Source organism: Heloderma suspectum, chromosome 1 (assembly GCF_057233095.1).
Source record: "Heloderma suspectum isolate Gila_16-S chromosome 1, 16-S_ref, whole genome shotgun sequence".
Classification (NCBI taxonomy): Eukaryota; Metazoa; Chordata; class Lepidosauria; order Squamata; family Helodermatidae; genus Heloderma; species Heloderma suspectum.
In genome coordinates this window covers 175,273,596-175,345,684 of record NC_139458.1, presented here as the reverse complement: position 1 = coordinate 175,345,684, position 72,089 = coordinate 175,273,596, and positions in this window count along the sequence as shown.

Sequence of the window (72,089 nt, the reverse complement as noted above, 5' to 3'; positions counted from 1 at the left end):
TCCCCCCGGAATTCTGCCTGACCGGCTCCACTCCGCAGCAAGGCCGCAGAGCCACCAGCCAGGGCCGGCTGCAGCCGGACTTCTGGCTGCTGCCAGGCTTCTAAAGAATCCAGCCCCCCAGAGTCTGTGGCAGAACGGGGCAATCCCCCCCCCGCCACCCCACGGAATCCCCCTGGGATGGATCCTACCTGGCGGCGGTGGCTTTGGGTCATCTCCTGGCTGCTGCCGGGCTGCAGCTGCAAATGGCGGCCGCTACGCCAGCCGCCATTTGCACCCCCGCCGAGCCGTGATAGGTTACATAAGTATCTACGTAGCCTATCACGGCAAAAGGCAGGGATGCAAATGGTGTAGCGGCCATTGAGTCCTTGTTTGGTCCAGAAGGTGCAAACTGGGTAAATCCTGATCAAAATTGAACTGAAACAAATCTCATGTATCCCTACTGGGGAAATTTAGACATGGTGCTAGGGAAACACATTCCCTCTGTGGCCCTGGTTCTCTTCCTGCCGGAGGAGAGGCTCCTGTCAGTCAAGTAGCACTGGCCCAGAAACTAGCACATTTTAACAAACCAACAGGAACACAGCATTAGGAACTTTGGTCTGGATGGTCCACATAGGATTCCCAGGGGAGATAAACAGAGACAAGATCAGATTTTTACCAGAAAAGAGGCTTTGACAGAACAAAATAACAGCCAAATTGCCAATCAGTTATTGAAGGCTACCCCGATGGGGGAGGGACAGAGAAGGAGAGACAAAAGTGTGCAAAAAAAGAGCAAACTGAAAGCAGCTGCACAGTGATAATTGGACAGAGAGAAAAAGAGACTGCAGTGTGGAGGGGAAGAAGAGGTGAAAGCTACAACCGTTGGCATGAGGAAGCAAGATTGAGAGGGAGAGAGATTTAACTTATCCTTCCTTAGGTTTTCTTAGAAGCTTGCCAGAGTGAAGAGGGGGCAGAACCCACAAGAGCAGGGTGAATCCAAAAGGCAGGTGGAACAGCTATTCCTAAGCCATGACAGAGCTTTACCAGGCAGGTTTGTGGGGGAAAGGGGCACAGAGTTGGGCACCAAAGCTGGGGAGGGGGGTATTTCCAAGGGTTGTATTGTATCCCATTGTGTCGTTCTGCTGATGGAAGCGGTTTCATCAGCAGAACTGAGAGTGGGAATCACTACGCCCCCCCAGGCACATCCTCAAAATCTGCTCCGGATGGCTGGGAAACCTCCAGAGCAGATTTTTGGGTAGCGTAGGGAGGTGCAAGGGGAGCAGAGAGTGAGAGAGAGAGTGAAATTCCCATTGCACTGGTGGATTTCTGCTAGTGCAATGCTGGATTTCACCCCAAGAGTCAGCCAGACAGAGTGTCTCCCTGCATTTGAAATCACAAAGTGCAAAGTTGGGACCAGGCTTCCTCAGGAATACTTCACAGTGCAGCGATGTGGGTGTAGAGACTCAGTCAGCTGGCATCCAGTTGGAAGCTTTGAAAGAGAGAGAGAGTGAGAGAGGAGAGCCATAGAAATGTGGATTCCAGCAAATCTAGTCTCCAAAACACACACTGACTGGGTTCATGCAACTTGACAACCCACACTCAAATATGGGTTGAGTGTGGGTTGCTACTGAACTGTGGGTTGTGTTGTGTGAACCCAGCTGCACTAACAAACCATGGTTTGTTAACCGTGAACAACCCACGAAGAGAACCCATGGTTTGTTGTTGGGTTGTGAATTATGGGTTGTTTGTGGTTAACAAACTATGGTTTGCGAGCGTGGCTGAGTTCACACAGCACAATTCATGTTTCAACAAACCATGGATCAACACCAACCCATACTCATCCTTGAGTGTAGGTTGTCGTGTTGTTTGAACCCAGCCAATGAATTCAGAGGTCCAAGAAGACCAGTTATAATTTAGAAAGACAAAAAAACAGGGTTCTGTTGGAAGGGGCTTTCCAGGAGAACAAAAGAGGTGGACAAGCTCTGACTTCTTTCTGAAAAGAAGGACTTAAGACGCAGGATGGGTGTTGGTTGGTACTAAATGGATAGGCACAAAAGAACTCAGAGCTCTTTGCATTGTCACTTAACGGGTGGCTGAATGTTGTCCTGATTGCATCAGGATATAAGGCACTTTGACATTCCATAATCCAGAGTACTTGGGGTTAGGATACTCCCTTTTCCATGTCAATAGATGGTGGAGACTGATCCTGCCTCAGGCCACATTCTCTCCTGGAGTCCCAGCCCTTACCAGCTGTCAGGCAGCTACAGACAAGATGGAGACTGAGAGAGAAAACAGAAAGAGGAGGACAAGATAGAGGCAATCTGGCAACAGAATCATGACTATTTGCCATTGATAGTCTTATCCTCCATGAATTTAACAATTCCCTTTTAAAGCATTTTAAGCTAGTGGACATAATTTATGACACTGAATTCCATAAATGCTATGTGCAGCAGAATAACTTTATTTTGTCTGCCTATCAGTTCTCCTACCTATCAGTTTAATTGGATCACTCAGTGAGCTTCCTCAGATGCTGAAGCAAGCAAGGAAACCCTTGGCTATCTGAGAGAAGGCAATAAAATAGAATAAAATCCTTAGGATACTTACCAACTTACAGATACTTATAGAATATGAGTTTATACTTAAAGAGTTTGTGGCTATAATTTCTTGATAACAAATAAAATGCTAGGGTCTGTATTGAGCATATTTAGGTCTGTACATTCCCAGAATTCCTAATTCCCAAATTTTATAATCAGGATGTCAAATGATTGACATACATATATTTACATTGGTATAAGCCAATATCTTCTAGTTTTAAAGAATTTGATATAGTAGATGCAGATAAGCTTTAGGGAACATTTGCTCAAGTTTTCTCCTCCATCACAATAGCTAGAAAGTTGGAAGGGTTGATGTGATTCTGTGATACCAGTTCTTCATCACCTGCATTCAATTCCAGTTCATTTCTGAGTCCAATTCAGACCACTGGTGTTGATGTTAAAAGCCCTAAATGGCTTGAGGCCAGAGTATCAGAAGCAGCAGTGTACAACCTTGTGGGGTCCGGGGTCCACTTTCCATCTCCCTTTATTGGCATTCTGAACTGAAACATTTGTGCTAAGTTTTCTTCTTCTAACAGCACTTCAGTGTTCACATGGCATCATGTTTTACCATTCACTGGCTTGATATTCCCTATCTGGTGCATTTATCTACTGAAGAAGCAAATCTTGATTGTGCTATTGGGCATACCCCCTCCCCCCCAAATCAGATCTGGAGTGCTGGATTTGGCTTGTGGGCCTGAAATTCCCCACCCTGTCACAAGTTCTTTTGGAATTTCTTAGGGTATAAACATGATGGGTTGGATCCAGATTTATGTGCATGCAGCTGGGCTTCCATGCCCCCTGTCCCCATGGTAACCCTCCCATCCCCTGAAAATGCTGGCACAAAATCTATTAAACATATCTGAATAAATCCTAATTAATTTTAGTAAGCTTTGAGCCAAGTCTGTAGACACAGCATCGATTGTTAATATTTACTACAAGAAACTATTATGAAAGAATTTTGTAACTGCATTGTAATTTCTGTTGCACAGCCATTGATTACAATGCACTTACAAAAATTATTTGATAATAGTTGACCATATGAAGAACCAGGACATTGTCTAAAAGCTTAGCACAATGAAGTCTTTCTATAGATAAGGTTTAAGCCATTTGCGGCCCTCCAAATATTTTGGCCTATGGTTTTAAGCAATTTGTGGCCCTCCAAATGTTTTGGCCTACAACTCCCATCATCCCTCACTACTGGGTATGCTGGCAAGGGCTGATGGTAATTGTAGGCCAAAACATCAGGAGGGCTACAAGTTGTCCACCCTTGTTCTAAGGCTATGAAAACGCCAAGCTTCTGTGTGCTGCAGAACTATTTCTGTGGTCCTAGAAGCTTGTCAATAGACACACACTGAACATTTGCTAAATGGGCATTTTATCTTGTAAGATAAACAGGCTTCCATGTCATGCCATAGGAGGACATCCCACCAATACAGTACTAAAGCATAATGCCAATTATGGCAGCCAATTTCAGAAACATGGGGACAGAGAGTTGCACAGTTCAGCAACGTTATTAGCAGCTCCGGCATAGTACTTGTGCTGAATCAAACAAGATGTCAAAGAAGAGAGAGTTTCTTTGAAAGGTGAATACATTTACATTCCTCTCACATGCTAAATGAGATGGAAATGAAGCTGAACAGAAATGTAAACAGTTCTTGATTTATTCAATGGCTATGGGGTCTGACGAAGAGACATCAAAGCTGAAAAATCTCCTTTTTGTGCTACATACTGCAGAAATGGGTGGAGCTAAAGATAATGTGGTTGAATCTAAGAAGAACGATCCTCTTCCAGGACAAGCTCCATTGAAGTAAGACTTTGAGGATCCAGCAGTAAGAAAGATAGGAGCTCTTACAACTGTGGTATTCATGGAAAACACATATTCAGGGATAGCAACAAGGGCTTCCAAATGTTCATGGGTGAATGAACATGTCTGGCATACGAAGAGGGCTTCCAGGGATCTTAAAATGTTCTCCAAAAGATCCTCCAACAGCTGACTTTTCCATACCTCTTCACCATCTAGTTGCAGAGCTGGCCCAACACGTTTTGCTGAGGTGAAGGATAAGGTAATTCTCCCCAAATTCCACAAACGGAAGCCGAGTGGGCTGACAGGTGAATCTTACTTTGACACTGGTGATGGGACAGTACCCTCCTCCACACCTGAGGCCAGCAAGCTAGCTTAGTGCAGGCCAAGCTGTGTGTCACACATGAGCTCTGTCCACCATCCCCTCACCGCTGCTCCCTGCCTCATGGTAGGGATGATCCTGTCTGGTTGTTACTCCTCTGAGTAGCTCCTTTGGGATAATCTCTTGTCTTCTACCTAGGCTTCTTTCTCACACCATGATCCCAGCCTATTAGCGACCACATTGCTAATGCAATGACATCATGAAAACTGCACTGGCTACCAATTTGCTGCTGGGCACAATTCAAGGTGCTAGCCATCACCTTGGAAGCCCGAAATGGCTTGGGGCCAGGTTAGCTAAAAGACCACCTCCACTCCCACCATCCTGCCCATTCCTAAGGCCTGATGTGGAATCTTCTCTCTCTGTCCCAACTCCCAACTGCAGCTGGGGCAAAGTTGGTTGGGACTTGTGGGAGAGCTTTCTTTAAGGCTGAAACTAACTTATGGAACTCCCTCAGGAGGCTCATCTGGCCACCACTCTGTCTGTCTTCTGCCACCTAGTTGAGACTTAAATCTTTTTTAAAAACAGGCTTTTAGCTTGCCCGATTGTGATTTTAATTACTGATCCCATTGCTTTTTAGGTGTTTTTATTGGCTGCAGTTGTCTTCATTTTTATTATTTTATTTTTTTCTGAAATATGGATTGTTGTTTTTTAAATGATCTAAGTTGCCCTGAGTTCTGTTTTGACAGTGGAAAGGTGGGGTATACATTTTCCTAAATAAAATAAATAAATGCCAAATAGCCAATAGTTTTTGGCATTGTGACATCATTGAGGGGAAATGTAGCAAGTTCAGAGTGAGAGCAATTGTTCCTGCGTGCTCACTCTGGATTGGCAGGCAGGGGGAAGGAAGACACGTTGGGCAGGGGAGAAAAAAGAAAGGTATCTGCTACTGTTAACTTCTCTGAGATAAGATAAGCGCAACTTTACAGCCCAAATCACAGACACCTCCACCCAAATTGCCAAAAGTGAGGGGCCCTTTCTGTTCCCTAGAACAGAGCCGTGCAGTATGTGACTTGTTCTGCTCAGCCTGAATGTCAATATTCCCATTTAATTCTTTTAGTTTTTGTTTTGTGTACAGTGGCTTTGAGACTATGGATTGTCACACTAGGAAAGAGAAAGGCACCCCTGGGAAATACAGTAGGATATAAATGAGAAATTTAATCATGAAACGCAACTACATTCATGCAACACACATCATTGTTAAATACCAGAGAAACAATTGTTGAAATTAAATTGCAGGGATGGGAAATTACACTGTCTAATTATTTAATATTTTCCTGAAGATGAAAACTCTTGACAGCTCAAATATTCTTGCTGGAGCAGGAATAAAACAGAAAGTGCCAAATGTACAAGCTAAGTAATGCCGCCATTTTGGAAAGCTGTGATAGAGTCAGAAATTGGAACACATTAATATGTACATGTCAGGCACAAAACCATTTTCTCCTTGCTTCTCCTCTTCATTTAATGTATGATTAAAGTAATATCCTTAACTGAATGCATAATAAAGATGGATTTTGCTGAAGTATTAACTATTCCATTTTTTTAAGTGTTGCTATTTTAACTAGATCCTCTATGGCACTATGATTTAATTTTATTATGTAGATCAAGATATTTTATTGTTATATACTTTTGTATCTTTTGCTGGTGGTCAGTTGACCATAAATAAAGGATTCATTCATTCACTCATATTCCATATTTTGCCAACCCTGCTTTGGGTCTGAGAGGCATACTCAGCCAAGAGTCCAGAAATGGATACAAGGCTCATAATAAAAATGTGCACAGTTCCATGAACCACAGCCATGTGCTAGCAACAGGGGCTGTGCCACCAACGCGATGTGTTGCGATGCCAGTGCAGCCTGTCATGGGATCAAATCCTAAGTCAACATGCATCCAAGGTTAAACCATTTCATGCATATTTGAGACACAGTTCAGCAAGCAGATTTGCAAATCCAATGTGATTTTCATTTTGGGGGCAGGGGACAAATAATTCCTCATCATAAGATGTCTTGGTAATATCAAATGATAGAAGGGGAGGCTAAAATGAAGTCTGAAGTAAAGAATCAATGGAGCCACAGAAAGACAACAAAATGTGTAGCATTTTGATGCTTAAAATGAAAGAGGAGGAGATAATAGGAACGTTTTCAGAGTGGAAACAGAAAAGAGGGGGTGGCCAGTGTAAAATAAGCCTAGAATCTATTGAACACTTTATAATGGGGAAAGGTGAAAATACAGAAGAACGTCTGACCTTGTATAAACAGTATCTCCGATCAGCCAAAGATAGGAGAAGGTTCTCCAAAACAGATAACAAGGGATCAGGAAACAGCAAGAGTGAACAGGGACAGCCCAAACCACCTGACCTAGAGTGAAAAAAACCTCACCTTAAAATAAAAATGAATCAGTGCAACAACAAGAACAAAATGAAAAGGAGATTAAAAGAGAAAGCTGTTCATTTTGTTTGATACTATCACTCTAGAGCTCTAGCAGTTGTTGTGTTGCCACAAAAACATTGCTTTATCGGCGTATTTTTTGACCTCCAAATTCACAGTACGCCATTCAAGTAAAAATGAGACTACAGACAGGGATGATAAACTATCACAACTGGCTAGGTTGGAAAGGGGAGCAGAAAAATAATTTTCACCTCCGAAGTAGCTGCAAAAACAAACAAACAAAAATGATCAAATATTAAAGTTAAGCATATATACAGAATTGGATTCATTTGTACAGGACTTCAAGAAAGTGATAGTAGCAACTTGAGATGGACAATTAATAAAGAGGACTTGTCCCCAATGAGGGGGGGAAAAAAAAGAACATTCTTTCAGCAAGCAAAAAGAATGCACAGGCATTATATGAGGTTATTGAAATGGCTTTAGTATAAATAACTATGTAATACTAAAGATCTATCACAACCATTCATGCCTGCCTGACCTGGTCTAGCTTGGAGGATGGGGACAAATCCCTAGTTAAAATGTGGAGAGGAACTACTTTGAATTCTGATGTATTAGAACAACTAGAAAAACATGGAGTGGATTTTGAAACATTACAAGTCCCCATAGGATCAATGTGTATAAGACTAGCAGCTGTTTTAAATGAATTGCCTTCGACTTTATTCTTCTGCTCCCACCATTTCCTAGGTCTTTTTTTAGGTACCAAAAACTTATCAGAAACTCTGTCAATATTCCACAACACCTTATATTGCTTGCCAGCTTCCTTGGAATTCCCCATTTCAATTTTGATGACGTCAAACTTGCTCCTTACTTATTGTCTCAAGGCAATTACAAAGACCGCAGAGTACCTCTTCAGCCCAGTGCATATGGGCTTCCTCCTCTCATAGAGAGTAGTAGCAACAGACAATTCCATTCAAGCCCATGCTTTGACTGCATTCCTACGCATAACCACTAGGAGGCATGCCCCATTGAACTCAGTGGGACTTAACATCCAAGTGACATTGGTGACAATCAAGCGGTGACTGCATCTAATGGGTTGAGGATATATGCTAAGTGATGAAGGTGATGCTCAGGTAGGGCAGTGAAAATAAATTGGCCCAAGAGATGTACTTCATTTGCTGTTTGCTGTCTTCCCGGTCAAACAGGGTCAATTATCTCAAGTGATGTGGGTTTTTTGACACAGTAGTAACCGATATACACTGTGGAGTTAGGGCTGGGCTGGGCTGGAGCTGTTACTTGACTGGCAATTTGACCTGAAAAAAGATTCTGGGTTTTTCTACAGGAAGCATTTTCCTGCACTCATCATTCCCTATTCACGGTTGTTCATGGGTTCTTTAGATGACATTGTGACCTTCCAGTTTTGCTTCTGTGTCTAACCACCACTTTGGGCAAGTTATTTAGAGCACAGAAAATGTGGCATTTAATTGTGAAAGCAAAAGAAAGTGCAGTTTCCTCTTGTGTATTTGTGCTATTCAGCTATACCACAGTGCCACCTAGAGGTTATGTATCAGAAAGGCAGGAAACCTTGTGTAGTGCTCCAATCTCAATTCTGTGACAAAATCGAAAGTAAATACAGTGGATTACCAACTGATTAACAGCCTTGTGTAGAAAAGCTCTCTATCTGTAGATATCTGTGTAACCAGCAGGGATTGCAGGCTGTAGCTCCTTGGGAGCATGGTTATGGAAACTGTCATGATGAGTGCCTGCACTTCACAGTTTACCACTATGCCACCATGTGTAACCAATCACATTTTCTACATAGGACTTAAATTCTCCCCAGCTGTGAATTCACTCATGACCTTTCATTCCAAGTTCCTCATTTATAACACTGCACTAATGGGTGGATGCCTGAGATCCAGATGTTAACTCTGCACATTGAAATTGGCACAGCAATTACAATAATAAACATGTTATTGTAATGATGTGCACAAATGATGGACTCTGTTCCTGTGTCCATTTGTAAACTGTGCATGTACTGTTCACATTTAGCATTCCTCTGGTGGATTTTAGGGAAAAAGCAGCTGTTGGATTCAATCACCATTTTTTGATATTAGATGAGAGCATTTCTTCCCCTTTATGAAGAATTCTCATCACTGATTAGCAGATATAGTTTCTCTTTGTGTCACATCACCTTGTTTTGACACAGTGTTGTCCTAAATAAAATTAATCAGGTTTTCATTGAAAACAAAGGGCTGAAGAGTCAAGTCAGTGTATCTCAGATGTAGCTACTTCCTGGTTTGCATCATGGGTCCTATTGAAATAATTTAATAGGGAAGAATGAATGAACTGAGCTCCTGCGCATACTCTACAGGCTGCAGGCTGCCAATCTAGATCTTGAGGAGCAAAACAAGCCGGCCACATTCAGTCTATATGAATGCTATTCTCGAAGGACTAGCATTTGCATCAAACTTATCAACAACCCCAAAGCAAGCAACACTGAATAAAACACAGAGGGAGGGATTGTGACTGACTAAGGAAAACTGCAGTACTAAAAGTGTGAAATAGGAAAGGGGTTAAGGTCAAAGGGCCTTAGGGCCTTTGGCCCTAAGGGCACAAGGTCAAAGAAATTATTCAGATGCAAGGGACAAATGGCTAATAAGAACTGTAGAGATTTCTAGGCATTTTGGCAGGCAGTATTTATTCCACAAACATTAACCAAAATGTTCATTCTACAAACGTACTTGGTAAGTAAATATACAGTTCGGAGACTGCTGTTTTCAGGACATTTGTTACCAAGCTCTCTGTTGGATTCAATCAGAGATGACAGAAACTCTTTTCTTTGCACAGATTTTAAAGGTTGTGGTCAACCTGACACTTGGGGCTTCGGAAAAGGAGATCATGAGACTTGAAGACGTAGCTAGGCAGCGTAGTAGTTGTAGGAAACCAGTATGACAGCCCACGGGCTAGGGCTTTTGCAATATGCTTCCCGAAGTCAACCTATGTCTGACTGGTACATTTTTACACAACCTGCATCACATTAGTGTCAGTTAGGGTGGCCAGATGCAAAAGAGGACGGGAGTCCTCTTCTATGCAACCTTTATCAGTTGCATAGAAGAGGGAATTTCAGCAGGTGTGGCTTGACATGCAAGCTTAGGAACGCACGAGGGATCTGCTTGGTCAGGTTTTTCCAATAGAATTCTCCAGTCCATACCACCTAAAAACAGATGGGCACATGGACACAGATCTGTGCATTTCCGTTCTTGCAACGTATTCCATGGAACAGGGAAAATGTGTCTGATAAAATGTGGAAATTTAGTGTGCAAAGAAAAAAATGCATACATTCCAAAAATGTGTACAAAAGGCTTTAGTCAATGAGTACAAAAAGTGCAGAAAGTTTGAAAAAGGTGCACATTAAAAAAAAATACATCAAAATTCCACATGAATTTTTTTTGTAAAAACAAAAACAAGAAACAAAACCCCCCACAAACAACACCACCACAACATCCGCACAGAACCAGCACAGAACGGACTGGAGGTGGGGAAAAAGAGGAATTCCACATTATTGGACTTGACAGATCTGCCCATCCCTATGCAAGCTACACCTGCTAAAATGCCTCCTTCTGTACAGGTGCTAAAGAAGAAGCAGCCCCATTGTCTTTTTCACTTGGCCACTCTAGGTGACATGCCAAGTTTCCCTCTTACTGGGGAGCTGTGATTTGTGGTGGCGTGCAGGCTGGCAGCAAAGGGAGAAAAGGCTGGGGAGGAGGAATTGTACAACTGTGACATCAGCACCTTCGAAGGAGAGGGAGACTGCTGACCCACTCGGCACTTTGATGGGGGTAGGGCTGAAGGGGCGGACCCACCAGAATGAGGCCTCTCCTTTGTTCACACTCCAGTTCAACTCCAGGATTGCAGTTGAGGCAAGCTGGCCACACCAGGGTTCACATTAGTGGTCCATGCCGTGGTGTGCCCCTGGCTCTGCCATCCAGCACCAGGACTCCTGGCATGTGGGCCAGGAAGGGGTAATCAGTCAGCAGGTGGGCTAGCTGATGACAGCATCCACACTGTATGCTACCGCCAAGCCTATTCAAGTGAGTCAATAGAGCTGTGGCCAATTTACTATCCCAGCTATGTCTCTCTGTGTAATTTATTCTCTTCCCTTTGCCAACTGGACCTAATTAAGTGCTGCCCACACAACTTTCTTCTGAGTAGACAGGTATAGCATTGCACTGGTAATATACTCCCACCTCTGATTTGTAAGACACATCAAAACCAGTTCCTATGCTGTCTGCAAAAGCAAAACAAAAGGGGAAAAGACCCTGTTTATTTTGGAACTCTGGATTTGCCTCTGTTTCACCATGGGTCAAATTTAGCAATATTGATTGTAGCATTGTCTCAGTTATGCAGACATAGCAAATTTGCAGTTAAAAATTCCATGAAAGCACGTTGTGAATTTCAGAGGAACCCCAGCTGGCAAGCATGGGTTTGTGCCTATAACAATCCCTTCCTTATCTCATGGCTTAGCGGTATCTTTGATAATGGAAGTAATCCCAAACCCATAACTATGCCTATAATTCAGTTCAGTGTTTACATAGGAAACTAGGGATGGAGAACAGTTTTGGGATGGGAGGTGAATGACCCGCCACCAGACCAGATGACATCTGGATGTGTGGCCATGCCCCTGATGTCATCCAGTCCACAGCTGAAGCACCAGCTGGAACTCCCAGCATTTCGGCGGGGGAGTGGCTTTGCTGCACATGGGCTTTTCCCAAGTGGGAAAAATGCATGCATAGAGAAGCCACCCTGCCTCAGTCAGGGCTGCTTCACCTGTCCACATCCTCCCAAATGAGGGAAGGTGCAGTGTGGGCAAAGAGGCCCTGACTGATGTGGCGGCTGGAGCACTCCAGCCCCCTCCTTGGCCAGAGACACTTTGCCGCTTCACCTATGCAGTGTTCTCCCCAATGGGAAAAGGAGCAAGGCAAGCAAATCCCTGGCTTCATGCGCTGCGTGTCATTCCCATGGGGGCAATGCACAGTACATAGGGATGGCGGAGAATTCCGCCACGGATTCCAGTGAGGCCGGATTCTTTAGAATCTGGCCCCCCGGAATCCATGGTGGAACGGCCTCCTGCTCCCAACCCCCCCCCCATGGAATCCTCCCGGGACGGCACTTACCTGGGGCGGATTCGGCGGAGGTGGATTTGGCGGCGGCAGCGGCTCCAGCGGCTGGTCACCGTTCTAGCCTACGTAAATATGTCAGATGCATATCAGAAATAAGTCTGCTTAAGTGTACACAGAGTCTTAGTCATCACTGTGTTCATCTTAGAGGTAGGCCAATAAAGTCAAGAATTAGCCATATGGTACCTTTTATGAAACCACAACACTTGGTAGAATAGCATAGCAAGATGGTAACAGAGGTCTTTTCTCGGCAGGAACAATGAAAACCCATTTCCTAGCACTATGGCTAGGTCTAATCATATTAGATTACCTGTCTAGGATCACTCATCGGCCTGGTTCAGATGTACCAGCCTTCCCCAAACTTGGTGCACTTCAGATGTTTTAGACTACACTCCCATAATTCCTGACCATTGGCCATGCTGGATGAGGCTGATGGGAGTTGTAGTCCAAAACATCTAGAGGATACCAGGTTGCAGACAGGTTTTAACTGTGGTTTGTCCAAATAAGCCAGGATCATAAATTACAGTTTGGAGTTGCCTCGTTCTATTAAAATGACAAATCACAGTAAATGGGAATGAAAGTGGGAGGTTTTGATCTCTTCCTCATAGCTGTACCAGAGGTGGAGAGGGGAGGGTGAGTACACAAGTGGAGACCCATTCCTGTAGCATTAAACTATGGTTTCTGAATGTAAGCAGTGCATTTGAGACAGAGAATGTGATCTGAAGCCAAGTCTACGTATGCCCAGATTATGCACTGTGAACTTTTCTATATGAGGCATTTATTGTATGCTCACCATTCCCTACTCACAGTTGTTTATGGGTTCTTTAGACAATGACATGACCCTCCAGTTTTGCTTCTGTTTTTAAACAGCAGTTTTGGCAAGTGTTTTTAGAGCAGGGAAAATGTGGTATTATTTGTGAAAGTGAAAGAAAACACATTTTCCACTTGTGCAATTGCACTATTCCTCTATACCACAGTGCCACCTAGAGGTTATGTAGCAGAAAAGTAAGAAAGGAAACGCTCTTCGTGTAGTGCTTAGAACTCAGTTCTGTGATGAAACTGAAAGTAGATAGAGCGGATTAACAGCCTTGTGTAGCAAAGCTCTGAATGGACCCAACTACTCTAACTAATGCCATAGTTACATGGAAAAAAACTTGCCATTCAGATATTCTTACTAAGAGGAAACACATCTAAAATTATTCCCACCACTACCACCACCACCAAACACACACACAAACAACTCCTTGTACTTTTCAGTCGTATGCAGCAAATGAAAACCTGCTCTGCAGCTGAAGGAGAAATGTTCATTTCACCAAAACTGGAAGAGTGAATGCAAACTAGGTCATTCCAGAAAAATAATATCTTTGCATCAGACCCCCTTCTCACTCAGAAATGATGCAATAAGCTGTTGTCCACTTCTCTCCCCTTTGCTTGATGACCTCCCTCCTGAACCTACCTCTGCTGTATAGCAGAGTAATGAATTGCTGCCATTTAGCTCCAGGCTCAGGAATAGCGAATGAATCTTTGAGACGGAGACACCACAAGATGCACACAAAAGAGAGCCAAGAATAGAAAAATCTTTGACATTTTGATTTTGTGCAGATCTCAAATCAAATTACATGAAAGCTCCTTCCACTTTAACTATTTTGCCAAAAGAGATTTATTTCATCTTGCTGCCATTTGAGTAGTTCCTTCCCTCCTATATTTTTCTTTTCCTTTTTACATCAGAACCATTAGGAGGAAGCCTACTTGGAAAATCCTTTCGTTCCGCTGCCATTTAGCAATGCTGCCTTGCTTTTGCTGGAGTGGAGACCACATGTTTCAGACTGCAGCCAAAGGAAAACAGAGTTCCCTGGATTCCCCCTCTGCCTCCCACCTCTGCGGTACTATCCGAGAGTGGTAGAGTTCCGAGATAGTAGAATGGGCTGTACGCACCACTTCAGATATTGGGGGAATCATATGTCTCTTATGGGAAAAAATCATCCTGCAAGTAGAAAACTACTGTAATGGGCTAGAAACTTTCTCCCTAATGTGCTAGGTTTAGTTTTTAACTTCCATGGACATGTTTCCCCACGGCGGGTCATAGGTTGTTCAGATCTGCCCTATAATCACTATGTCATACTTACCAGGCAATAAAATATGTAAAAAAAGGTACCCTGAACTAAATGAACTAAATGAAATTACTCCAATCCAAAATAATATAATGTAGACTGTGATTCTACATTTCCAAGTTATGTAACCGATCAACAGTAGCATACTGAAAAGAAGAAAATGTCTGAGCCATTGACTGGATTAGAGTTAAATCTCCTAAGGTCTGAAAGCGTGTGGCCACATGTTTTAAATACTATCTCCTGGACTCGAAGAAAATATAATTTCCTGTATTTTCTGTCTCTCTTTGTGAGCAACCAACACAGATAAACATCCCAATCTTCTGCAAATCACAAATGATCCCCCCACCCCCACAAAGAAAGAAAGAAAGAAAGAAAGAAAGAAAGAAAGAAAGAAAGAAAGAAAGAAAAAGATACTTTAACTGATAAACCCTCAGGGAACTAAGGTCCTATGTCAGCTGGGGAAAGCGATTAGCTTCCAGCCATCTGTAGGTATAATACATCTGTGACTGGTAGCCTCTGCTGATCACTAAACTGTTAAAGGAAATGTTTCCTTCTGACCCGTAGAGTGCTCAAAGACAACCAAATCCATGGCATCCCATTTCCCAGAAGAAAGACTCACACTTGATTTGATATGCTTAACTATGGGGCTGCATCTGCTGTGTCTTAATTCTCAAATTGATTTTCTTCATGCATCATCCACCACAGGGTAAGACCTGAGAGCGCACATGTTTCCTTGGAAAGTAATCGGAGAAACAACTCCAAATTAGGAAATAATTCACACTATCCTTTTAGCACAGGGCTGGGAGACCTCTTTCAGCCTGAGGGCCAAATTCAGTTTTGGAGAAGCTCTCAGGGTACGCATTCCAGTAGTGGGTGAGGCCAAAGAAAAAGGGATGGGGCTGAAATACCAAATATTACCAAATGAATACCAAATAATATGAATATGCAATACCAAATAATACACACACACACACACACCAGCATATTGTAGCTCAAAGCTCTTCCTGCCAGGAACTAAGCCTTAGGAGAGGCATTTCAACCTTTTAGAATGGGGAAAAAGCCCTGCACAAAAGCCAGGAACCTACCAAACAACTGGTGGTTGGGGAAAAGGGGGTTGGGTCATCTGGAGAACCCTGGAGGACCAGATTTGGTCCCCAGGCCTGAGGTTCCTCACCCTTGTTTTAGCATGTCACAATGGCTGGGTTCACACAGCATGACAACCCACACTCATGGTTGAGTATGGGTTGAGTGTGAGTTGTTGTTGAACAATGGGTTGTTGTTGAAATGTGGGTTGTTGTGTTGTGTGAACCCAACCGTGGTTAACAAACCATGGTTTGTTAGCGTGGCTTCACATAACACAACAATCCATGGTTCAACAACAACCCACACTCAACATATACTCAACCTTGAATGCAGGTTGTCATGTTGTGGGAAGCCAGCTAAAGTGACTTGCCTGCAGCCTGCATAACTTTCCTTCACAACATCTCCCTTCATATGTGACAATGTCTGCCCTGCCCATCCATCAAATGTGTGGTCAGTCACTTGCTACCATGTACGTATGGTCGCATCAGATTGTAATGTCGGAAGGGAACACTGTGAAGTTGATCAGGCTGCAGAACATACCTACAGACAATGTAACTTAAGATGCGACAAGCCCATAGAGCAGTCTTCCCCAACCTGAGGCCCTTTGGATGTGTTGAACCACAGCTCCCACCATCCCCAGCCAGGACACCAATGCCCATGGTGGATGTAGATGATGGGAGCTTTAGTCCAACATATCTAGAGGGCATCAGGTTGAGCAAGGCTGCCATATAGCGAACGAAATATATACAGTCAACCCCACGATTGCCTGGTGGTGGTGTAGGATTATCACATCCAAATCAAAGAGCAGCACAGCTGCAACTTGTGCAACTTCCTTTGCAAACTTTTGATATGGATGAGTCAGTTCTCTATTGCCAAGTGACAATGAGAGTGACTGCATATTATTTGGCTGGTCTTGCACAGGATTGTCATGTCTGAAGCCAGTCTTAGTCTACAGCACTGTCCACTGTATACACCACCACTTCCAAACAAACATGGCATTGAAAGGGCTTCCTCGCATCCCCAGCGTTTGCTTTTACACACAGCTGGAACTGTGTAATGCATGTTGAGGCGAGATTTCTTGGGCCACTCTCACATTGTGCCATGCCTGGACTGCAGTGCCCATGCACAGCTGGGGTTATCTCTCCACTGTGTTGGGTTGGGTAGCCAGAGAATCAAGACAGGCTGTGAATAACCACAGAGTCATCGTATGGGTGGTGGGCATGCCAAACAAGCAAACCGAGTGCCCCCCAAAATTTCCACGAAGAAGAAGCCTTGGCTTAGGAACGAATCTTTCACATCTTCACTCATAGGCACAGCCAGCCAGCTCTTTTACAATTAGGACGGTACAATGGCTAAAAATGTGAGCAGCAACGTAGGAAGTCTGTGGTCAAGTCTTGCCTCAGCCATGAACTCAGCCTCTGTAAGACATTGGGGGGCTTTTGACAAGCCACTTTCCCTAAGTCTCAGCCACTATCTGCAATATGGGAAAAATAATACTGTTCCTACATTACAGGGATGTTGTAAAGATGGAGAGGTCCGCCTTCCGCCAACACTGTCATCTTTTGCCACCAGGTTAAGACTTTCCTCAGCGCACGATGGGGCTTCTTAATTTAGTTGTTTTACTGGGGCTTGGTATTTTAATTGTTTTTAGCTCTTTCAAATTGTTTCTGCTTCTTGTACGTTTTAACCCTCTCTGTAAGACACTTTGAGTCTTATTTAGAGAAAGGCATCTAATAAATTTAATTACTACTACCACCAACAAAAACAGAAACAGGGATGATGTATGTGAAGCACTTCAAACACCCTTAAGGCTGCAATTCTATACACACTTTCCTGGGGGTAAGTCTCAATGAACTCTGTGAGTCTTATGTCTATGTAAACATAGATAGGATTGTGCTGCATAGCAGTATATAAATGCTAAGCACTACCATTTTCAATAATATTATTATTACAGTCATTCCTGCTCTGCATAGAACTGACCTTGTTCCAGCTGTGTGGATCATAACAAATTGTGGCAAGTTCTTGGTGGTATGGGGATACCAAGTCATCTTGTCTGCCTCCTGAGGAATCTGTATAACGACCAAGTAGCAATGGTAAGAACAGACCACGGAACAACGGACTGGTTTAAGATTGGGAAAGGAGTATGGCAGGGTTGTATACTATCACCCTACCTATTCAACCTGTACGCAGAACACATCATGCGACGTGCTGGGCTTGATGAAGCCAAGGCTGGAGTTAAAATCACTGGAAGAAACATTAACAATCTCCGATATGCAGATGATACCACTTTGATGGCTGAAAGCGAGGAAGAGCTGAGGAACCTCATGACGAAGGTGAAAGAAGAAAGTGCAAAAGCTGGGTTGCAGTTAAACCTCAAAAAAACCAAGATTATGGCAACCAGCTTGATTGATAACTGGCAAATAGAGGGAGAAAACGTGGAGGCAGTGACAGACTTTGTCTTTCTAGGCGCAAAGATTACTGCAGACGCTGACTGCAGCCCGGAAATCAGAAGACATTTACTTCTTGGGAGGAGAGCAATGACAAATCTTGATAAAATAGTGAAGAGCAGAGACATCACACTGACAACAAAGGTCCATAGTTAAAGCAATGGTATTCCTCGTAGTAACCTATGGCTGCAAGAACTGGACCATAGGGAAGGCTGAGCAAAGGAAGATAGATGCTTTTGATTTTGAACTGTGGTGCTGGAAGAAAATTCTGAGAGTGCCTTGGACTGCAAGAAGATCAAACCAGTCCGTACTCCAGGAAATAAAGCCAGACTGCTCACTTGAGGGAATGATATTAAAGGCAAAACTGCAGTACTTTGGCCACATCATGAGAAGACAGGATACCCTGGAGAAGATGCTGATGCTAGGGAAAGTGGAAGGCAAAAGGAAGAGGGGCCGGCCAAGGGCAAGATGGATGGATGGTATTCTGGAGGTGATGGACTCAACCTTGGGGGAGCTGGGGGTGGCGATGGCCGACAGGAAGCTCTGGCGTGGGCTGGTCCATGAAGTCACGAAGAGTCACTGAACGAATAAACAACAAGTTAGGGGTATGAGACAATTCCCTTTTTTGATACCATTGGGTCCGTTGTAATCCCATCAAAAGTAGTTACTGACTTGCCCTGAAATGAGAGCACATCATTAGCACTTAACAGGATTTATCTTCTCTATATCTGAGTATTCCATTATCTTTTTCTGAATATTTCTGTTCTCTACACACACACACACACACACACACACGTATGGGGAAAGAACCCACCAAACATTTGAATGTTTGTGCTTTTGTTTTTTTACTGCATAGACCATGGGTAGGCAACTTATGGCCCTCCTGATGTTTGGGCCTACAACTCCCATCATCCCTCGCCATTAGCTATGCAGGCTAGGGCTGATGATAGTTAAAGGCCAAAACATCTGGAGAGCCTCAAGTTGCCCACCCCTGCCATAGACCGAGCAACTGCTATTCCTCTTAAAGCTAGGTACAATTCAGTTTATAGGCATCTACCTCTTTTACAGCAGTGTTCTTCCATGCCCAGTAGCCAGTAGGTGCTGTAATAATAGAGTTCAGTCTGACCTATGTTATTCACCTTGTATCTAAGAAAGTTGGGGGGGGGGATCTGTAAGCTTTAGAAAAGGCAGTATTCAGTACTATTTGAAACATATTGAAATGTACCCTGAATTCCTTTGAAGAAGGGATCCTTTGATAATGTATTGTGTGTGTATGTGTGTGTGTGTGAGAGAGAGAGACACGGGGGGGGGCATAACAGGTAATTCATTTCTACTTCCTACATTATGTAGAAGCAGCACTGGCCTACTACTACTGAGTTTCAGGTCCTGTCAAAATGCACCACTGTAGGAGTTCCTATTCCTGAGGATGCCTCACTTACTAGTGAACTATTTTCAAAACCTTGCACACCCACTCACACCTGTCTCAGAGTGCCATGCACATGACTTCAGTCAAGAGCCCATTTTGGACTATGCGCTCACAAACAAAATCCTCCTTCTAAAGGGTGTTTCAGGGTGCATTTTCCACCAGGAAATGGTCCCATCCATTCATCTTAGGGGGTTCTTCTACCCCTCAGCTCCACTGCTTTGCTCCAAAAGTCACTGGTACCAACATCAGCAGCGATAGTGCATCGAACAGGGAGATAGGACAGGGGATAACACTCACGACATTCTCTGGATTTAATGAATCCATTAAATGAATTTTTTTTAATGGTTTAACTGGTGTAAACCACCCAGAGAGCTTCGGCTATTGGGCGGTATAGAGATGTAATAAATAAATAAATAACTCCGTGGGAGAGCGAGCGCACACTCTGAATGCAGAAGGCTCCATGTTTAATTCCCTGGTGTCTCTAACTTCAAATGGATCTCTAATACTAGGGCTGGAAAAGAGCCTTGCTTGAGACCCTGGGGAGCTGCTACCAGTCAGTGTAGACCAGGGATGGGTAAGTTCTGGGGACCACACTGGCCCATCCCAAGATGGGCAACTTCTGGGGCTGACCATGCCTCACCCCTTCCCCACCACTGAAATTGCCTCTGCCAAATTTTCTGCAGTGGCAGAAAATAAAAACTCTAGCAATTATAGAAGGAAACAAGGCAGACCAAGAGCACACACCTTGTTTACAAGCAGAATTGTCTTCCCCAGTGGCTTCTGGGTGCATGACTCTGCTTCCAAACAAGGCGCGTGCTCCCTGGCGTGCCTTGTTGTTTCCTTCCAGAATCACCACTTTTTCTGCGCAGCAGTCACAAACCCGGCAGCAGGGGGGGCCGGCAAAAACAGCCGGAGCACCCGATGCTGCCTGTGGGCCGTACGTTGCCCAACACTGGAGTTGACAGTATCGGGCTGGATGGACCGGCAGCCTGACTCCCTATGTTCACATTGTGCCATTCATTCAGGAGCAGGCTGGGATCCCTTCTGCCCTTGCTCGGAATGGGCATTTTAAGCCTGAAAGCAAGGCGGCAGGGGCTTGTGCCTCTGCCTTGTTTCCGAGGCACAAGGCAACATTTCAGCTGCAGTGGTAAAAGTTAATCACTGAAGCACTGCGGCTTAATTCACTTCATAGGATGGGGAGCCAGTCGGAGCTGTGATTAATGTGACACACGCAACTTTCCAGCTTAATGAGTTTCATGAATTTTCTGGATGAGAAACAATTGCTTATGGGTTCTCTAATGTCTATTGTATGGCTAGAATGCCAAGGCTATGTCCTTCCAAAGAGAGATTTGCTCTAGCTAACCAGCCGCAAAAAGTTATAAATGATGAGATGCAATTTTTTAAAACGCTCCTGCTGTATGAATTTAGAAATGCAAACTAAACCTATGATTCGAAGTTATTAAATATTCGTCAAGCTTCTCAAGATTGCAAATATGGTTTTCAATATTTTCCACTAGACACGTACATGGCAATTTGATTATCCAAGTTAAAAAGCCCTCTTAGCTCTTTGTGGTAATGTAAATATCAAGTTATGCAGAAGCATCTAATCAATACCATTTTAGTCACCACGAACCATAAAGGTTTTCAAAAGATTGAGGCAGATTTTTCATGTTTGCCATCTTCTCAGGCTGTAATCACAGCTTCTCTTCAGCATCTTTTCTTTCAAAAGATTAGCTATTTATGAGCGATCAAACTGTGATGAAAACACACTCTCTCTGTCAAATAGCAACAGCATCAAAGTAAACACAAACAAGATAGAGAAATGTTACTTGAAGACATGATTATTAACATGTTCTGTCTAAGCTTCCCCTGATTATATTACTGCTTCGAATTCCAACGGTGTAGTACAGAATCAAAGCAGTTAGGTTATACTCAGTGAGCAATGCTGGCTCCAGGTTTTTAAGGTCAAGACACTCTCAGTGGGCCCCTCCCTCAGTAAGTCTACCTTCTAACCACCATTGTCACCAGCTGCTATTCTTCCTCCTCCTCCTCCTCCCCATTGCTAGCACTTGTTCGCTTGACAGGCAGAGAGCCAATGAGCAGGTAGACAGAGGCATCTGCTGCTCCTCCTACTCACCAAAAGTTGCCTGGGCCAAAGAGAGAGGCAGGTGAACAAGCAAGTTGCAATGGGTACGAGAAGGAGCAACTCCAGGGGGCTCTTGTCAGTGGGCCTCTGCTGGGGTGTGGGCCCTCAGCAGGTGCTCGACCAGATCTACCTTTGATGCAGGCAATGAGTATATGAAAGAGCAGGAAACACACATGCAACAACCAAGCAGTGTTGGTTGTTGAAACTGTGGACAACTCTGACTTCTACATTCACTCTTCTGCCTGCCCCACCTGCACGGTAATCCTAAACGGCGAATTCACTTCCAAACAGATTATCAGCCCTATCAGCTTTGACAGTACCACAAGTCTGGGGGCAGGAATGGGGGCTGATACTGGGCACCTTTTGCTCCTGCTGTGATGTTGTTTGGATAATTCCAATCTTTCCTGAGATTAGGAAAATATATTAGGAGTACAATGAAGGAGGCATCAGGAAAAGATTTATCCAGAACAGCAAAGTAAAACTCCTGTTGTGTAGTCAGAGAGACAATTTCATTTTGTGACCCTGTAGATATTTTAAAAAGGGACCTAAAAGCAGCTCTCTATTAAGGAGTTAGAAAAGTAATTCCCAGATTTGGTGACCTACTTAATATCATAGATTAGCAACAAAGCAGATGCAGAGTAATCCGGTAAGATCTTGCACTCAGAAATGTAATTCTGCTCCAAGTAAAATTTCAATATGGATAGGAAAGAAACTATTATTAAATTTTAAAATGTGCCAATTTGATGAAGCTACTCATTATTTGCAAATCTCTTCCAGTGGGACATGTCATGTTACTAGAAGGTCAAGGAAACCCCAGAAAAGTATTGATTTTTTTTACATATCATTGACAGCTTTCTGGTCTTCATTACTACCACAAAACAGTAGCCAGACTGCAAATGCTAGACAGATATTAATACAGAGATTATTACTGAGATTACACAGACTTCATTCAGGGATTAAAAGGAACTGTGCATTTTCAGATAAAACTTGGTCCCACAGTTTGCAGAAGACTAAAGGTTCCACCTACAGTGGATAATTGCTGCAGCTCTGGCTTTAGTTTATTAAAATAAGCCTGCACAAGTTTTCATTATGCCTAGTCGAAGCAAACCTGGAAAATTATGAGTGAGAAGGAAAGAGAATAATAGGTGGAATACTGACAGTATTCTCGGGTTGGCATCTCTTTCATGACAGTAGCTCTATGTATTTAACAGCTATGTGACAAGAGACAAATTCAACATAAATTATTATTATTATTATTAGTTAAGCATCTTTAATTAACAAGGAGTGGACAAAAGCTGAATTTTCTTCTCCCCTGTCCCTTATTTTCTATTCAGTTCTTTACCAGCTATGCATATTCATATTGTATTAACTTTTTCTATTTTACACTTTTCTTGTTTTGTGAAAGAATCAGATCTGAACAGAATGATCCTGGGAAAAGATGAATCCACTAATTTATTAAACATTAGCACAATTCTCCAAGAAATACCTTGCCACATTTGGCCTCTGTAGTTATTTCCAGGCTAAATCTTACTGCAGTGGACTTCTGCGTATTACCTTGTCTTTGGGTTTCTGACTACTACTTTACATTCCTGTGTTTCTTGCACCTGAGTAATGCAGGAAGACTCTTCTTCAGTTAATGTCTTCTTTCCTAGAGAGACTGACAGTTTTCTGACAGACTGAGAGCCTGTTTTTCTTACTGAATCCAGGAACAGGTGCCGCCAGTTTTAGAAGACAAGAGAAAACAAATGAGTTTATGCAATATGGATGAGTAAAAGATGCATCAATTTTTTTCTTCATTTGACTAGGCAACGCATAATATAAACCTTCACAGAGCAATACGATACATGTCAATTCAGAAGTAAGTCCCGCTGATTTCAGAGGGACTTATTCCCAGCTAAATGTACATAGGATTAGAGACTCCGTCTCAGGCACCTGACAACCTACAAAACTAATGACATCTTAGATTAATACCTCTTCTTTTTAAAGCAGGCAGAAACAAAGTGTACAGATTTAAGGCGTTGGATCTCTTTCTAGTGCAAGGTGCTTATGATCCAAACATATTTATTTAATAAATGTTTATACTACTTAACAAAGACATTTACCAAAGCAGTAAACAGTAAAAGACACAATAACATGCAATATAATAATCATAACAAAAATATATATATTTCAGTATTTCAACTTGGACAAGTGGGAAAAGACAAGAAGGAGAAGATTATGGAAGGAAAACACAGAGACTAAATATATGAACTATGAGAAAATGGCATTGCTCATACACGTTTCAAATGATACTGTCTCACTGTTGTCCTGTCTTGGTTGGCACAAGGGAAGCAGACTGCAGGATGGACCCTCACTGATTGTTCTGGGTCACATCAGGTAGAGTAGGGTCACAACAGGACAGGCCTACCAGAACCTCATACAGTCCACTGCGGACAGTGCGGGCTGGATATCACCCCACAAACTGAGCTGTTGTTCCAGCACAGAACTGTAGTCAGCCAGGGCGGTAAGAAGAATGACATAGCCTGGCCTTCCCGTGGTTCCACCCCTGCTGGATGCTGCCTGTAGTTCTTAAAGGGCTAGTGCTGTTTCTCCACTCTCATACTCCTGCATGGCTGCAGGGAAGGAGAAGCAGCAGGGGAGTCATCTTGTTGGTGGGAGTGAGTGCCATGTCCTCAGGCCAGGAAGGTATAAAAGGAGGTGCAGAGAGCTCCTCCTGGAGTGGGGTGACCTGTGACCTCAGATCTGTGAATCTGAGTCCACGGGGTGATGCAGAGCTCCCAAATCCGTGGCCATGGCACCTTCTACGTGATGCAATATATGTATTGTTTACATTGTTTACACAGTATTTGTGTGTCGTATCTGCTCCCTTTAATGATCATGTGCTGAGATGTTTTGGGGTATTTGGGGGCAACTAGGTTGCCCTTAGAAATGCATGAACTGGTTTTTGTAATCCATATAGACCCTTTCTCTTAAAACACACACACACACACACCATCAGATGTGTATAATTGCACATTTATAAATTAATAAAGCACCATTGTGCTTCTGATCAAGTATAAGGGTTAAAGCACTAAAGTGTTTAAGGAGCTAAAGTGCTAAAGCCCTTTAATGCTTTAGAGATATACAGTGGCTCCCTATGTATTGGGACGTGTTAAAGATTCACTGCAAGGGAGCGAGATTTATTTCTTACTTCTGAGTAAACATGTACAGAAGCAGGGATATGTTAAAGATTAAAAGCAGGCTAGCTAAGGTGAATGAGTGTCCGCACCACTGTGGTATTGTGAGGGGTCGCTGCTGCACTCCTGTGGATTTTCTCAATGGGAAAAGCTACTTAGATTAGGGAAACAAGAGGGAATGGGGCATCCAGCCCCCTTGACCACATCAGGTCACAGAGGCATACCCAGGATTTAATACGGGGGGACATGGCACCCTGTGGGGAAACCGCATGGGAGCTGCATTTTAGGAAAAAGATGCCATAAAAGGACTTTCAGAAACTGCACCTTTTCCAGAGGGAAGCAGTGACTTTGCTGTGGATTGGAGACAACATCATGTGTTACAAAGGACCTCAAAGTGCTCCCCCTCCACAGCAAATCGCCTATGAAGATTGGCCCTTGGGGGCGAATGATCAGTTAAGACCTTTGCAAAGGACTTGCTGCTGGTGGAGATAGAACTGCTAGAACTGGTTTGTTGATATGGTCAATACAGTTGCCTGAATGTTTGACCTGTGCTTGGGGAGACTGTCATGATGAATGCCTGTACTTCAAAGTTTATCACTACATCCCTGTTCCTGCTTACTCTGATTTGTGACTCAGAGAGTGTGGGTGATGGATGACATCCTGAAAAACAAGAGACGCATTCAGGACATATGGGAGAGTAAAGATATTAATGGGATATTCACCTTGTTACATGTTCTTCTGTTGGTGGTGTGTGAAGCATAATCTTTCTCCTTAACCAGCTCAACTCCCTTCTCTGCATGGGCCCGGGACTAATGTCTGGGTTCTGCCCTCTGTTGCTGGGGATATTCACTGATGGCATGAGAGAAGGCGACATGAAATCAATAAACACACAAACATATAAATAAATAACCACATCCAAGTTGGTTTCTAGGATAGGGTTTTTTACTCCTAACCCCTCATTTCTCTGCATGAAAGCCCCTCCCCTCCTCCTGACCCCTTTCAGCCCTTGGAATGCCTCTGCATGATTATTGAACTGCAGATAGATATACATCACTTTGGCTTTATTGGACATTTTCAAACTGTAAGCAATTTTACAACACATTTATCTTATGCTTAACTTTGGCTGGATGTGCCCAGACAAATATGATGACAAAGGTGACCTTCAAAAGTGATATCTAGAATTGCAATCAGAGACATGGATTCAGGTTTCTATTCTGTGAAACTGTGGAACTAGTGAAATATTAAAAACAGAACAAAACCTTAGTTCATTCAACTTACTTTGTTTGCTTATTGCTCCCCCCCCCCCTCTTTGGATATGACTCCAAACATTATGATTAGCACTCTGGATAAGCTTCAGTCTCATCATTAGCTGAAGATTTCTGGATGTGACAAAATGAATCAGAAGGGCTGTAGCTCAGTGTAGTGCATATGCTTTGCATACAAAAGGTTCCAGCTTCAATCTCCCACATCTCCAGGTAGGGATGGGAGAGATGCCTTCCTGGAAACCCCAGAGAGCCTATGCCAGTCAGTACCAGCAGTACTGGACTAGATGGACCAGTGTTCTGACTCAGTATAAGACAACTTCCCATGTTCCTATGAAACCACAGAATGTAACTTAAATTATTATTATTATTATTATTATTTCATTTATATCCCATCTTTCTTCCATCGTGTAGCTCAAGGTGGCTACATGTGATTCCTAGGTGATCTCCCCTCCAAGCACTGACCACACCTAAATCTGCTTAGCTTCAACATGATAGCTGTCTCATGTGCCTTCAGACAATGCCTGGGACCTGCACATGATGACGCTACCTATTAGCAACCACTTCCGAAGCTCTTGGTCAGAAGTTCAAGGAAACTAACATGGAGGATTCAGTTGTGCCTCAAGCAAACAGCACTTCTGTTCCAATCTATCACATGTAATTTAGTTCAATTGGATGTGATTGACAATTTCTTTTCAAGAAGGAATGGGACCCAGACTGGTAAGGCGAATGAATAACTTTTCTCACATAGCAAAGACAGCTTCCCCAGGGCAAAGCTGAGTTAATTAGCATAGCAAAATTTGGACAATGAAGTAGCTACAGCTGCTGTCAGTTCCTGCCACTTCCTTTATTATCATAAATGGAAGGATCTCCCCACAATCTGAAATGGCACAGGGATGCATAAAATTGGTCTTTTCAATTGATTTTAATTGGACAGGATTTATGTCTCAAGATTGCCAAGCTGACACTCCAAATGTCAATCAGGTCCTCACAGCTAAGGAAATCGATCTCTTTGGTTTCAGATAAATGTGCAGTATCAGGCCATTAAAAAGCTTTCACCTTTTTTTTGGTCTGACACTGCCAACACTAAATAGTGATTTATTGCCTGAAAGGTACAAGAAAACCTACGTGGAAGAAAAATGTCCCCCTTGACATCAGAGAAGCCTCCATTGTTGTAGGGCCGATTTGCTCAAAGGCTCCATATATCCCAATCTAGTCACACACAACAATCATGCACACAGCCTGAGACATTCCTGATGCATTCCTATCTGCATTGCAAAAGTTCAGAATTTTCTGGCACAGTAAGTGGAAATATGCAATGATGTTAGTTTAGGTGGGAATACCCATTGAGGTTGCTTCGCCCCCACTCTACAATGACAGATGCAATGGAGCTCCAGTCTGTGACTCTTTCCCAGCTAGTAAAATCAGATTGCTTCCCTTTTAAATCAGAGCGGTGCCACCAAGTCTCCTTAATGGATTTAGACAGCTGTCTCTTCTGTATCACACATTGACTTTTTCAGTCACAACACATTGGGATTTGTGAGGCCAAGTGGACTATCTGATGCGGTCTTCCTTGTGGCAGATTCTGATGCCATCACGTTCCCAGTGAGGCGAGATGTTTGCATCATGGGACTGAAGTCAGTCATGCTTTGGGCCCTCTCCAAGCCAATTCCTTGTACACCCTGTGCCTATGTGTGGTGACTGAAAAAAAAAAAATCACTGTTCAGTGTGTGTGTGTGTGTGTGTGTGTGTTGTATATGTATGTTGTGTGTGCATGGTGGGAAGGACAGTGATCATCTGAATCCATTCATAGGTCATAATATACCAAAGACTTATCAAAACACATTATGTCCTCTATGAATACATGCTATAAGCCTGTATATAAGATAGTCATATTCTTTGAGGCATCAGAGTCCATTAGATGAGATTTGAAATGGCCTTTAAGACTGGCCTTGGGAATATTCCTACAGTGGAAATGCATATGGTCTGAGGCTTAGCACATAACTTCTTGCAGAATTACATACACATACTCTCTGACCTCAGAAACTAAAGTCTTGCCCAGAAAAGCAGTTGAGAAGTCACCCTGTTTCAGTTCAGTCTCCTTCCCCTCTAAAGACAATATGATTTCTCTGAAATTGAGACTTTTAATTCTGTTCAAAAACATGTTTTGTTTTCAATAGCTTTTCAGTACCTTCCTCACCCCCTTCACAACCCTTGTCTTAAATTCATATTGTTTTTTCTTAGCTTATGAGGGGGAAACCCAAACATAGTGGTCATTACTTTGCTTATTTATGGAACTATTCTACACTTTCCTTTGTGGTTTTTCTCTGCATGTGTAGCACCAAAATAGTCTATGCATCGCCCCAGGCATATTTTTATTATGCTTATTTGCCTATTTAAATTATTTTTAAAATATCATTTTAAAGAGCTGTAAATAGAAAGGTTGATCATTACTTTATCACATAAAATTGATTTTTTATCCCATCTCTACTGGTATTTTAAACCTGATCTCAGCCTACAACTACGGTGTGACATGGCCATCTCTGGTACGGTAGCCACCCTAAAATAATATAATGAGGAGCGGGATAAAAATACAATAAAAACAAACAAACAATCAAACAAACAAACAAACATTGGATACAACCCAATGGCACAATGTATGACATTGCTGTGCCCACTGGAACATAACCTCCATCTATCTGTCTTGCTACTGACTCCCATCCAAGCATCAAAATGCGGAAAACACAATGGCGTGGTTTGCACATAACACTAACCCATGGTTTGGGTTGTTGAATTCTGCGTTTTCATGCCATGAACACAGCTGCGCTAACAAACCATGATTTGTTAACTACAAACAACCCAGAAAGAGAACCCATGGTTTATTGTTAGGCTGTGAATTCTGGGTTGTTTAAACCATGAATTGTCATTATGTATGAATCCAGAATAGTGGGCTGTTTCGCCAGGCTACAAATGTGGCAGGCAAGGGTGGTAAAAAAACCCAGCTCTTCTATATGCCAGCACTACAGCGCTACAAAGGCATTGGGGATACAGGGAGGGATGGGCAAAGGAGGAAAACCAACAACCCAGGGGCTGAGAAAGCAAACCACAGGTTGTTCGATCATCTGCCAGACAGATCCTGGATAAGGCAACAAACCATGGGTTACAATAAACCATAGCTTAATGTTATGTGCATACCAGGTCAGAGATTATATAGTGAGAAATCTATTCAAGACAATTGGAGCTTTGTTAGTTTTGACATAGCAGCTCTCAGTGCCAATGTGAGATGCCAGTTTACAAAGCAGATCATCATTTCAGCACTCCAGCAGTGCACTAGGATCTGCCCCTGTATACTCATCACATCTTTGGATCATGGCCATAGACTTTTATCAAGGTTTGTGGTTTTGTAGTCTGCTGCATTTCCATCACTTACCTCTTCTCATCCCATGTACAAACTGTGCCAAATTTTTGCCCCAGAAGTCTTTGCAAGACTCCTACACCAACCTGCATAATAGGCTACCTTGCCAATATTTAGCAAAAAGGAAGATTATTGTTCTCCTACATATTTCTCATAAGCTTATCTCTCTCATATGTTTTAATTTTATAAAGAAACAAATGATATATTAAAATGTTTTCAATACATTTATAATTTTATAATCATATGAAGTTTGAATCAATTTGATTCTAACAAGGCATTCTAACAGTAGCATTTGTGTAACTGTAACTTTTCACTGATCTCTGAGCCTGCTATAGGAAAGACAAATTATGTTTCCCATCTAAAGTCAGGAAGAGATAACAGGTGTTTCAGATAAAAAGTTTGGAAAAAGGGTGTCTGCTTATGTGAAGTATTGTTCACATATTCAGCTTATGATGCAAATGAGTTATGATGACATGAAATATTATAAGACAATACACCCACAAAAGAGAAGCAGATGTTATCCTGTTTCAGAATTTAAGGAAGTGTGTCTCAGCATCACTGATAAAACTATGAAGTAAATTTATTACTCCAAATCATAGCTGGGAATTTTGAAAAAATTATATTGCATTGCTAGGGACTCCTGCTCTAAAATTCCATTTGGAGAAGTATCATGTAAGCCTCAAATAAGAAATCATATAAATATGAGAGCCAGAGCACAGGGACTCCAGGATACCACATCTATCCTCAGGAGAACACAACATCTGTCCTCAGGAGGACAATGGCACTGGTCCCCATTAACTTCGCTGCTCCTTTTTGCTTCAGCTCAGAAATGTTATTTGGGTAAGAAAGGTAACACTCCTGAAACGATTCGTAGAAGGATTTTTGACATGTGTTTTGCTTGCAGTGCTCCTGAAAGAATTTTTAGAAAGCTTTTACACATGTTTTGCTTGCAACCACATTGTATTTTGTATGTATTTCGCGCTCTTGTTTCTTATTTCCAAGAAATGTAGAATTGCTTAAGATTTTGAAGTAAATGATGAAAAGACACACCTGGTCTCAGAGCCCTGTATCTAAGCAGTCAGTGTGAACACCAAAAGTCAGAAAAGCCTGCATTCTTGGGGGCACTTTGTTCTGGGAAAATGGCATGGGATATGTAACCTACTGATCCATGACCAAGGTAAATACAGAAATCCCATCTCATAAAATTCCTGGGCAGAGGGACCAAACCTGTCACAATTCACATTGTCAAGCACACATATACATTATTCCCACTTCCTGCAGGATACAGGAGCCCCACTTTGAGAAAGACTGGATTAGTAATCTTGAAATCTCCGGAGGAAATTGGATATACAGTGTAAAAACAGTGATTTGGAGAAAAAGAGAGATGTAATGTCCTTCCTCTCTGAATCCTCATGCAAATGTGAAAACAGAAATGTCAAAGTATGCACACTTGTAATAACTTTCCAACAAAAAGCAACCAGAACGATTTGCTGAATTGTTTCATCTTTTCCATTTGGGATGCTGTAGTTCTCAAGAGTGACTTGAAGTGAAGTATTAAATTAATTCCCATCCCTTATCATTACTCTTCAACAATATACTGCAGTTGAGTAGCATGTTAAAAGACGCTACCCATTCCAAAAAGCTGTAAAATGGTTTCAACTAAACTGCACTTCATTTATGCAGTTTAATCTTCATCCTGTTTGAAGAAGAATCACACAACGTATTATGGCATGGCATATTTATCTTAAGAAGCACCTCTGAAAATGCTTACACAACCAGAATCCTTGATAACGGTTTACTCCATGTCAAATTGGAGAGCACCCAGTCATGGCAAATGGCGTTTCTGAACATCTTAAAGTGGCACACGCAGACTGGAACCCGGAGCTCCTAGTGGTGGCAGATGCTCAGTACCAGCGCCAGGTGGTTGAGACACTCTGAATGGGCCCCCGCTCTCAGTGAGTCTATCCTCTCAGTGCCATTGTCACCAGCTGCTATTGCTCCTCATCCTCTTTCCCATCATTGCTACCATTTATTTGCTTGACAGGCAGAGAGCCAGTGAGCAAGCAGACAGTGGCTCCTCCTTACCACCACCACTGTTGTCTGGGCTAGAGCAAGAGGCACGTGAACTAGCAGGTTGCAATGGGGAAGAGGAGGAGCAACTCCGAGGGCTCTTATCAGCGGGCCCCTGCTGGGGTGTGGGCCCTTGACCGGTGCCCACCCATGCCTACCCTTGATGCCAGCCCTGCAGATGCTGCTCTGTAGATCAGGGGTCCACCACACATGATGCATTTGTGACATCCTAAGGCTCACTCTCTGGAATCTCCAGTGTAATTTGCTTTTCCCTAAATAGCAGGCCTGAGAAAATCACTGCACATCATGGCTGACAGCACTGATCTATATAGATCATTGATCTTACTCAGTATAAGACAGCTACTTATATTATAGCCTCAGCCAGCCTGAGCAGCAGTTGAATGTGAAGCAGCTGAGGAAGAAGTCCTTTCCAGCTGTTGTTTCATTTACAGTGCCACTCCCTAGCTAGCCACCTAGGGCTGCATAAAACTAGCCAGGTCTGAAAGCCTGTCTACCTCAGGTATTTAAATGGTGTCTTTGTTCTTCTATATACCTAAAGAAAATGGGCATTTATGTGAAGAAACGAATTGTAGAACTGATGATCCATTTCAAATCACAATCATGGGTCGAGTCTCCTGCCCCTAGCCCAATGACATCTATAATACACTGGTCCAGTTGCAATTCAAGGTGCTGGTTATCAGCTTTAATGAGTTGGGACCAGGTTACTTAAATGTATTTATTTTTATTTATTTAAAATAAATTTATTTAATATTTCCTGGCCTCCTTTCAGGACAGAACCCCTCCAAAGGTGGTGTACAACACTAAAACGCATAAAACCGATACAATATTAAGAATGATAAAAGCACAATAAAACAGTAAGAACAAAATGAAAACAGCAATAATTAAAAACCAACAACAAAACCAGCAACAACAGCAATTATATCAGGAGAAGGCCAGAGTAAAACAATATGTTTTCAAGGCCTTCTTAAAAGCCTGCAATGGTGGAGCATGGCAGACCCCCAATGGCAACTTATTCCAGAGGTGTGGGGCCACTGCAGAGAAGGCCTTCTCATGTGTGGTCACCTACCTAATTGTCCTCACAGGTAGGCAGATGAGAAAGGCCTCTCTTTCTCATCTTAAAGTGTGGGCAGGGTGATATGGGTGAAGGCTGTCCTTCAACTAATTTGGTCCATTTAATTAAACAATTTAAGGCTTTAAAGGTCACCAGACTCTCTTTTCCCATACCATTCTGCCCACCCACTGAGGGCAGTGGAAGAGGCCTTTTTTCATTCCCCATCATCATCTAAAGTAGTGGTAAATTTGGAAGTACAGGAGCTCATCATGGCAATCCCTATAGCCACACACTCAAAGAGTACCCCAAAATTCAGGCAACTGTGTTGACCCATATCTACATATTTATGTGAACTGGTGTGTATTACACACCAGCTCAAGATTTTTCAGCAATTTCTTTTCCCAGCACCAGGAAGAAATATTTTATTGCAAAGTCAACACATCAGTTCTAGCCATTTTCATCTCCACCAGGAGCAGGTCTTTTATAAAGTTAATGGGTCTTAATTGCCCATTCAAGACCAGGCCACCCCAGAATACTTTGCATTAGAAGTCTGCAACAATATATTGTTGCTAGGAAAATCCATCCTCCCACCACCTACTGTGAGGACTGCAGCTCAGTTCAAAGGACACAGGGAAGTTTGGTGGGGTGGGGTGGGGGGTGGCAGTTGATGTCATAGTCTTTGCTAAACAAAAGGTCTTGACCCTTCAACCCTGTGAGTCCTGGTTCCACTGCTTGGAACCACAGATCTGAAGTGTACAAAGCCACCTTTGAGATAGCAATACTGATTTAATTAGCTCCAGCACAACCATGTGGGAGGTCCTCTACACCGCAAGCCATTGACATAAATAGGTTCCCCATGCTCAGAGCATGCGAGGTCCTCACTCAGCACTGAAAAAATAGCACCAGGCAAGCTTCTTTGGGGAGAGAGTTCAAGAAATGGGGCACCACAAGTAAAAGGGCCCTCTCCCTGGTTGCCACCTGGTTTACTTCAGATGGGAAGGCCTCCTGGAAAAAACCCTCACTTGCTGACATGGCCAGCCCTACCATTAGGACGAATGAGGTAATTGCCTGAGGCAGGGGTTTTGGGGGTGAAGACCATATGCCAGGGGTGTAGAACATCAGGCCCATGGTCCAAATCTGGCCCACCTGACCCAATCCGGCCCGTCAGGGTTCCCAAAATGGTCCCTTCCTATGCCCTCACCCCTTTTCCCCTGACTTCTGATCGTTCGGAGGTTTCCCAGCTTTTGAATTGTGTTTTCCCCATTCTAAAAGGTTGAAATGCCACCCCTAAGGCTTAGTTACCAGCAGGAAGAGCTTTGAGCTACAATGTGCCCCTGCCCTAGGCCATTCCCCCTGAGCCCCTAAGCTAGCCTTCTTCCCTCAGGTACAGTGGTGGATGCTGTCCTGTCACCAGTAATGAAGTAAGATTCAACCGCCAATCCAGCCAAGTACCGTATGTTGGCGAGGGTGGGGGAGAGCAGAAGGCGCCATTTTGTTCTTCAGGCAGAAAAATGTCTTGGACCAGCCCTGCTTGTGGACCGCAGCACACCATGAGTTGATATGGGAACAGGGCTTTAAAGCTCAATGCCAAAACCTTGAATTGTGCTCAGAAATGGGCGGGCAACCACTGAATGGCACATTTCTCAGTTCTAGGGATGAAAGTATTATAGGATGGTATTCTGCAGTATAAGCTGATACCGTACACAGAAGGATAACAGAAGGGGTAGTTTTTGGACACTGTATTGTCTGAAGTGGTTTCCCCTCAGCAGTTTTCGCAGCCTCATATCAGCAATGTACCTTAATTGCAGTCTGCTAAACTCTTGGCAGATACAATTTGTAGATTTAAAAGATGTCAATGAGATTGCTTCTTTCTCATCCCTGCCCAATTTGCCAAGGAGGTGAGAAAATGGCCCACTTACCATTTATTCAATTTGACTCCTCTTTTAGAAATGCTGGCATCTCAAACTCATGCAGCTAAACACCATCTGAGGGGGGCGGGGGCGGCACTCAGACAGGGCATAAGAGAACTTTTGTTATTGTAATGGGTATTTTGTGCCTGATTTCCCCTGCAGACAGTTGAAATGGTAATTGTCAGAGCAAACCACACAGAAGTTGAATTCTTTTTTTTTTTTTTTAAGTGAAAAAAGACCTCCGAAGTCTGGAATAAATGCTACACTTCATTTCAGCCTGGCTTGCTTCTCTGAAATTACGCTTTGGTGCTGAAGCCATTTCCTCATCCCCATAGCATTTCAGAATCAGAGTGCAACATATTCACCATTTGAAAGGGTACATTAGCAGAAGGTTTATAAGTTCAGTCCTAAAATGGATTCTGAATATTTTATGTATCTTAACGTTTTATAATAATTTCATTTCTGCAGTAAGTAGAGAAGTGCTTAGCCGGGGGTGGTGTGGGGAGGGAGAGTGTAAAATAGGAAACCAAATTAAACATACAATACAAATATAATTAAAAATCCATCTTCTTAACATCCAAGCAGATAAAAGCAAATTAGAATCTTCATTCCAATAGAACAAAGTGAAAAGGATGGAAGAAAAAGGCAGCCCATTGGGAGCCCCCAAACTGCATTATAGAAATTAGTTTCAGAGCACCAAATGCCTTGGTGAACGTAGGACTAAATAAATGTTTCCAATGTCTGTGTATCTATGTGCTTATAATATCATGGGACTGGCAAAGACTTTCCATCAATATTGATTTGCCATGTATTCTGAAGAGGGTCTCCTTCCAATTACAGTATGATGGAGCTGGAAAAAACCAGTCCAACATCCAGTCCAAGGCTGGTGCATGAAAGTGGTAATTCCTACAGGAGGCTAGACTCCTTTGAACTTGAACAATAAAAGGCATGAGCTACCTTTCTGCTTCAGGTGGCATCCAAGAGAATGGAGAGCCCAGCCTCTGGTTGGGCTCCATAGCAGTCCCAGAGCCAACACTAGGTCCCCAGGCCTTTCCCCTCCATTTATAGAACAGTGGTGATTCAGCTATTGGATACCAACAGCTGCAGATGACCTCAAGGTCTTCCACCGCTGCCATCATGGGCCCAAAGCTATTTCTGCAATCATGAGGTATTTATGTTGGAAAACCATTCCATTTCCTGATCCTTGGGTAAGGAGGCTTTTGCACTCCTATGAAGTGCACCCAAAATAGGAATTAAGGGTGCAATTCTATACGCACTTACCTATGAGTAAGTTCCGCTGAACTCAGTTGGAGGTAGTTGACTTCTGAATAGACATACATAGCATTATGTTGTAAGATTGGAATCCCAAACACACAGTAGGACTTCCTTCTGGATTTAAAAATAGAATGCACTAGATTGCACTGTACTAAATCAAATGATGTAAATCTCCTCCCTCCATTCCTCCAACTTTTCTTCTTCAACAAAATAAGTACCACCCTTCTTTCCTTTTACCCCTTTACTCAGTTTTTAAAAGCTGTTCTGTGTAATGTTTGGTTATTTGGTTATGAAGTTGCTCTCTAGAATTCTCATCTACAGAATTCTGCTTATTATGCTGAATATTCTTGGGATATTCTCTGAATATTTGCTGTTGGTATGTGGAAGCTAATGATATCTGATTTCAGCATTTCAATCAATTACTTCACTTCAGTCAATAACTAATTTCAATTTTTGGCAGTGTGGAAGAGTTTTTTTGATAGCAAACATGCAATGCTTTTCACTATGTGACTTTTTATTATTGACATGTTGTTGTTCAGTCGTTCAGTCGTGTCCGACTCTTCGTGACCCCATGGACCATAGCACGCCAGGCCTTCCTGTCCTGCGCTCTCTCCCGGAGCATGCTCAAGTTCATATTCATTGCATCCGTGATGCTATCTAGCCATCTCATCCTCTGCCGTCCCCCTCTCCTTTTGCCTTCAGTCTTTCCCAGCATCAGGGTCTTTTCCAGGGAGTTTTCTCTTCGCATTAGGTGGCCAAAATATTGGAGCTTCAGCTTCATTATCTGTCCTTCCAATGAGCACTCAGGGTTGATTTCCTTTAGGATGGACTGATTTGACCTCCTTGCAGTCCAGGGGACTCGTAAGAGTCTTCTCCAGCACCACAGTTCGAAAGCATCAATTCTTCGGCGCTCAGCCTTCCTTATAGTCCAGCTCTCACAGCCATACATTACTACTGGGAAAACCATAGCTTTGATTAGACAGACCTTTGTCGGCAAGGTGATGTCTCTGCTTCTTACTATGCTGTCTAGGTTGGCCATAGCTTTCCTCCCAAGGAGCAAGCGTCTTTTAATTTCATGGCTACAGTCACCGTCTGCGGTGATCTTGGAGCCCAAGAAAGTAAAATCTGTCACTGCTGCCATTTCTTCCCCTTCTATATGCCAGGAAGTGATGGGGCCAGATGCCATGATCTTAGTTTTTTTAATGTTGAGTTTCAAATCAGCTTTTGCACTCTCCTCTTTCACCCTCAACAAGAGGCTCTTGAGATCCTCTTCGCTTTCTGCCATTAGGGTGGTATCGTCTGCATATCGGAGGTTGTTGATAATTCTCCCGGCAATCTTAATTCCGACCTCTGATTCATCCAACCCGGCATTTCTCATGATGTACTCTGCATATAAGTTAAATAAGCAGGGTGACAATATGCAGCCTTGTCGTACTCCTTTCCCAATTTTGAACCAATCGGTTGTTCCATGTCTGGTTCTTACTGTTGCTTCTTGACCCTCGTACAGGTTTCTCAGGAGACAGGTAAGGTGGTCTGGTACTCCCATCACTTTAAGAATTTGCCACAGTTTGTTGTGATCCACACAATCAAAGGCTTTAGCGTAGTCAATGAAACAGAAATAGATGTTTTTCTGGAATTCTCTTGCTTTCTCCATGATGCAGCGAACGTTGGCGATTTGATCTCTAGTTCCTCTGCCTCTTCTAAACCCAGCTTGTACTTCCGGTAGTTCTCGGTTCGCATACTGCTGAAGCCTAGCTTGTAGGATTTTGAGCATCACCTTGCTGGCATGTGAAATGAGCGCAATGGTGCGGTAGTTTGAACACTCTTTGGCGTTGCCCTTCTTTGGAATTGGAATGTAAACTGACCTTTTCCAGTCTTGTGGCCACTGTTGAGTGTTCCAGATTTGTTGGCATATTGAATGCAGCACTTTAACAGCATCATCTTTTAGGATTTTAAATAGCTCGGCTGGAATACTGTCATCCCCGCTAGCTTTGTTGTTACTAATGCTTCCTAAGGCCCACTTGACTTCACTCTCTAGGATGTCCGGCTCAAGTTCAGTGACCGCACTATCATGGCTATCAGGGACATTCAGATCTTTCCTGTATAGTTCTTCTGTGTATTCTTGCCACCTCTTCTTAATCTCATCTGCTTCTGTTAGGTCCCTGCCTTCTTTGTCCTTTATCATGCCCGTCTTTGCACAAAACGTTCCCTTGAGATCTCCAATTTTCTTGAAGAGATCTCTAGTCTTTCCCATTCTGTTGTTTTCCTCGATTTCTTTGCATTGTTCATTTAAGAAGGCCTTCTTGTCTCTCCTTGCTATTCTCTGGAACTCTGCATTCAGTTGGATATATCTTCCCCTTTCTCCCTTGCTTTTCGCTTCCCTTCTTTCCTCAGCTACTTGTAAAGCCTCATCAGACAGCCACTTGGCTTTCTTGCATTTCTTTTTCTTTGGGATGGATTTCGTTGCTGCCTCCTGAACAATGTTACAGACCTCCGTCCATAGTTCCTCAGGCACTCTGTCTATCAGGTCTAATCCCTGAAATCTATTCCTCACCTCCACTGTATATTCATCAGGGATATGATTTAGGTCATACCTGAACGGTTTAGTGGTTTTCCCGACGTTCTTCAATTTCAGCCGAAATTTTGCAAGAAGCAGCTCATGATCTGAGCCACAGTCAGCTCCAGGTCTTGTTTTTACTGACTGTATGGAGCTTCTCCATCTTTGGCTGCAAAGGACATAATCAATCTGATTTCGATATTGACCATCTGGTGATGTCCATGTGTAGAGTCGCCTCTTGTGCTGTTGGAAAAGAGTGTTTGCTATGATCAGCATGTTCTCTTGGCAAAACTCTATTAGCTTTTGTCCTCCTTCATTTTGTACACCAAGGCCATGCCTGCCTGTTATCCCGGTGATTTCTTGACTTCCTACTTTAGCATTCCAATCCCCTATGATGAAGAGGACATCTTTTTTTGGTGTTAGTTCTAGAAGGTGTTGTAGGTCTTCATAGAACCGATCAACCTCAGCTTCTTCGGCCTCAGTGGTTGGGGCATAGACTTGAATTACTGTGATGTTGAATGGTTTGCCTTGGATTCGTACTGAGATCATTCTATCATTTTTAAGATTGTACCCCAGTACTGCTTTTCCCACCCTTTTGTTGACTATGAGTGCTACTCCATTTCTTCTAAGGGATTCTTGCCCACAATAGTAGATATGATAGTCACCTGAATTAAATTCGCCCATGCCTGTCCATTTTAGTTCGCTGATTCCCAAGATGTCGATGTTCAATCTTGCCATCTCATGTTTGACCACCTCCAGCTTATCTTGATTCATTGATCTGACATTCCAGGTTCCTAAACAATATTGTTCTTTACAGCATCGGATTTTCTTTTCACCACCAGACACATCCACAGCTGAGTGTCCTTTCGGGTTTGGCCCAGCCGCTTCACTCTTTCTGGCGCTACTTGGAAATCCCCTCTGCTCTTCCCCAGTAGCATATTGGACACCTTCCGACCTGAGGGGCTCATCTTCCGGCGTCATATCTTTTAGCCTTGTGATACGTTCCATGGGGTTTTCTTGGCAAGAATACTGGAGTGGGTTGCCATTTCCTTCTCCAGTGGACCACATTTTGTCAGAACTCTCTGCCATGACCTGTCCATCTTGGGTGGCCCTGCACGGCATAGCTTATGGCTTCACTGAGTTACGCAAGCCCCTTCGCCACAACAAGGCAGTGATCCATGAAGGGGATTATTGACATGCAGTAGCAATATAGTACATTTGGAATAATTATCAATATTTGGTGATGATAGCCTGTACTATTCTTTCAAAAAGAGAGTAAGAACTTAAGAAGGGCCATGCTGGATCAGACCAAGGGTCCATCTAGTCCAGCATTCTGTCAACGCAGTGGCCAACCAGCTGCCCATGGGAAACTCAGAAGCAGGACTTGAATAGCAACTGCCTGCATTACAGATGTTGCGAGGACTGAGTTAGAGGACCTATGGACTGGGCACTGATTCGCTACTGCTTGTGGCACCAGGACTACTGGTTGAAGGAGTGAATTGTTCAAGCCAAGATACTAACACTAAAGACCAGAATCCTCCTGGTCCTAAAAACCCGGAAAGCCAATCATATGCCACTGTTTGCTGTAAAGTTTCAAGGCCTGTGGCTGTGGCATCCCGCATAATCTGGGCGACCTGTTGCTATGGGAAGTTATTCCTTGGTGCTTTCTGTTGCCTCCTGCATTCCAGCTACTCCATCTCACCAGCTTTTGAGGGGCGGGGGAGGTGGATCTTGTCAACACTCAGTCCTGGGCACATGACAGTGGAAAACAATACCTGGCCAGCATGACATATTGCTATTGTAGAAGGAGCTGAAATGATCGGATAGATACAGCAGGGGCCGGGGTAACGGAGCCAGCTGCCCATATAATGGAAGAAGAATGTTGGCAGCTGATGTGGAGGGAGATGGAGAGAGGGAAGAGCGGGAAGGAGGGAGTCATGGCTGACTGAGAGGGAAGCTCAAGAGAGTCTTCAGGAGAGGAAGAAGAAAACAGAGGAAGAAGTCAAGAATAAGTGCCTGAGACAGCAGAAGACCTAGAGTAAAAGATCTGGCAGAGAAATTTAACAGAAGAAGAAGCTGTTCCTGAGAGAGCGAAGGTCAGGCCTGACTGAAGTGCAAAGCAGTACTTCACGGGTTTGTGTTTTCTGAAGGGACACCTCTGGAGGCAGGACCCCAACAGGCTTACTGTGGTATAAGTGTTACTGTTTGTTGGGACTGTATTTATTTAAATGCTAGAAGCATTTGTTTATTCTTGCATCATTGTTATATATATTGATTTCCCTTTATTATCTGAATTCTGTACCTGCCTTTCCTTTGTTTTATAAATTTGGGTCAATCTTGCCCTGTTGTTTAGATCTAATTACATACCTGTTTGTTTGTTTTTTGCATTCATTTTTGTCACTGATTAATTTCTGCTACAGTATTATTCATCTGAGATGGTATAGTGCAGTTGATGAAATATGCTGCTATTTATCATGTTCTTAAAACCCCTAGTTTGTTTCTTTTTCATTGTCCAGAAATGGACAGTGAAATGACCCTGTCATAATAATAATTAAAAAACCCTGCAAACCTACTTTCCCCTAGGTTTGTAGTGTTCGTAGCTTAGGCAATTTGTCAATCTGTCAAACATATTCTGAAATTTCTGCTACATCACATATGACAGCTGCCAACAGAATGACTGGAACTCATGATCTTTAATATCAACCCAGCACTCAAAGACCAGCTAATTAGATTTAAAATCTTTAGGGTCCATAGGACTTGAAATAAGAAATCAGGAATTATTAAACCCAAGCAGAGTGATAATGCTTTGCCTCTTGTATTGATTTCAGTGAAGTTCTTAAAAAATGACATCTTAACCCTAGAGCACTGTGCTTTCATAAGAACAACCCCAAAGGTTTGTTAACTGGTTGTGTTGTAAAAACCCTTTAAAGAAAAAGAGCTGTTACTTTCAGTTAACCACCCAAGCTTCTACATTCTCTACTATTTGGGCCAAAGCTGACATGTGTCTAGCAGCCATGTTTATTTCTTTCATATTTACTCTAGAGTAGGTGCAGAGAACCTGATTCAGATAAGGAGCCTATTGTGGAGGGTAGGGGGGCTGTTAAGATCTGGATTCCCCCCCCCCGCACCTATTCTAGAATAAACAAAAGATGTAGCTGCTAGACACAGATTTAAAGTCATATGTATTTTTGGCTCCCAGATCCCCCACTTTCTTTTCATCATTGCCACCAATCTCATCCTTTTTATTAAAACATTCACAATGAAATGGATATTTCAAAGTTTAGTATAATAATCTATGAACTAAAAAGAATATCTCTTGATAGGGAGGTTCATTTAACTTGATCCTATAAAGAACAAGCTCTTACAAAGAACAGAGTACATTCCTTAGTACATTCCTTAGAAGCATATAGCAACAAGTGGACATGAAGGAATAAGGCTAGGTAGTCCAAATTGGTGTTAACATGGGCACATCTGCACTGTGGTTATTCTGGACAATATGCAGTTCTAGTAATGCCTAGGCTAGTGGTGGGCAGCTTGTGCCCTTCCAAATGTTGTTCAACTGCAACTCCCATCAGCCCTGGCCAGCTTAGCTATTTGAGATATATCATGGGAGTTGCAGTCCAGCAATATCTGGAAGGCCACAAGTTGCCCACCTCTGGCCTACAGGAATGCATGAAAAAACTGCTAGTGTGCCACAGAACAAATTATTATTATTATTATTATTATTATTATACCCATTCTCTGTACCGAAAGCAGCTTTACAGCATAAAAATATACAAGGCAATTCAATCCCAAAAACAGTCTAAAGGAGCAATGAGCACACAAACACAGTTAATGTATTAAAAGCCTATTAAAATAAAAATGGTTTCCAACCTCTAACAGAAATCAGAAGGAGCATGTACGATCTCCAGAGCTGTGGCACCACCACCGAGAAGGCCGTACCTCTCATGCTGATTCATTGAGTGAGTGGCCTGAAATGATGGCATAATGAGCGGGGCCTTTGAGGCACATCCTAATGTCTGGGCAGGCCTGTGTGGGAGTGATGGCCTTTACGTTAACCAGTTAAGATAACCAAACCTAGGGCTTTGAAGGTCAAGACCAGCCCTTTGAACTGGGCATTTAAGAGATAAAAGTCTCCTTTGATCCCAAAGTCCTGGCACACATCTAGGGATGTACGAAAGGTACTTACCTTTCCGCGGATTATGCTGATGCTGGGGGGGAGGCGTTCCATCCCTCCCCCCGGAATCCTGGCCGGCCGGCTCCACTCCGCAGCGATTGCGGAGTGCAGCGACATCTGGCCACTGGCTAGCAGGGAAGCAAATGGCGGCGGCCGTAGCCACCGCCGTTTGCGTCCCTACAGTCAGCCGTGATAGGCTACGTAAATTTTTACGTAGCTTATCACGGCTGATTAAAAACAAAAAACACATGTACGCAAATGGCGGCGCCCATGGGCGCCGCCATTTGCATTCCTTATTTTGGCACGTCTTAGTCTACGTAAACATTTACGTAGTCTACGTAAACATAGATGCTACGCTATTTGCGTTCCCCTTATTTTCGCCTTCTTAGTCTACGTAAATGTTTACGTAGACTAAGACGTGCCAAAATAAGGAACGCAAATGGTGGCGCCCATGGGCGCCGCCATTTGCATATGCGCTTTTTTTTTTTATTCAGCCGTGATAGGCAACGTAAACATTTATGTAGCCTATCACATTGTGTTTTTTTTTTAACCTGGAAATGGCGGTGGCAGCAGCCAGTCAGAAAACCGGCTGCTGCTGCCGCTGCGCCACCGCCGCCACGCCGCCGCCGCCGTGCCGCCGCCGGAGCTGCCGCCGCCGCCAGGAAGATCCGCCTAAGGTAAGTCCCATCCGGGGGGGGCCGTTCCACCGCCAATTTCGAGATCCATGGCGGAACTTTCATACATCCCTACACACATCACAAAGGAAGCAGCCCCAGGCAACTTGCCTCTTCCAAACAGCTACCATTAGGGTCAGGTAGTCCTCCTGACACAATCGGGACACAGAGGTGCAAGCTGGTTGCAGCCAGGTTGCATGATGCACTGCTCTGGCCTTACTTTTTTATAAATAAAAACTCGAAACTTTGCAAGCAGAAGGCATGCACAGAACAGGGGTCCTGCCAAACACAGGGAGTGGGCCATTCATACTTTTCTCAAACTCGTCAAGTAAATGTGGGGAGGACAAGAGTAAAGTAGTAATCCACCCTGCCTCACCCCAATTTCACTGCCCTATTCATGGGCCGTGAAATGAGAGCATTGGGGTGATGTTTCAGGAGGAAGGATTTAAGACGGATAAAATAACTTAGGGTGCAATCCTATGCACGTTTAGACAGAAAACAGTCCTACAACTCCCAGCATCCCCCAGGCAGCCATGATGGCTGGGGAATGCTGGGAGTTGTAGGCCTTCTTCCTTTCTAAACATGCATAGGATTGTGCCCTTACTGGTGTTGGGGCCAAGCACAGTTCTTCCCAGTGGCAGCCAAAGGCAGCTGCTATTTTGTCTCTCAGATGTCCCCTGGGAACAATGTTGTACAGAGAAGGAGATGCCAAGAGCAAGCAAGGGGGACACGGCCAGCCCAGATAAAGCCTCTTCCCTTGTGCACGGTGGGGGAGATGTGCTGGAATGGATTGAGTCACTGGAGGCAACCGCAACAGGTGGAAAGCCCTGTGCACAGAAGGCTTGTGAGACAGACTGCCCTGCCCTCTCCACCCCACCCCACCCCACCCCATGTTCCTGGCTCCCACTCTGCTTTTGGTAGACCCTTACCAGCCCAAGCCCAGCACAGACTGTTGAAGTGGACTAAGAGTTCCCAGAAGATTGCTGAGCCAGATGCACGGAGCTGGTGATGCAGAGATGCCCTTTTTCCTTTGAGCTATACCATGATTTCCTTTTTATAAATACAACCTGTGACAGAGCAAGGCTCAAGAGGGCAGTAAATATCAAATGGGTGTAAAATAAAGGCTATACACCAGTGATTCCGCCTGTTGAATAACTCCTGGCCAGATGCCCTATGTTGCAGAGGACAGTCCTCTATTTTGGAGAGCTGGCAGAGGACAGTCCTCTTTTTGAATGTGTCCTCTATTTGATGGGCCAAATCCAGTCCAACTCTGGTTTAAGTCAAAGAACCATAAAGAGGGAGAGCAGCCTGGGCCTTGAAGTTGCTCATCAACTGTTAGCACCTGGACAGAAGACTGAGCAGACACACAAGTCACCTGGTCAGTTTTCTTGACTATGATGAGATGAACTGTACTTTGATTTGAATTACAGTTATTATTTCTGAATTTGTACCTACACAAATGCACTTGCATATGCAGACGTTATTCAAATTGGTGTCCTCTTTTGCCCTCTTTTTGGGTGGTACAATTTCTTTTTTGGCAATGCCCAAAAAAGTAATTTTTGTGAACTGCCCAGAGAACTTCAGCTATTGGGCAGTATAGAAACAAATAAACAAACAAACAAACAAATAAATAAAGCCTAAGTGCCCCCCCCCACTGGCACTCTGCTCCCCCCTTTGAAACAAGGGACAAGACTGAGTCACCTGGTACACGAAAAAATACTGAGATCAGTTTTGTCTTCCCGCTTTGACTGATGGCCTTTGGTTCAATAGCTGCTGCTTTTTTGCTCTAGCTTAAAAAAAAACACTGTTTATTTGTTATGTTTTGGAGTATTGTGCTTTTTTTAGCTTGCATTTTATTGTATTAGGATCGTATGTTTTTTTGTTGGGAGCCACCATGGGAGCCTAGCACAGAACAGCAGGGTATACATTTTAGCTGTTGCTGTTTCCTTCTCCACCATTTTGAAAGCCACTTAAGGGGAATCTGTTGTTACCAGGCAGGGAAGAGCATATCTGCAACAGATCTGGTAGCCATTTGCAGCCTCAGCGAGCTGGAGCACAGCGGTGGTGGTGTCCTGCAATGTAATTCATGGCAACATACCATATCAAGGCTTTAATGATAAGTTTAATGGGAAACACAGCTTGCTAATGTCTCTCAGCACAGAAAGATCAGAGCTGCAGTTGGACACAGAAGAATCAGCATGCTGTTTCAGAAGGCTGGAGTTCAGAGGGAAGCTCTACTCTGCCTGCACATTTGATTAGGACAAGAAGAGTGAGCATTTCATGGATGCATGCCTGCAACCAAAATAACCCTAGGAAAAAACACACAAAGAATCTGTCTTTAGTGAAAGAGCAAAACACATATTTGGAAGTGCTAACTCTCCCAAACTGCCTTCTTAAATCACATGTAGCAAAGCAGCCACAAACATTCAAGATTACACTGACCACACTGGAGGGTGAGGCACATGAAAAGCGAATACATTGTGCCAGACTTGTATCCTAGATCTGATAGCCAGATATTTTGGGAATGCACACTTGCATCCATGTTTCTGGACACTTCTGCACACAGCTGCTTTAAGAATGCAAATAGAGGGGAATGGACATCAGGGGCTGGCTCCAGATTTACCTTGGATCACCTTCGCTGGTGGAAGTGGACTTCCACCACTCCTCCTTTCCATGACAGCCCCTCCAGTCCCCTGAAAATGCTACATAGTAGGACAGGAGCCCCTGCTGAATGGGATGAACTGTGGGAGGGGGATCCCCCAAAATCAGATAGCAGGACCTTCCACAAGTGGAGCCCTTCCTTTTGCATAAGGTTCCTCCCTCCTGCGGAAGGCAGATCCTCAATCAACCCTAAAGCTGCAACCCACTTACCTGGGAATAAGCTCTATTGAATTCAGTGGGACTTTCTTCTGAGTAGATATTGGGCTGTAGAGCTAGTAAAAAAAATCATCTGATGGAAGCTGGCCTTTGCTAGCAAGTCCTGTTTGATTTCAGTCTACAACTTGAAAAAATGTGTAGGAAGAGACAAGAAGCATTGGCTGGGGCATGCTGGGAGCTGTACTCCAGTACATCTGGAGTGCACCAGATTGGGGAAGGCTGCTTTACATACACTTGCTTTACATCTGACCTGTCCTCCTTCAAACTCTGATGGATATATCGTTCAAATGCACAGATCCTTCAGTCATCAGACAGGAAACCATGGCCACACCCTTAGGTTCCATCAGCCATACATACTGGACTATTAACCAGCAATTTACCAAGGCAGTGGTAGGGTAGCAGCCATAGCAATACACTTTGAATGATGCAGAAGAAAAGCTATCCTGCAATGAACTGTTTTAAGGAGAAACTGCATGATGACATCTTTTGGGGGAAGATTCCAAGAGGAGAGAGAAAAAGAATCAGGTGTTCTGCTCAGGTTTTGACAGAAGAATGTTCATGATTGCATTCCTATTGCATATGCCAGCATTTTTCAAAAGGGTGTTTGTTACTGTATTCCCACTGAATATGCCATAACTCTGGCAATTCTTAATGTGCTTAGAAGTTGAAATTGGAAGCGGGGGGGGGGGCGGGGAGATACCAACAGCAACTCACAATACATTTTATTTCAGTATTTTAAATAACGTTTCCTACTGGAAGTAGCAGAGTTGTTTGTTTTTTAAATGTTTCCCCCCTAAAAGTTCTTCTTAATCAACATCTTATTTAAAACAAATTTGCATTAAGATTTATGTGGCCTTTCCTTCTAGCTAATTAAGAAAGCAATGCTGTGACACAGTCTGGGAAAATACTGGGGTAAGCAATCCTTTCTTCTGCTGCCACTTACACAAGCTTCTATATTGACAGAGTCATTATTGAGTCAGTGGCAAATACTACTTAATCCTTCCTAACTTATTAAAAAGCCAGGCTGTTGTAATCGCTAGAAAATAAGAATACTCAGGGAGCTAATTCAGTGCAGTTTAACCCCATCGTATGACAAGCTTGTCGTCCTCAAGTCACTGCAGGTCTCTGTGTACACTGTGGCGGCAGCAAACACAGACTGGCCACTGAGTGTACACTCCAGAGGGAGCATTTGAGCAAAACTGTTTAAGTTCCCTACTTCTCCCCATATTACTTATGTGCACTTATCTGTGTTATGACGTAATTATGTTGTGAGTTTCTTGTCCCTCCTCTAACAGCAGCTAATTATGTGGAATGGGAATGAGGAAACACATAACATGATGATGTCATGACATGCGTAAGTGTGCCGACATGCCTTAGTGGAATACATTCCAGGCACATGGGATTTTGCAGAGGGGCATGCTGTATGGTTTAGTAAGGCCACACTAATGGCTAAGCATATTATTCTACTACACTGGAATGCAAATAAAACCCCAAATGTACACAATTTGATTCAAGATCTATTGACCTTATCCACCCATGAAAAGGTAAATTATGCCAAATTACTAAAAGAAAATAAATTCCAAATAATATGCGGACATTTTCTTGAATTATATGAAGAGGAATGTGATCCACTGCAAATCAGTGCGGTCCTGCAAAGAGATGTGCATGAACTGTACTTTTATTTTCTTTACTTATTTTTAATTTCCTATATGACTATTTATCAAATTTTTGCTTAAAGAATTTACTTACAGTCATGTAACCTTTACTCTTTAAATACAGGATGATATGAAAAAGGGAGGAGGAAACATAAAGGGATGGGAATGGGAACAGGAGGGGGGAGGGTATACAGTTTTTATTGTATTGGAAAATGGGAAAAACGCTAATAAACTGTTAGGAACAACAACAAATGTGACTAACATTATGGGGAGAGGGGGGCAACCTGACACATGGTTGCCATTTTTGGCAGGAGCCTTGCCACACTGAATGTTATGTCTAAATTTTACTCTCAGCCAATCTTGTCTTTCTGACCAGTGTATCTTTATGATATATATGTTTCTTTCCAAACACCCATTTGTCACGTTTTTAAAATGTATACTTTTTAAATAACCTTATGCGGTATACCTAAAAAAAATAAAGAAAAAGTGAAGAGATACTTACTTCATCATCGTAGATGAATAGTTCCAATGTAACCAGGACAAAATCTCTGGGTAAGTGATAGCACCCAAGAGAAAAATTACAACTTACTTCAGTGATATGTTTCAGTTCTGTATTACTGGTTCACACATCTCATAAATTGCACTGCAACGTAAACTGATCTCTAGTGGAAAATGCTAGCATAAAGATCTGTGATATTGTGCTATTTTAGTAAACAGCCAAGCTTATGCTATAATAAATTTGTTACTTTTTAATGCTGCTACAAGACCCAAGCTGGTAACACACACATTTTAAATTGTCTATATTGATCTGCACCCAGATTACGTTTGCTGAATTGGAGCAAATCATTCTTCAGAGGTTTGTAGGAGTTCATATCCATAGTGCACTTTTTTGGTTCTACTATGATCTCTGATCATACTATTTTTGAGGGTTTTTTTCTTTAGTGCTTTACAGCACATCCTTATGCATGTTTATTCAGAAGTAAGTCCAACTGTCTTCAGTGGGTCTTATTCACAAATATGTCTGCAAAAAATTACAGCTTTAAACTGTATTCTGTGAAATATGAGCACATGTCAGTAATGAAGCTAGTACTGTTATAATTGGGATGTATACATTTTGGTATGACTGCTAGTGCTGATCGCACTCTCTACAAGTTGCACACTCCAACTTCCTCCGTTCGCCAATGGCTGGAGAACAGGTGAATGTCATTCTCATTTTTCCAGTGCTAAGTTTGTTCTGTCTTGAATCCACATCAGATATTTTTTTTTATCCACAGAAGAAGTTTGTGCACTAATCCACTATTGTGCACTAATCCACTATTGTACACTAATCCAATTTTTGTATGCATTTTCCCAAATGTATGCATTTCCCCCCATTGAATAAAGTGTTTTGTGTGCATTTTTGCAAATATATACATTTATGTGTACATCTTGTGACATATACTCATTTTCTTTAATGCTTACATTTCATGTACACATGTATTTTTTTATTTTATTTTATTACATTTCTATACCACCCCATAGCTGAAGCTCTCTGGGTGGTTTACAGAAGTTAAAACGTTAAAATACAATATTAAGAGTTTAAAAGCTATTTACATAAAAGCACACAGACAATATACACAAACAACATATAACTAAAAACAACTTTGAACCATCAGTCAAAACTAAAGACACATTGCGGACCAATTAAACTCATCATGTTTCCCAAACGCCTGGGAAAAGAGATAGGTCTTAACCTGGCACAGAAAAGATAACAAAGTTGGCACCAGGAGGACCTCATCAGGGAGCAAATTCCATTGATGGGGGGCTACCACTGAGAAGGCCCTCTCCCTCGCTGCTGCCTTCCAAGATTCCCTTGGAGGAGGCGCTTGGAGGAGGACCTTAGATGCTGAACGTAGCATATGGGTAGGTTCATTTAGGGAGAGGTGTGCCATCAGGTATTGTGGTCCCAAGCTGTGTAGGGCTTTCTAGGTTAAAACCAGCACCTTGAATTGAGCTCAGAAGCATATAGGCAGCCAGTGCAAGCTGGCCAGAGTCAGTCTTATATGTGCGGACCTTCTAGTCCCAGTTATCAATCTGGCCACTGCATTTTGCACAAGGTGCAGCTTCTGAACCATCTTCAAAGGCAGCTCCACATAGAGCACATTGCAGTAATCTAACATGGAAGTTACCAGAGCATAGACAAGTGAAGCCAGGTTATCCCTGTCCAGATGGGGGCATCTGGGCCACCAACAGAAGTTGGTAGAAGGCACTCCATGCCGCTGAGGCCACCTGAGCCTCAAGTGACAAAGGTGATTCCAGGAGAACCCCCAAGCTATGGACCTGCTCCTTCAGGGGGAGTGCAACCCCCTGTACACCCCTTTGGAATAAGCCCTCTTCAAACTTAATTCTGGTAAATGATTTGCTTCTTAAATGCTTTTTCTATGAAAGTTTAGAAGTAACACTGAACTCCCTGAAAATTGCCTCCACCTAAAATTATTCCCTCACTGCCCTTTGTGTCATTCTGGGTCAGGAGGGCAAATAAATTGAGAGCAACATCACTTATAGAGAGCATAAATCCTCCCAGTAAATGCAAAGACAAGCTGGACCAATTCATTTCAGGCCACATCCAGGTTTTCTTAAGATTGCTCTAGGCAGTTGCACTTAAAACAGCAACTGTAGTAGGTAGGCAGCCAAGGTCAGCTCATTCTAGAGCTAGCTAATGTGGGCTGATTTCATTCCATCTGAGTGTATACCTAAATGTAGCTTTTAAATGAGGAAGGGCCAAACAGAGACTGCCCTCTGGGGCTCAACCCTTCTGCTTTATGTGGGCAAAACTTCCCCTGGAAGCAAAGGTCTTAAATTCAGCGGAGGTGTTGCAGCATCAGAATTGCAAAACCGGGTCCTTAGAGCACCTTTTAAAGGCACAAGATGATAAAGGTAAAATGATGGTGCCCATAACAGCTGTAACTCTGCTAAATTACTAATATATAAGGGCATAAACATTATATATAATGTAGCTGGGCTATGGTCCTTTTGGGGACCATAACTTTTTGAATCTTCTGATTTTTGCACATTTAAAATCTGATGCTGAATGCAGACTTACTGTTTGCAGCTTAGAGCATGTTAGTGATGTTTACCACTCTTTCAGTTTCCAATTTCCAATCTTGGGGATTTTCAATTATTCTTAATTTAACATTACTAGATCTGTAAAGAAGAGCGCGCTCACAAATTCCAATGGGTTCTGCTGGTTCTCGTGTTGCAACAGCATATCTGAATACACTGTATTACTTCCCAAAAGTATTTGGCATCCTATCTAAGATAAATACCATGGGCTGGATCCAGATTTATACCAGATCAATTGTGCTGTTTGAAGTGGACTAAGGACATAAAACATAGGAAGCTGCCTTATACTGAGCCAGACCATGGGTCTGTCTAACCTAGTGTTGTTGACACTGACTAGCAGCAGCTTCCCTGGGTTTCAGGCAGTAGTTTGCCCAGCCCTACCTGGAGATGCTGGGGATCGAACCAGAGACCTTCTGCTAGCAACACAGCCCCTCCACCACTGAGCTAAAGCCTCTCCCTTTCCTTCCCCCCTCCTTCCCAGAGCAGTCCTTCCAAGTTCCAACCCCCTGAAAAGAGAGAGTCAGGAGACCCTGCTGAATGGGGTGAGCTGTGCTGGTGGGGGGAATCCCCAAAATTGGGTGGAGAGGCTTTCCACAAGCAGAGCCCTTCTTGTGGAAGATTCCTTCCTTGTGCAGAGGGCAGTTCCTGGAGCTATACTATAAAGCACAAGTGGACAACTTGTGGCTTTCCAGACATTGTTGGACTGCAACTCCCATCATCCCTCACTATTGGCTATGCTACCTAAGGCTGATGGGAGCTGAAGTCCAAAACACTCGAAGGGCACATGTTGCCCATGCCTAGGCAACCTGGAACCTTCCAGTTGTTTTGGACTATAATTTCCATCAACCCCAATCAGTGTGAGCAATGGTCAGGGATTATGGGAGTTATATTGAAAACATCTGGATAGCACTGGGTACCTATCCTTGCACTAAAGTTTAGAATATCCAGATTCAGGGAGAATCAGGTGGAGTTTGGGGACCCTCAACAGTCAGTCTCAGAATCTGAGAAAAAGGATGTATGAAGTGATGCTCACTTTGTGAAGATCCCATGATGTCCTGCAGGCTGCAGCATGAAACTGTCCCTTAGTAAAGAAAGAATGAAAGTGCAGAAGACATCCAATGACTTTGAGTCACCCAGTCGCTGATGAACCAACACAAGCTAGCAAGCTTCAGATCTCCAATGACCTAGACAAAGAGGCACTACATTTTCACAGCTGAACATTTTCAATACAAAAATAGCACTGGGAAGGGACAACATCCAAGCAACAGTACCAATGGGGATCAGAAAAAACAGCTGTAAGGCTGGAAACCAAAATTAAAAAAAGGAACAAGCAAGGGAAAGGGAATCCTCCAGAAAAGTCTCTAAGAGTTTTCCCCTTGATAAATACCAGTGTTGAAACTCAAATGGACAACATCCTCCCGCTCCCCCCTTTTTTTCTTTCATGTTTGTTGACAGCCAGTGTTTCCTCATTCAGGCACATTGTGCTGTGCTGTTTCTCTGCTGAATTCTCTTTTTCCTCTGCTGTGTAATCCCCAGCCTATCAGCCATCCTACCATGAGCGTGACATTGCCATGTTGCTACATAGGTTATCAGATTTTGTTATGAGATGATATCACAAGATCCATTCAGAATAAGCTTCATGCTTACTGTGACTAGCTAAACACTTTAGACACCCCCCCCCTCTCTCTCTCTCACACACACACTGAAAAATTACTGGAAATGGGGAACAAAACAATATTCTCCATTCTGGCTAAGGAAAGGAAAGGTTCCTCCTGTGTAAACACCGAGTCATTGCTGACCCCTAGAGGGATGCCTGCTTGCGCTGGCATTTTCTTGGCAGACTGTAGTGGGGTGATTTGCTATTGCCTTCCCCAGTCATGACTATCTTTCCCCCAGCAAGCTGGGTACTTATTTTACCGCCCTCGGAAGGATGGAGGGCTCAGTCGACCTGAGCTGGCTACCTGGGACCCAACTTCCGCTGGGATCGAACTCAGGTCGTGGGGAGAGTTTCGGTTGCAATACAGCTGCCTAAGCTACAGTGTTATTGTTCTTAGGACATTGCCTTTTCATACCTTTTGCCCATCTAGCTCACTATTGTCTACAGTACACAGACTGCCAGTGACTCTCCAGGGTTCCAGATAAGGGTCTTTAGCAGCCCTATCTGGAGTTATGATGAAGGAATGAACCAGGGACCATTTGCATGCCAAGTATGAGCTCTACAGCTGAGCTGCAGACTATCATAAGAACATAAGAGCCATACTGGATTAAGCCTAAGACTTATCAAGTCCATTATTCTGTTTTCACATTGACCCTAGAGATGCCTATGGGAAGCCCCCAAGCCAGATGTGGGAAGACCAGCTTTCTCCTCCCTGTGTTCCCTAACAAGTGATATTAAGAGTCATAATTCATTTGGGCTGCTGCTATTATTATTTTAATGTACTACTGGCTTGTAGAAGATCTGTGACTCCCATTTCCATAATTTAAGTTCTTCCAAACCTTCTCAAAGTACCCACTCCTATATAGGACTAGTTTTCAATGCCAGTTAATGCTGTTCAAGCATAAGCTTTTAGCATGGAATATTGAGCTTGAAGATTTTCACCAGTTTAGAGCATTAAAACCAAAGCAGGAATTTTATTACAAAAAGCACCAGAAGGTGAAAAAAAAATCAAAAATAAAAGGACAGTCAATTTAAAAGAAAAGAAAAAGTAAAACAAAGTGCTAACTCCTCTATTCTCAGCATTGATCAAAGTATTCTGAAGTTCCATCTAAAATGTAAGATTATGTAGGCCTATAGATACTGCATCCTTATTCATACAGAAACCAACAGGGTTGCCTGGATGGATCAATGTATCAGCACCATGGACAGTATCTTCCCTTTGAAAAGAGTGAGATGGTTTGACCCCTCTAAATAGAAATGACACATTTAAAAGCAATCTTTGAGGCTGGGATAAATAAGGGAGGAGTCTTGAGCTGGAAGTAATCTCAGACAATTACTACTGAAGAGATTGAGGTCACTTCTAGATTTCTGTTCTGGCCATAGAAGATTGGCTTTGAAGCTGACACTCCCATGATCCTTTTAATTAGCTGCCTCGAAACAGGACAGGGAAAGAGATAGTTAACAAAAAGATAAGGGACTTATAGAAATCTGGTCAGCTAAATCTATCAGGTGGTTCTATATCCAGCTGATTAAAAAAAAAGTTCTTCAATCAAAAATGAGGACTGCGGACACTAGGTGTGATACTGCTCCTTGGAAGAGAGAACAATTGGAATTGTACGTGGCTTGGCAGGGAGGGACTGATTAACCTGACTGCATGGGAGATTGTATCAAAATGTATCCTAAACATTAGTGCAGGCTTTTAATAAAACTAGTGCAGGCTTTTAGGTGTAGATGGCACCAAGATGGAGATGGATTACCTGGAGTCTAGTGGCAAGATGTGGAGTGTTGGACTAGGACCAGGGTTATGTAGGTTCAAGTTCCCCCTCTCACTCACCTACAAAACTCATTGGGTGATCTTCAGCCAGTTACCATCTCTCTCAGCCTAATTTTCTTCACAGGATTGCTGTGAGGATAAAATGGGGAGGAGGAGGGTAAACTGCCTTGAGCTCCGTGAAAAAATGATATAGTAAATAATGATGTACTTAATAAAAGACAACCACAGTCCAATGGATTACAGAGTCAGGGGGAGTCAGGGAGAATTTCTTTCATTCACCAGAATCCAATGTACCAGCTATATCTGAAGATTACTGTTTTAGTCTGCTGTTCACAGTTCACGTCACTTGGATATTTTGTGTTTTTGCATTGTTCTTCATTTTCTGAAATGGAATGAAGTGCCTCTCCATTCTGTTACTTATCTTATTTTATTCTCTCTCTCTCTCTCTCTCTCTCTCTCTCTCTCTCTCTCTCTCTCTAACAGTGGCTTAATACTTGAGTAAATATAGTCATAGATATTGTGACCCCTGTGGTAATTCCAACAGGATATCTTATATCTCAAGAGATGGCCTTCTGAAGATCTCAATCACAGAATTTTTATGTGGCAGTGTATTCCCCCAAGGAGACCTCAAAGGAAGTGAAATGGTCAGTTTGAATGATGGAAAGCACTGGGGAGTTTGAGACAGTGACAGAGAAATCATTGTGAATGTTTCCTTGGCTACAAGCAGTATTTTACAGATGAGTTTATATTTGGGGGGTTTACAGTACTGTAGCAAAGTACATGTGCAGAAAAGATGACAAAGGAAAATAGTCTTGAGCTGAGACTTGAGACTGCCAGATTCAATCTCATATTTGGAGGCACAAAACAGAACAGAACAAAGGCAAAAGGACATTTCAACATAATTAACAGAGGGAAGAAAAGCTATATATGAATGTGTCAGAGAGACAAAAAGGCATGAGGTTAAATTCTCATAAAAAGAAGAGAAACACAGGAATGGTTGGAACAGCAGCTGAGGGAGAATGTGACTCTAGAAAGTCAAAACATAAATTTATGCGGCAAAACCAAAACAAAGACCTATGCTTTATTTAAAGACATATGTCTGCAATCATGCCAGGCATTCAGACTCAAGAATGGGGAAGTACAACAGGCAGCCAGTTGACAGACAGAAGTCAGTTATGCAGAACAGGGGTGAGCAATCTTTCTTATTTATTTATTTATTTATTTATTTATTTATTTAATTTCTATACCGCCCAATAGCCAAAGCTCTCTGGGCGGTTCACCCAGATTGATAGACAATCTATTTTCATCCAGGGGCTGGCTTGCCCCCCTGGACCAAGGTGGCTGACTGGATGGCATCACGGGGCCTCTCCCAAGACAGCATTGCATTTTTTTTTCTTTGTGCAGGGAGAGGCAGAGCAGGGTAGGAAGGGACTTGGCCAGCACTTGCAGGGCCTGGCTCCGGCAAGTCCCACCCAAGCAGAACACTTCCTACCTGCCTTGCTTGAGTCCCACTTGTGGTGTGAGCAGAGCAGGAAAGGACTTGACAGGGGGAGAATCTCCATGTTGACTCTTATCTCTTATCACAGATAACATGGAGATTCCTCTCCTAGATCAGGGGGTGGGGCTTGGGGAGGGGAGGGGTCCATGGAGGGTGCTCAACTCTCTGCAGACCAGATTGGGCAAGGCCACAGGCTGGATTAGCCTGTGGGCTGGAGGTTGCCCTTGCCTGATGTAGAAGGTAGCCCAAAAGCTGATGATCCAGCAGCACAGAGGGAAAACCTGGTGGTGTCCCTCAGTGGCAAAAGAACTGGAAGCAATATGTTAGATAGTATCATCACCTAGTGGTATCACCTGAAGTCCAATTTCCAGGCTCCTCAGTGCGAGTCTAAGGGGCTTTTAATGCTGTCTTCAAATATGAGGTGAACATCACATCCTTGAATTCTTCTCCAATTTGAAGAATTCCCCTCCGAGTCCTACCCCACTCCTCCCACCCACCCAGTGACCAATCACCTACTCCCACTTTCGCTCCCACAGCCTTTACCAAGCTGGTTGTCTGCCAGCAGCAGCAAGTCACAGCAAGCAGAGAGGGAGAGGAGGGAGTCCCCCCATTCCTGCTCTCCAGCAGCAGGCTGTAAGTAGCCCCTGGGAAGTGTAGTTTTTCCAAATGTTTCTGCTGTGTCAATGGCCCTTGGGAGAACCCCATGTCTCAAGTGATGGCTTGGCATGAATCACACTAAAGGAGGGGAGAGATATCCTTCCCTTCCCTTTTCACATGTGCTGTGGTTTGTCAAAGCATGTAACTGATATTGGAATGCCACTTCTGCCAGAGAGGGGAACAGGACCTCCATCCTTTCCACTCCCTGCGTCCTGCAGCCAAACCAGCCCAGTAAATGTGGTGGGGATTGAAGAGAGGGCATATGGGGCTCATAGATTCAAATTGTTTCAGAAATAAGCCAAGCTGTTCCACAGATTTGGGGAAATAGCTCAGCTGAATTCCTGTCTGATCCAAGGCAAGCCTGGGAGGGGAGCTCACCTACCTTTAGTAGCACTGGATTGGTCCTCTGATGTCACCTAACTCTCCAGGCCAAAAGGATTCTGGGCTATTGTCTGACTGCCCCAGCTGGAATGTCCTGAAACTTCCAGCATTTTCCAGCAGTTCTGGTGAAGGAGAATAAATGAGATAGGCTGTCCTGGATGGATGGATGGATGGATGGATGGATGGATGGATAGATAGATAGATAGATAGATAGATAGATATCCAGGAACTCTGGCCCAGAAAGAGCAGGGTCTGTATACACAGATGATAGACAGACGGATGGACAGACAGACAGACAGACAGGGTTTGTGCATTAGATTAAAATTCAGCTTTAGGACCATCTTAGAATGATTGTTTTATAATGCCTGTAGTTGCTCACAGATGTTGTGAGCGGTTGCTACCCTTAACCCACTCCAGGATATTGCCAGGGGCTTGCAGCATTTGCCCCTCTCCTCAGTGCTAAAGCACACACACTCTTTTGCTAAGTACATCTCTTGGGAGTTCATACTGTGAACCCAGGGCAATGCCTTGCTGTGTCTGTATCCTGGCTGCTGCATGCATATGGGCCGAACTAAAGCTGATCAGGTTCAAAAGATCAGCAGCACAAAGCAAGGGGGCCCTAAGGTCTTCTGAGAGATGCTTCCTGCATGTGTGCCAGGCATTTGACTTGATACCCTTCCTGCTTGTATGCAGGGCACTTGTCAGAAATGCACACTACAATAAATAAAAATATGTGCAGGCAGCCAACTTAGAAGCAAGATGCACATGTGGAGGAGGGTGGCAAATACTTTGGATGGTCTTACAAAGATAGGACTGTCTCAGAGTGAAAGCATCACTCCAAAGCCTTCTTTGTATTTTACAGTAGCATTCAATATAGATCATTTCTAAGTGTTCAAATACACCATAAAGGCATATAAACATCTTAGTCACCCTTACAACAAGCCACTAAGGTAGGTCAGGATTATCCTCATATATCACAAACTGGGACACGGGGCTGAAAGTGAGAGTTTATGTCCTCCTGTCTAAGGCTACCTATTGGGTTCATCGCTGACCTGACATTTCAATCAAGGATTTCCTGGCTCACACCTCATGCTCTTAACCACCATGCTACACAATGATGTGTGCGAGTGTGTGTGTGTGCATGTGTGTGTGTGTTACAGAGAGAGAGAGAGTTCATGAATGGATACGTGTGCACTCAGGAACATAGGATGCTACCTTTAGGAATGCATGCATCAGCAAAACTTGAGCTTGTCCAAATTCTCCAAATTTCACCCCAACGCTCTTTCAAACTCATGTCTGTATCAGATTGCAAGCATTGGGTTTTTTTTTCTGTTTGCATGAACATTCATGTGCATTTTCATGCACTTTGCCCCAAAGGTACACATCAATTGTGCACATTTTTCAACAGTACACATTTTCCCATGCAAATTTTTGAAAAGTATGCATGTTGCCAAACACATTTTGTGGGGTGGGAGGTGGGGTGTCCATGAATTGCACTGCAACCTTGGAAATGTATGGACTTGGACCACAGATTGCATTTGAGTCTGCGCTCAGATCCTAGAAGTGCGGATTGGGCAAATCCTGGTCAAAAACAAATGGAAATTAATTTCTCATTCATCCCTAGCTGCCTTCTACCAGGTCAGACTATTGGTTTATCTAGCTCAATATTGTCTACTCTGGCTGACAACAGCTCTCCAGAGACTCAAACAGAGATACTTCTCATATCCTGCTACCTGATACTTTTGGCTGGAGATGTCAGGGATGAAACCAGGGGCCTTCTGGTATGTGCTCTGCCACAGAGCTATTCAGCAACTCTGAATGCAAAAAAAAATGCATGTTTTTCACACATTGTAAGTCTGCTAGGAGAACATGCATGTCTGTAAAAATGATTTCCATAGAAACTGCCAGATTGACCTGGAAGCAGAGTCTCAAACCCTGCTAATTCATCTAGGGACTGCCACCAGTGCATGGCATAGAGCAGCACAGTTCTCATGTTATACACATGGGTGGTGTGAAAATGTAGTCTCTCTTTGAGATCTGTACAGAAAACAACTGCGGAAAGAGCAGGCAATATCTGCAGTGCAGATATGACAGCAGAGTGTTTAGCCTGCTAGAGAATTAAGACACCACTTAGAGTTTTCTAGAAACACCTAAAGGTAGTCGGAGAAGAGATTACTGTAGTCTAATAAGAAAAGCAAAGCAAAACAAAACAGGATGGCTGGAAAATCTTTAATAATGGCAAAGCCATTTCAGAAAGTGGGCAGGCTGTAGTTTTTAAGGTGCATTCCCAATTAGTATCATTTCAACATAAGTTTATTAAACGTTTGTGGGATAAATGAGCCAACTCCCCTAATGCATACAGGACAGCAGGCAATGGAATGGACCAGAAAGGGTGGGTGTGGTTACAGTAGGTTCTGTATAAATATACACAGATGCTATCTCAGAGCAAGATGGTATCTGCCGCACTATGAACCTGTCTAGTTATTAAGGTGGCAGGAGAGGCCCTTTTGAGGGTGCCCCACTCACAGAAGTCCGTTTCTCGGGTACACATGAAAGGGCTCGCTTTCTCCTGCATCTGCCATGCTGGGGAATGGTCTGCCTTCAGAGTTTAGGTTGTTCCCCCTCTCTCAGCTTTTGGGAAAGAAGTTAAGTCACAGCCTTTTAATTTAGCCTTTTAAATGGTTGCAGTGGTTTTCATGTCATTTTAAGGGGCAGCATCCAATCCTTGTCACGTGCTAGCAGGCCACACTGCTAGGGCCATGGGAAGCTAGAAGTTCCAGGCGAAGCCAGAAACAAGCAGAACCACTCATTTCTGAAATGGGGCAGGTCAGTGGTGATAGTGGTTATTCTACCACAGGGATGGGCAATTTCTGGGGGTAGGGGGTACTGCATTGCTCCCAGTCCCCACTTTAGGCTGCACCCCTGCCCCTTGCTGCCACACCACCACACTTGCACTTGAAAGTTGGTGCTGCAACAGCAGCAAAAACAACAACCCCTCCCTGTTTTGCTTGCCACTGCTGCACCACAGAATTTCAGCAACAAATCCGGCAGTGGCACGGTGGTGACTGGGGGCTGCAGAAAAGGCCAGGGGAGCCACATGCAGCCTGTAGATCACAGGTTGCCCACCCCTGCTCTACTGGGTTACCCAAAATAGACTTTGTTCTATTTCCATCTTAATCCCAAGTTTTGTTTATGTAGTCACTGCTGTCATGCTTTTCAAGGGTAATTATAGTCATAATAATGAAATTATTATTTATAATCATAAATTATTATGATTACTTACATTCGACGATAACATTTTATTCTCACAACAGTCATGTCAGACAGGTTAGGGTGAGAAAGAGTGAATTGCCCAAGGCTACTAGTGACCCTCATGGCTGAATGGAGATTGAAACCCAGATTTCTACAGTCCAAGTCAAGAAGTCCTTCCATTTAAAGCCGCTGGAGGGGAGACCCTTTTTTTTGGGGGGGACAGTTTCCCCCTGCAGCCCACTGGCACCAACTTCTGTGCTGTTCTGGAGGGTCCTTCAGCCCTTTGGAACAGATTTTCGGGGATGAAGGGGTAATTGATGGAAATTTCCTTTCTTCCCTTCTATTAGCAGAGGTGTCTACTGGATCAAAAAAGCTCTTCTGTGAATGGAAGGACACAGTTGGATTTAACCCCAACACTTGAGCCACAGCGCACCACAGTATGTTGTTATTTATTCGGTCAGTCACTTCCGACTCTTCGTGACTTCATGGACCAGCCCACGCCAGAGCTTCCTGTCGGCCATCGCCACCCCCAGCTCCCCCAAGGTCGAGTCTGTCACCTCCAGAATATCATCCATCCATCTTGCCCTTGGTCGGCCCCTCTTCCTTTGGCCTTCCACTTTCCCTAGCATCAGCATCTTCTCCAGGGTATCCTGTCTTCTCATGATGTGGCCAAAGTACTTCAGTTTTGCCTTTAATATCCTTCCCTCAAGTGAGCAGTCTGGCTTGATTTCCTGGAGTATGGACTGGTTTGATCTTCTTGCAGTCCAAGGCACTCTCAGAATTTTCCTCCAGCACCACAGTTCAAAAGCATCTATCTTCCTTCACTCAGCCTTCCATATGGAAGCTCTCCAGCTCTCACAGCCATAGGTTACTACGGGGAATACCATTGCTTTAACTATGTGGACCTTTGTTGTCAGTGTGATGTCTCTGCTTTTAACTATTTTATCAAGATTTGTCATTGCTCTCCTCCCAAGAAGTAAACGTCTTCTGATTTCCTGGCTGCAGTCAGCGTCTGCAGTAATCTTTGTGCCTAGAAAGACAAAGTCTGTCACTGCCTCCACGTTTCCTCCCTCTATTTGCCAGTTATCAGTCAAGCTGGTTGCCATAATCTTGGTTTTTTTGAGGTTTAACTGCAACCCAGCTTTTGCACTTTCTTCTTTCACCTTCGTCATAAGGTTCCTCAGCTCCTCCTCGCTTTCAGCCATCAGAGTGGTATCATCTGCATATCTGGGATTGTTAATGTTTCTTCCAGTGATTTTAACTCCAGCCTTGGATTCATCAAGCCCTGGCACGTCGCATGATGTGTTCTGCGTACAGGTTGAATAGGTAGGGTGAGAGTATACAACCCTGCCGTACTCCTTTCCCAATCTTAAACCAGTCCATCGTTCTGTGGTCTGTTCATACCGTTGCTACTTGGTGGTTATACAGATCCCTCAGGAGGTAGACAAGATGACTTGGTATCCCCATACCACCAAGAACTTGCCACAATTTGTTATGATCCACACAGTCAAAGGCTTTAGAATGGTCAATAAAACAGAAATAGATGTTTTTCTGAAACTCCCTGGCTTTCTCCATTATCCAGAGGATATTGGCCATTTGGTCTCTAGTTCCTCTGCCTTTTCTAAACCCAGCTTGTACATCTGGCAATTCTCGTTCCATGAATTGCTGGAGTCTACCTTGCAAGATCTTGAGCATTACCTTACTGACATGTGAAATAAGTGCCACTGTTTGATAGTTTGAACATTCTTTAGTGTTTCCCTTTTTTTGGTATGGAGATATAAGTTGATTTTTTCCAATCTGGTGGCCATTCTTGTGTTTTCCAAATTTGCTGGCATATGGCATGCATCACCTTGACAGCATCATCTTGCAAGATTTTAAACAGTTCAGCTGGGATACTGTTGTCTCCTGCTGCCTTGTTATTAGCAATGCTTCTTAAAGCCCATTCAATCTCACTCTTCAGGATGTCTGGCTCTAACTCACTGACCACACCATCAAATCTATCCCCGATATTATTATCCTTCCTATACAGAACTTCCGTATATTCTTGCCACCTTTTCTTGATCTCTTCTGCTTCTGTTAGGTCCTTGCCATCTTTGTTTTTGATCATACTCATTTTTGCCTGGAATTTACCTCCGATGTTTCTAATTTTCTGGAAGAGGCTTTTGTCCTTCCTATTCTATTATCTTCTTCCACTTCCATGCATTGCTTGTTTAACAATAATTCCTTATCTCTTCTGGCTATCCTCTGGAATTTTGCATTTAATTGGGCATCTCTCCCCCTATCACTGTTGCCTTTTGCTTTCCTTCTTTCTTGAGCTGCTTCCAGTGTCTCAGCAGACAGCCATCTTGCCTTCTTGGTGTTCTTTTTCTTTGGGACGTTTTTTGTTGCTGCCTCCTGAACAATGTTGTGAACTTCTGTCCATAGTTCTTCCGGGACTAGTCCTTTAAATCTATTCTTCACCTCCACTGCATATTCATGAGGAATATTAGTGAGCTCATATCTAAATGATCTGTGGATCTTCCCTATTCTCTTTAGTCTGATTCTAAATTGTGCAATAAGAAGTTCGTGATCTGAATAGGGATGAACGAAAGTCACTTACCTTTTCGCAGCTTGGCTTCGTGGTGGGGGGGAGGCGCTTCGCTTTCCCCCCTGAAGTTCAGGCGAAGGGGGGGAGGCTTCCCGCCTCGTCCGGCTGAAATTCAGGCCGGGGAGAAGCGCTCCGTCTACCCGGCCGCGAAACAAAAAGTAAAAAAAAAGAAGAAGACCCCGTGATAGGCTACGTGACGATTTACGTAGCCTATCACGGCTAGATTTCCAAAGTCAGCCGTGATAGGCTACGTAAATCATCACGTAGCCTATCATGGGTGACTTTGGGACAAAAAAAAAAGCGCGTACGCAAATGGCGGGAGCCCATGGGTGCCGTCATTTGCGTTCCTTATTTTGGCACATCTAGTCTACATAAAGATTTACGTAGACTACGGCGAAAATAAGGACAACGCAAATAGCGTGCCCTTATTTTCGCCATACTCTATGTAAATCTTTACGTAGACTAGACGTGCCAAAATAAGGAACGCAAATGGCGGTGCCCATGGGCCGCCGCCATTTGCGTATGCGCTTTTTTTTTCCAAAGTCACCCGTGATAGGCTACATGACGATTTACATAGCCTATCACGGCTGACTTTGGAAATCTAGCCGTGATAGGCTACGTAAATTGTTACGTAGCCTATGCACGAGTGTTGTTGTTTTTTTTTTACTTTAGTTGTGTTTTTTTGCAATGGTGGCGGTGGCGGTGGCCGGTCGGGAGACCGGCCGCCGCCCCCACCCGCGACGAACCACCGCCAAACCGCTGCCGGGACCTGCCACCAGGAGGGACATTCGCCAAAGGTAAGTCCCGTCCCGGGGGGGGGTGGCAGAGAATTTCACCGCCGATTTCGCGGGGCCGAATGCGTTGGTGCTCGGCCCCCCGAAGACTCAGGGAGAAATTCTCCGCCATCCCTAGATCTGAACTACAGTCAGCTCCAGGTCTTGTTTTTACCGACTGTATAGATGTCCGCCACCTTTGGCTACAAAGGATGTAGTAAATCTGATTTCATTGTCAACCAACTGGTGAAGTCCATGTATAAAGTTGTCTTTTAGGTTGTTGGAAGAGAGTGTTTGTTATGCACAGTGAGTTGTCTTGGCAAAATTCTATCAGCCTATGTCCTGCTTCATTTTGTTCTCCCAGACTATGCTTGTCTGTAATTCCAGGTGTCGTTTGACTACCCACCTTAGCATTCCTGTCTCCTGTAATGAAAATAACATCTCTTTTTGGTGTATTATCCAGTAGGTGCTGCAGATCCTCATAGAACTGATCTACTTCTGCTTCTTCAGCATCTGTGGTTGGGGCATATATTTGGATCACTGTGATGTTAAATGGCTTACCCTGAACTCGAATTGAGATCATGCTATCATTTTTTGGATTGTATCCAAGCACTGCTTTAGCCACTTCATTATTAATTATGAAGGCTACTCCATTTCTTCTGTGGTCCTCTTGTCCACAGTAGTAGATCTGGTAGTCATCTGATGTGAAGTGGCCCATTCCAGTCCATTTCAGTTCACTGACACCCAAAATGCCTATATTTAATCTTGATATCTCCCCAATAACCACATCCAATTTGCCCTGGCTCATAGATCTTACATTCCAGGTTCCTATGGTGTGTTGATCTTTAGAATATTGAATTCGTCATTCACCATCAGCACTGTCGGCCGCTAGCCATCCTTTCGGCTTTGAGCTAGCTGCGTCATCACATCTGGGGCTAATTGAACTTATCCTCTGTTCCTCCCCAGTAGCATTTTGACCATCTTCCAACCTGGGAGTCCCATCTTCCGATGGTATACCGACATAACTCTGGTTCTACTGATCCACTTAGTTTTCACAGCAAGAATACTGGGGTGGGTTGCCGTTACCTTCCACAGGGATTGTATTTAGTCTGACCTCTCTGCCATGACCTTCCCATCTTGGGTGTCCCTTTATGATTTAGCTCATGGTGTCATTGAGGTGCTCAAGCTCCAGCACCACGACAAGGTAATGATCTCCTTTGCTGGAGGCACCACTGTATAGAAGATTCAATTAACAAAAAATGTTTTGGTTTAACATGCGGTGCTTAGGGCTTTTCATGTTCACTCAAGCTCCACAGTGCTCGGAAATTACAGCTGTTAAGGGCCAAACCCTGAACAGACATGTTATTTAGGCAATATGCATACAGTATGGTATCCTACCAGTTTCACCACTAGCTTGGAGCTGGATGACTGTCTGTGGCAGAGCAGTGCACTTAAGTACCAGATTTGTCTCTTCACTGGAATGGATACCTGGAGTCTATGGAACTGAAGCTACCATTCCATATCCATTCATGTACTGAAGCCTTATGTAGAGACACTATTTTATGAACAGCTACTGTCACAAATGAGGTGCCTGAGGTCATCTCAGCTCCTACAATGGCTGTAGCAAGTACTACCATCATCTCAGAAACTGGGGTACCTGCATATACACTACACATGTAGGTAGCTACCTAACAACACCTACATCTGAGCCCAGGCCAACCACAAGCCTGGCAGCACACCTGCATACTCCTAAGGAGGTTATGCTGGTCCCATTGCCATATGTGAACCAGCCATTAGGTTCAACCAGGAACTGGATTCTGCAGCCTGTAATTGACATGGCAAAGACGGGTTTGTCTAGACTCCTACTTGCCAGTGTATGTCTTCCTTAAATATGTTAATTACATTTCTGGGAAGGACACAGCAAAACAAAACATTGGGTGAGTTCTTTTTCTATAAATTAGCTGCCTTCAAAGACAGAGGAGACATAATGGCTAGTCCCCCCCGCCCATGAAAGCTGCGAGAAACCTCTTCTCAAAGAAACAACCACAAACATCTAACTTTATCTGTGACACAGATCGTGCCATGTTGCTAAAGTGGGAACATTTAATGACAACTGGCTCCAGAGAAATTGATTTTTGTCTTTAAACATTTGGACAGGCAAAGATAAATATAATTTTGCTTCACTTTAAACCAAATAGCCTAACACAGGGGACCTTTCAAGACCACAGTTGAGATCTGTGGAAGCAGTGTTATGTTCATCCAATAGATAGTGCTTGTTATGTTACTCTGAAGGTATTTGGAAATCTCAAAGAATAAAATACATTTTTAGGAGCAATTATTTTGGTGAGTTGATAATTGAACTGTCACTGACCATAGAACTAGATGTTCCAATGGCGCTTAGCTCCACAATCACAATTAAACTTGTTTAAAGCTGCAGTACTATACACCAGAGGTGCAGAACAGCCAGAGGCCAAACATGGCCCTCCTGTGATCTCAGTCTGGCCCTCTGAGGTTCTCCAGATGGCCATGCCTCCTTACCCTGGTCCCACCCCCTTTCCCACAACCACCAGTCATTTGGTGGTTTCCTGGCTTTTGTGCAGGTCTCTTCCCCATTCTAAAAGGTCAAAATGCCTCTCCTAAGGCTGAGTGTCTGACAGTTAGAGCTTTGAGCTAAAATATGCTGGGGGTTTTGGTATTTGGGGCTCTTTCCCTTTTGCTGCCCCTTTTGCTGCCCTCTGCCTCATCCACCATTGGAATCTAACCCCCGAGAGCTTCTCTGAAATGGTATTTGGCCCTCAGGCTGAAAGAGGTTCAACACCCCTGCTGTATACCCTGATCTGGGAGCAAGTCCCACTGAACTCAATGGGATTTCTATCTGTGTTGACATGCATAGGACGGTGCTGCAAAATTTAGTGGGCTTCCTTTCAAAATCCTGTGAATTGTCATCCTTTTGCAAGCGCTGAGAAGTCTTTGTTAAGGTTCCCTTTGTTAGCATTCCTTGGTTGACAACCATGTCAGTTTAAAAGGTGTGAAATTAAGTTAGACGTATAGTATAGACACCCCTTTCTCATTAGTTGCATTTGGGTTCAGTTTTAGAAGTAATCAAGGAAGGCCTATGAGGACAGGTTTGAAAACACAGTGTTTTTCATTAAATTAATAAAGAGATGGAGAGTCATCCACCTTATCCAGCTAAGCTCGCCATCTGGGGTACATATTAACATATCACTGTTTTAGCCATCACTTTAAATAATTCATGTGTTGTGTCACATTATTTCTTTGAAGCAGAAGAGTGCTGCTATTTTCACATTACAAATGAGGAACTAATCTATTTTCACTTAACAAATTGGGAAGAGGGTGAAAGAGGCCATGAGACAGGACGAACCAATAGCCTTTGCCGGCTTGAATGAAGTCATACAGAAGAATGATAATGGACAAGATAATGAAATCAAAATGTCCTCTGTCACTTTTCGCCAGCCTGCCTTGATTTATTATAGTTGAAGGCAGCTTCCTATTGTTACAATTTGCACTCATCAGGATGCTCCTGCAAGTCCCTCCCATGCCAAAAATGATTGTATGGGAGGATTTATACCCGTTATTAACAGTGGGTTGCATATCAGTATGCCAAACTATTCTTGAATTCATTCTATGGCTGATGAGGGATAAAATATGGGGATAAATTCAGTTGATCAGGGCTCTGCAGGGCTCGTGCAAGATATTTTGCTGCCTGAGGTGAAGGACAAGATGGCACCCCTCCCATTCAGGGCCAATAATGAGGCAGCCTGATGCAGATGCATGAGGCGGTGTGGAATGGGAAGGATGGCGAATTGTGCTGCTTTCCCCACCCAAAGGACCTGCTGCTGCTTCCTCCCTCCCTCCCTCCCTGATTGGCTGGCTGACCAATTGGCAAACAGCTTGCACCTGGCCAGCTGGCTAGTCAGTCAGCACAGCAGGCTGACCAGCCAGCTGGTGGCTCATCTTCCTCCTCCCTCCCTGCTCGCCAGCCCACCTGCTGGCTGTTCCCACCTTCTGCTCTAGTGTGGGGCTCCTGGGAGAGCTGGGTGAAATATTGCGAGAGGTCCCAAACTCTGGCAGGAGCAGCCAAGACATCACAAGAGGTCCTGAACTCTTGCAGGAGCAGCCCGTGATATTTTGGTCAATTCTCCCAGAAGCTCCACTGCAGGGGTAGAAGGTGGGAGCAGCTGGCCAGCAGGCCAGCGAGCAGGGAGGGAACCACCATTGCCTCCCACCTTCTGCCAGTCTGAAGAAGTGGGGTGGTGGTGGCAGTGCTGGCATCAGTACCAGGGGCAGCGCTACTGCATTGCATGAGGTGGCAACATGGCTTGGGCTGGGCCTGCTCCCATTTCATCTACAAAATCTAACTGGACTGGCCCTTGAATCTTTCTTCAACACTGGCAAAGGAACAGCTTCCTCCACCCCACCTGAAGGCAGCAGTCCAGCTTAGAGGGTGCAGGGCAGACCCTGTGGTACACACAGCTCTCTCCTTCAACACCTTGCTGCCACCTCCCAGCATTTGCTGCCTGAGGCAACTGCCTCGCTCCACCTAATAGTAGGGCTGGCCCTGGGGTCTGGCTGGGTAAAACCCACCATGTGAATTTGGGGATGAGGGAAGACGCACTGAAGTCTATGACATATGGTTCAAAAGTTCACGTTCCATTAAATACATGGCAGGTAGCATTGTGAGGTGTGTGTGTTTTAACTTAAAAATAAGTGCAGGGGTGGAGGGCAATCTGGATCATGACCAGTGTACATGGGGAAAGGAGGTTTAATCCTTTCATCCCCTGCTGTGATTCCAACAAGGATCTCTCCCATGTGTCAATCAGGGTTGGAAAATTAGCTCCCATTGTCATAATTGACTCCCTGGTCAACATATATAGAATTTCAGCCTTAAACAAGTCTCATACACAGTGTCATCTGTGGGGGCAGGGGTGTTGTGGAAATGGTCCACTCCACATTATGCAGACCACTTCTAAGCAAGCCTGTTATGATCTGATGGGGGACATCAGTTAATACCTCATTTTGTCCAGAAGCTAGCAACCTCATCCCCCACTGCCCCTGAAGTTTATGGAATAATCAAACCCCAAATCCTGTTGTGGTAGATTATAGTCCCTTTGGTGTTTGCCTATCCCTGATATAGATCCTTGTATGTTTCCTTAAATGGGGATGACTTTTGAGAACTGCCACTGCCACATGGTTTGTTTTATTTATGGTATAGATGTGTATAGATATCATATTTTATTAGCCTGTCAAACTTCCAGAACCCCTAGGATGTTTTAATCCAGCAATGTATAGGAATGTTACACCCAATAAAAAAGGGTGACTTGTACTTAAATGATTTTTTTTCAATACATTGCATGCTTGAAAGATGATAGTAGAGGCAGATTTTAAAAATGAATATAATTTACCATCATAATAAAACATAACTCAAAATGTCAGTGAGTTACTCATTATGTGCCTGTTAATTTTTGCAATTTAATAGTGCTACGTTGCAAGAGTGCAATGAAGTTTAAGCTTTAAGATGTTTTTAGGGTAAGAATGTAGCCATCGGTATTATGAGCTTTGGACAAAAGGGAGTTTTACAGTGTCTCTACCCGAGGCATTTATCGTGCGCTCATGATTGTTCACTCATGGAAGTTGATGGGTCCTTTTCATGATGTCGCCTACCTCCGATGCCTCTGGTGTTGTTTTCAAGAGATAATCAGCCATTTTAAAAGTCACCTTAAATGCGGTAATAAACCTAAATCACATGATAAAATGGTGCCATCTGCTGGTGGTACCACTGAAACATATTGGAGGGAAGTGGCAAAAACAAGGGTGGGGAGCACAAGTATTTTGTTAAACCCATGAAGATGCCAGAAGGCAAAGTTCTGGTAAGGATGCGTGGTTTTCACTAAATGTGGAGAAGCCCTTACTTTAGGTGCTTCCTGTGTCATCAGAGGGAACAACTTCAACAACATTTGCAGACTCGACTCTTGAAAGTAAATCTGCCATTGGAGATCCTGAGTTGGTTGCCTATCCCATTAGATGTCCCACATGTGTCCACATCCAAGGGTGGGGATATTAAGGGCTATATTAATATATTGTTGGGTTCTAAGTAAGTCTTATCAGCCCCACCAGCAGGGCCAATTGGTCAGGGATGATAGGAGCTGGAGTCTTGAGGGCCACAGGTTCCCCATCCCTGACTTAAATGTTACCACTTCCATATGGAGCATCATGACAGAACTGTATTAGTAGTACTCATATGGGGGTGGTTCTCCTGCAGTGATGGCCAAGGGGACTGATTGTCTCCTATACTGATTGCAGGAAGAAGAAAGGAGGCTCTGTTGTTCAGATGGTCAATGCCAGGGATCACACCCAGCACAAATGTTTCCCACCTTGAGAAGAGTACAGCCAAGGCGTTTCAACCAGAGGAACATAGGGACACTGTAAATGATCTTATACCAAGTCAGTTCATTGGTCCTTCTAACCCAGCTTTGTTGACACTGTCTGGCAGTGGCTCTCCAGGGTGTCTGGCAAAACATTTTCCAGCCCTACCTGGGAATGCCAGGCATTGAATCTGGGACCTTCTACATGCAACGCATGTGCGCTATTGTTTTGCTATGGCCCTTCCCTAAGGAAGGTGGACCAGAGGAAGGGGAAGTCATGCAGGGGACAGACGTGGGGTGGGGGAATCAACAGCTGCTTGCCCATGGAGGAAGGTCAAATTTCACCACCCATCCTATACTGGCTGTGCTCCCTCCCCAGTCACAATGGCAGTGGTGGCTGCTCTCTCCAGAGGAGACAAATGGCAAACTCCCCCCTCCTTTGGAATTGTCTTCACTGGCTCCAGCTCCTTTAGCTGCTGTGCTCTCCTCACTGAAAAGGCAGCAGCTTGAAGAGTTGCCCAATCTTTGGCTGACTGAAGAGCAAACGTCCTCTCTTCCTCCAATGGCCAGCCCAAGGGACAGTGGGCTTGATTCAAAGCATCCCCAGATTAAGTAAATAACATTTCAGTAGATTGGATCCAGATGTCATCAAACGTAGAGAAGACCCAGTGAAATCAGTGGGACTTGTTAGTTGTGATTTCAGTGGGTCCTCTCTGAGTACGACTAAGTCTGGATCCACCTCAATGTGTTTAAAACAGAGGTGTTTGTGAGTCACATCTGATACCATGATACAAATCCAGAATCACTTTGTTTTGATCCTAATTCTTCTCAGACACAAGGGGATCTTTTCATCATCTATTAGGATTTTGAACAATTCACTTAAAAAAATGAAATGACTGGAGTGAAACATAAAGCACCTGAGGGGTGAGCCTCTGTAAATGAAAATCAGTTCTGTAAAAACACTCTGTAAATAAGTTTTGATACTAAACATACTAAACATACACAGCCATTAAAGTATAGCCATAATGTAATTACCAACCAGCATACCAGGCTTCAACTGAAATCCTCGGTATGTTATCACTTCTGTTGCAGATTGGCTTAAAAACAGACTACAACATGTTGCCTTTAATTATTATTATTATTTCTAACAGAAGCAGGAAATGCATATTTTCATGGAAGCAAATAACCAAATCTGTGCATTCAAAATAACCTTTTCATAGTAGCCCTATTCAGGCTTTCTGAAAGTGGTGAAACCAAGAGAGCATGCTAGCCCCATCCCCTCCTCATACATTTCTGTCACCCTGTACTCGTGGTGGGTGACTTTCTGAAGAGGAGAGCCTCCCCTATCTGAGGAGTCTCTCTACACAATTGAGAATGCTAGAAAATCGGGGTTCTCAAATGCAGGGAGAGACCCCGTGAATATAAGAGGCTCTCTTCTTCAAAAAATCACCCTCCGCGAGTACAGGGTGACAGAAATGTATGAGGAGGGGGTGGGGTTAGTGTGGTCCCTCTCCTCATGCATTTATTTAGCCACTTTCAGAATGTATGAATAGGGCTAATATCGGCTCCTAGGGGCACTGATTAGGGGTGTGCTTTGGACAGGCCGAATCCCAAATCCAGATTCAGATTGGGCTGATTCAGACAGATTTGGTAGTTGTCCAAAATGAAGTGGGACTCCTCTGAAGCAGACTGAATCCAAATCTGAACAGAACAGAAACATTATAGCTGTTCGTGGATTTCCAATGATAGTCAAAGGGAGGCACAAAGATTTGAAATTCCAAATCAAGATTCAGATTTGGACTCATGTCGAAGCAGGCGCCAGGCAGCTTCCAAATTGGTCTGAGCCAAATCAAGCTGTTTACCAAACCACTTTGGAAAACAGGGTCCAAACTGAATTTTGTGGTCAGTACACACCCCTAGCGTGGCTTAGTGGTTAAGACGCTGAACTGCAGACTGGAAGGTCGGCAGGTCAGCAGTTCGAGACCCGAGTGCTGCGTGACGGAATGAGCTCCCGTCTTCAGTCCCAGCTTCTGCCAACCTAGCAGTTCGAAAGCAAGAAATTGCAAGTAGATAAATAGGTACCGCCTCGGCGGGAAAGGTAACAGCGTTCCGTGCACCTCGGTGTTCAGTCATGCCGGCCACATGACCACGGAAGCGTCTTCAGACAGCGCTGGCTCTTCGGCTTAGAAACGGGGATGAGCACCGCACCCTAGAGTCGGACACGACTGGTTGGGGACACCTTTACCTTTTTTTACACACCCCTAGCACTTATACACAAGTAACCATACAGACAATGTGTCAAGGTTCCCTTTACAACCTGGACCCCCTGAGCAACTCCTTAAGGATCTCTTGCCTCCTTAAGAGTACCACCTTCCTTTGTT